Source organism: Lactuca sativa, chromosome 8 (assembly GCF_002870075.4).
Source record: "Lactuca sativa cultivar Salinas chromosome 8, Lsat_Salinas_v11, whole genome shotgun sequence".
NCBI classification, from domain to species: Eukaryota; Viridiplantae; Streptophyta; class Magnoliopsida; order Asterales; family Asteraceae; genus Lactuca; species Lactuca sativa.
In genome coordinates, this window is record NC_056630.2 from 192,320,092 (window position 1) to 192,392,180 (window position 72,089).

At 33.8% G+C, this 72,089-nt stretch overlaps 2 long non-coding RNA genes and 1 pseudogene across 2 annotated transcripts; all 3 read right to left on the reverse strand.

Moving 5' to 3' along the window:
• Positions 1-10,748: 10,748 nt before the first annotated feature.
• On the reverse strand, positions 10,749-11,394 carry LOC128128194 (uncharacterized). Its single transcript, XR_008226011.1, has 3 exons — positions 11,319-11,394; positions 11,042-11,182; positions 10,749-10,901 (listed from the first exon to the last, which is right to left on the reverse strand). It is a non-coding gene; the product is annotated as an uncharacterized LOC128128194 (long non-coding RNA).
• Positions 11,395-25,667: 14,273 nt separating this feature from the next.
• Positions 25,668-26,314, reverse strand: LOC128128187 (uncharacterized). The gene is made up of 3 exons (XR_008225999.1): positions 26,239-26,314; positions 25,962-26,102; positions 25,668-25,822 (listed from the first exon to the last, which is right to left on the reverse strand). It is a non-coding gene; the product is annotated as an uncharacterized LOC128128187 (long non-coding RNA).
• A 40,336-nt stretch (positions 26,315-66,650) lies between these two features.
• Positions 66,651-66,768, reverse strand: LOC128128333 (5S ribosomal RNA; annotated as a pseudogene).
• Positions 66,769-72,089: the final 5,321 nt, after the last annotated feature.

The window sequence follows — 72,089 nt, forward strand, 5'->3', positions numbered from 1 at the left end:
AAGAAGTGGAGATGAAAACTGGTTACCGAAAAAAAATGCCTTGTGGGTGGTTCTGATTACGGCCATGTATGGTGATATGGAGGTGGGTACACATCTTTCTTTTTTCATACTCATGGGCAAGGCGTATGGTCTAGGATTGTAGGATCCGTAAATTACATGCACGATAAGGGTCCAGTGCTTCATTCATTCTTATAAGAAAAGGTGGGCGATGGAAATTCTACACGATTCTCGAGTGATGTTTGGCTGGGTGACTTACCACTTAATGTTAGATTCTCTAGATTGATTCGTTTGGAAACTCAACAAAACTGTTTGGTGCGAGATAAGTGGAATGATGTTTGGCATTAGAGTTGGTCTCGAGCTATACGTGGAGGGGTTAGTAGCCGTCAACTTGAAGATATTTTGATGTTGCTGCAAGGTGTAAGCTTTTCTAATGATCAAGACCATTGGAGATGTTGTTTAGGAGGTTTCTCTGTTAAGGAAATCAGGTTGCACATTAACGATTTGACTCTTCCTTATAACAATATGGAAACTAGGTTTGTCCAAATTCCTTCTTAAGATGGTTAATATTCTTGTTTGGAAAATGTTATGATGGAATCTTAGTCAGAAAGGTGTGGATCTTAACACTCTTATCTGTCCTGTTTGCTTGATTGTTCCAGAAGATATAGAGCATGTTTTGTGGTCTTCTGATCTAGCAACCACTATTTGGTCCAAAGTTTTTAACTGGGTTGATGTTACCCCTCCTTCTCCAGACAAGTTGTGTGATGTCTACGACTGGTTTGATGATCTAAGGTTGCCTTCGGTTCGTAAATTAGCTGTCAATGCTATTTTAGGAGTGTTGATTTGGGTGCTACGGAGGTTTAGAAACAAGATGGTGTTTGGTGACAAGCTTCTTTTTCGCAAAGTTTTGTTCCAGAGTATAGTTTGATTATTCCTTTTGTGGTTTGTCAATATAAACATAAAGTTTATGGCCTTTTGGAGCGATTGGCTCCAAAACCCCTTAATGGATTTATCTTTGTATTTTTTTTCCTTTCTAGCTTCCTGCTAACTTTAATATATATATTCGGCTGTTCTAAAAAAAAAGCAATCCTAACTTGGTGAAGGAAACAAACCTTTTAGCTTTTAATTGGATTAAGGTCTGTTGCATAAATGATAGTTTCATTGATGGGTTGAATTAATGTAATAAGCCGATGAATGAATGTTGAAAGTGGTTGTAGCTCTAGCCACTTGTTAGTTTTTTTATAAATATTTTTGTTGTTCTAGAAAGAAAAACTTTTTATAGGAAGTTAAATTATTAAAATGGAGTTAAACTCAACCTTATTAATTAACAATCAAAAAATGTTTGTCCAAGTCACAATATTCACAACTAAAGTCACAATATATTTCCATATTACTAACCTTTAGAAACTGCTTTTTCTAAAAATAGTAAAAAGAACATAATTAAATTTCTATTTTCAGTGGTTTCTTTAATTAGAAATAAACAACTTTATCTCGTGAACTTCCGATGAAAAACAAGAAATTTCAAACATAAGTGGATTCTTTTTGTAATTGCAGAAATATAATTGAATTATTTTAGTGATTTAGTAATTAAAAGAATCATAAAAAAATGAAAAGAAATTAATAAAAAAGATAAAAACAAAAAATTAAGAGAATGATTGTAGTAGCAGAAAGAAAAACATGCAAAAGCTTAAATCACCAATTAGTAAACCTCAAAGAAACACGGTTTTGCCGGTTGTAGGGTCATCGTATACACCTGAACCTAGTGCACATTAGCATCTCCAGTCATATTATGCAATGTTAACCCCACCTCACCCCAATCTCTCCATCCTATATACATCAAATCTTCCTTCTCATTTCACATATGAAATGTACCGCTTTCAGCAGCACCTGTGCATCGTTCGCCAATAACAGGAAGCACCCTAAAATGGTAGAAGATCTATCCTCCAAGCGGTCATCTGCCCACCGATTCTCTCCATTGTCGGCGAAACGACAACCATGAGTACAAAAGTATAGGTTAATGACCGACATCTTGAAGACCGCTAACCAAGAGGATTTTTTTAATCAACCAGCACCTGTAATAATATTGTGACGTACTAACTTAACTAAGAGGATTTTTTTTTAAACGATTCACCAAGTTGTAAATATTATCGTTTTGCAACTCCTTGATTGATGACTTACACACAAAGATTTAATATGTAAGGGAATGAAACGAAACAATAGATAAAGATTGGTCTAACAAACATTTTACAGGAATTGAAGCATATCAATTTATGGAGCAAAACTCAACCTTATTAATTAATGATCACAAAAATGGATGTCCAATTCACATTATTCATGCATAAATATTCCCTGTTACTTACCTTTAACAACCAGTTTTCTAAAAATAGTGATAAAAACATAATTATAGTTACAATTTTCTAATTTTAGTGGTTTCTTTTTAGAAACGAACAAGCTTATCTCGTGAACATCCAATGAAAAGCATGAAGTTTCATATATAAGTGGTTTCTTTTTGAAATTACAGAAATATAATTGAGTATAAGTGGTTTCCATTTGAAATTCAAGAAATATAATTGAGTTTTTTAATCATTTAGTAATTAAAAGATTCATAAGAAAATGAAAACAAAACAGAAAAACAAAAAAACAAAAAAAAGAGAATGATTGCAGTAGTAGAAAGAAAAACATGCAAAAGCCTGCATCACTAATTAGTAACGCCTCAAAGAAACCCGGTTCTTCTGGATGCAAGCTCATGATATACACCCTGAATCTAGCGCACTTTAGCCTAGGCAATCATTTTAGACCATGTTATTGTTGCCTGAAGTGTAACCCTACCCCACCCTCCTTCCTATATATATATCAAATCTTCCTACTCATTTCATATATGAAAAGTATAGCTTTCAGCACCAGTGCATTCACTCGCCAATAACCGCAAACTCCCTGAAATGGCAGAAGGTCGATCCTCCAAGCGGTCATCTGCCCACCGATTCTCTCCATTGTCGGTGAAACGACAACCACGAGTACAAAAGTACAGGTCAATGGCCGACATCTTGAAGACCGCTAACCAAGCGGTGGTGAACTACGGAGACATTGACGATGTGATCTGCGTTCAATGTGGCTCTGGCGGAAAAAACCAGCAGCTCATCCTGTGTGGTAACTGTAATCAACCTTATCATAAGCGTTGTCTCCGCCTGTTCGTACGTCATCCAACTTGTCTTTGGCACTGCAGTAGCTGCTCTGATCTTCCTCCACCCGCCAAATGTACGCAATTCTTATATATATTATTAATGAATAAATTTTTTGATATTTTATTCAAGCTAAGTCAAGAGTCGTAAAGCTTTTTAATCGATATTTGTATGAAAATTTGTTCTTTTCTGCCAGCTTTTTGGTTACACTCATTTCTAACTGGTTGATTGATTTTAAATAGCATTTTACGGTTTTCCGCTGCTGATCATATTGTTTACTTTGTTCTTTCAAGAGAAATAATATTTCAGAGAAATAATTATGTTAATCTGTTTCTTTTGATGTTTTTAAATCATAAACACAAGGCTTATATATAACTGACATGACTATATCTCACAGGCACTAAAGTCGAAGAATCTTCAAAGAGAACAGCTACAATCGATACAGCATTATGAAGTTGATTAGTTGTTTAAAATAAGCTGATGTAAGTTTATTTGAGTTATTGAAAGGAAAAGTAATCAACTATGTATGTTATTAAGGTTCCATGGTTAAATAAAACGACTTAGAATGTCATTCTTGGTGTATGGATTAAAAGTAATAGCCACATATATACAGGCACATTAATTATCTAGGAAAATGGAAAGAATCACAAGAGCACTCCGACTCTGGCAAATCATCTTGGATGACCTTCTCCATGCATATTTTGGGGACAATTATTTTTAGTAGAAAGGTGTACCCATGGATACTTAGGATTTGTTTCCTCTTTCAATACTTATATCATCTATTATGTACGATCAATTATCAATTATCAATTATCATTTATCAATTATTTATTACTTATTATTTATTATTTATTATCAATTATTGTTATCTATTGATTCTTTGAAACACGAAAATAAATATGTATAAAAAGCAAGCACTAGTTAGAGCAAACAACAATTATAAACAGAGCATTGCAAACTTGGACAAGCCAGAGTAATTGAGTCAAGAATCCTTTCTCTAAACAACTTTTTTCCTTCGGTAACAACCTGGTTTCTCTTACTACCACCCCTCCATATATAACAAAGAAGATGACATCCAAAGGTTTTTCACACAAAGTCATCTTCATGTCTTCGATTAATCTGTTCATCTGGTTTGCATTGGTAAGACTTTGAAGGTTCAACTCCTACTTATCTATTTTTTATTATCTATCATCTATTTGTAAGCTACCAATGAATATTAACTATGGAAAAATTATGAAATTGTAATCAAACGGAACCACATTATAACATTTATTAAAGTGATATCATTTAATTGTGCAAGCGTGTGAATAAAATTAAACATGATTCTCGATTTGGTATAACTTTTAACGTTATGATTAATTAATTTATAAATGATTTATTTGACCTTTTTCGTAAGGTAACGTGATATAATTTTTTATTTTATGTTATTGGTAACTATTATTCTTGTTAATTAATTTGGAAACCACTTATTCGGAGTTAGTGCCTTTAAATATGGCTTAAACTTCGAGAATTAAGGTTTAAGCCACTAGCTAAAACACGTAGCATCAGGCACACGCCCAAGCACGCTGCATCATCAAAGACAAGCTCTGTATCTAATATAACCTTAACCCAACCTTCACTTAAATCAAAATCACAAGATTTGCAAAAGAACATATTGAAACCAAGCGTTGCATATATAACAAACATTATATATACGTTTAAATCAATACATAAATTGAGTTTTACTTCAGGCACACTGCGTCGTCAAAGACAAGCTCCGCATCTAACCTTAACCCAACCCTTCACTTAAATAAAAAATCACAAGATTTGCCAAAGAAGAACTTATTGAAACCAAGCGTTACAAATATAGTAAACACTATATACACGTTTTAAATCAATATATAAATTGAGTTTCACTTCAGTAATTTGGGTCCTATTGTTAGGAAAGAATAACCATAACTTCTCTACTTAAGAAAACACCTCAAACCAGAAGCACATTATATGATAGTTAACTATAAGCATACATGCCGATATATAATGATTAGTATTGAAAATTGGACGATAAACACAAGTTCTTTAGCAGTCTTTAACGCATAAAGTTAAAATTATAGTTAATTCATTAGTAGTGATCGTAAGACTTAACCATAATAATGAAATTAGAAAATCATCCTTTTTTTGAAATCAAATACTTATTTTAATAAAGGTTACAAGTTCAACGTGTGTTGTCAGCAAACCATGCATATTAGAAATGACCCCTTTTAATATTATGTTAACATACTAACATAACTATGAGAATTTCTTTTCCAGATTCACCATGTTGCAAATGTTTGCAATTAGCAACTCATTGATTGATCATGCATTACGCACGAAGATTTGATGTGTAAGAGAATAAAACAAAATAACTAATAAATATCTGGCTAACAAATATTTCACCACTGGTTCTCATGGTGATGGTCTAGGTCATTTGGAAGTACATAAATAATTACATATTTAAGAGCAGCATGAGAAGCAGTCACGGCGCCTTAAGTGTATCGCACATTCAGAAGTAGAGATGGAAACTGGTTACTGAAAAAAATGCATTGTGGGTAGTTCTCATTACGGCCATGTATGGTAAATATGGATGTGGATGCACATATTTCTTTTGTCATACTCGTTGGCAAGGCGTATGGTCTAGGATTTTAGGATCTATAAATTACATGCTCAATAGGGGTCCAATGCTTCATTCTTTCTTAAAAAAAGGTGGGTGATGGAAATTCTACGCGCTTCTAGAGTGATGTTTGGCTAGGTGACTTACCACCTAATGTTAGAATCTCTAGATTGATTCATTTGGTAACTTAACAAAACTGTTTGGTGCGAGATAAGTGGAATGATGTTTGGCATTGGAGTTGGTCTCGAGCTATACGTGGAGGGGTTAGTAGTCGTCAACTTGAAGATCTTTTAATGTTGCTGCAAGGTGTAAGCTTTTCTAATGATCAAGACCATTGGAGATGGTGTTTAGGACGCTCCGTTTCTTTCTCTGTTAAGGAAATCAGGTTGCATATTGACAATTTGACTCTTCCTTATAACAATATGGAAACTAGGTGGTCTAAATTCCTTCCTAAGATGCTTAATATTCTTGTTTGCAAAATTTTATGATGGAATCTTAGTCAGAAAGGTGTGGATCTTAACACTCTTATGTGTCCTGTTTGCTTGATTGTTCCAGAAGATATAGAGCATGTTTTGTGGTCTTCTGATCTAGCAACCACTATTTGGTCCAAAGTTTTTAAGTTGGTTGATATTGCCCCTCCTTCTACAGACAAGCTGCGTGATGTCTACGACTGGTTTGATGATCTAAGGTTGCCTTTGGTTCGTAAATTAGCTCTCGAAGCTATTTTAGGAGTGTAGCTTTGGGTGCTATGGAGGTTTAGAAACAAGATGGTGTTTGGTGTTAAACTTCTTTTTCGCAAAGTTTTGTTCTAGAGTATAGTTTGATTATTCCTTTTTGTGTTTTGTCAATATAAACATAAAGTTTATGGCCATTTGGAGCGATTGGCTCCAAAACCCCTTAATGGATTTATCTTTGTATTTTTTTTCCTTTCTAGCTTCCTGCTAACTTTAATATATATATTCGGCTATTCTAAAAAAAAAGCAATCATAACTTGGTGAAGGAAACAAACCTTTTAGCTTTTAATTGGATTAAGGTCTGTTGCAAAAATGATAGTTTTATTGATGGGTTGAATTAATGTAATAAGCCGATGAATGAATGTTTAAAGTGGTTGTAACTTTAGCCACTTGTTAGTTTTTTTATAAATATTTTTGTTGTTCTAGAAAGAAAAACTATTTATAGGAAGTTAAAGCATACTAAGGGGGTGTTTGGATAGGAAAAAAAGAGGTGTTTATTGCTTATTCCCACAATAAGCTAACTTTGAGTGTTTGGATAAAATCTAGCTTATTAAGCTAAATAAGCTAATTTTAATAAGCATCTCTCCCCATGCTTATTGCTTATTGCTTATTCCCACCACAAATAAGCTAATAAGCTAATCCAAACACACCCTAATTATTAATATGGAGTTAAACTCAACCTTATTAATTAACAATCAAAAAGTGTATGTCCAAGTCACAATATTAACAACTAAAGTCACAATGTATTTCCATATTACTAACCTTTAGAAACTGCTTTTTCTAAAAATAGTAAAAAGAACATAATTAAATTTCTATTTTCAGTGGTTTTTTTACTTAGAAATAAACAACTTTATCTCGTGAACTTCCGATGAAAAACAAGAAATTTCAAACATAAGTGGATTCTTTTTGTAATTGCAGAAATATAATTGAATTCTTTTAGTGATTTAGTAATTAAAAGAATCATAAAAAATGAAAAGAAAATAAAAAAGATAAAAACAAAAAATTAAGAGAATGATTGTAGTAGCAGAAAGAAAAACATGCAAAAGCTTAAATCACCATTTAGTAAGCCCCTCAAAGCAACACGGTTTTGCCGGTTGTAGGGTCATCGTATAGACCTGAACCTAGTGCACATTAGCATCTCCAGTCATATTATGCCATGTTAACCCCACCTCACCCCAATCTCTCCATCCTATATACATCAAATCTTCCTTCTCATTTCACATATGCAATGTACCGCTTTCAGCAGCAGCTATGCATCGTTCGCCAATAACAAGAAGCACCCTAAAACGGTTGAAGATCTATCCTCCAAGCGGCCATCTGCCCACCGATTCTCTCCATTGTCAGCGAAACGACAACCATGAGTACAAAAGTATAGGTTAAGGACCGGCATCTTGAAGACCGCTAACCAAGCGGTGGAGAACTACGACAATGACAACGATGTGGTATGCATTGAATGTGGGTGTGGTGGTAAAAACCAATAGTTTTTCCTGTGCGCTAACTGTAATCAACCTTATCACAGGCATTGTCTCCGCCCATACGTACATCATCTAGCTGATCTTTGGTCCTGCCATTTCCGCTCTGATCTTCCTTCGCCGGACAAAAGTATGCAATTCCAATTCATTATATATATATATATATATATATATATATATATATATATATATATATATTATTCTGAATAAATTTTCTGAAATTTTATTCAAGCTAAGTCGAGAGTTGTGAAGCTTTTTAATCGATGTATGAAACTTTGTTCTTTTCTGCCAGCTTTTCGGTTACCCTTGTTTTCTGGTTGATTGATTTTAAGGAAAATTTAGGGTATTCTGTTGTTGTTGGTGATCATATTGCTTTGTTCTTTCAAGAGTCCTAACATTTCAGAGAAATAATTATGTTAATTAGTTTCTTTTTGATTTTTTCAAATCATAAACACACGACGTATAACCGACATATATAACAAAATATCACAGGGACTAAAGCTGAAGAATCTTCAAAGGGAAAAACCACGTCGATTGAGAATTAGGAAATTTATATATGTTGACGTAAGTTGTATTAAGTTATTTTAAGGACAACTATATATGTTACTAAGGTTCCATTGTTAAATAATATGACTTAGAAGGTCATGCTTGTTGTATGGTTTATAAGTAATAGTCATATATTGGGTCATTATCTAGGAAAATGGTAAGAATAAGAAGGGATGACCCTTTTTACTTTGGCAAATCCATATGTATTTTTTATCCTTGTATAACGGCACAATGATCTTTGGTAGGAAGATGTTATCATTTATTTTATATATATTAATATTATTTATTATTAGTTATTATTATGTATTGTTTTTTTTAAACAACAAAATTAATATGTACAAAAATCTAGCCATAGTTAGAGCAAACAACAAGTATAAAGTGAGAATTACGAATTTGGACAAACCAATCTAGTTATCTAGTCAACCTTTTATTTTTACACACTACTAGAAAAACAGCCTTTTACGACGCACAATGCGTGTCGTAAAATGCTCAGACGATGCGCAAATGCGTGTCAAGGAAGGCACTGTCATAACGAGAGACGTCACGCTTTTGCGCGTCGTCTATAGACGACACGCATTTACGACGCGCAGTTACGACACGCATTTACGACGCTCATTTACGACACGCAATGCGTATGAAGGAAGACTCTGTCATAAAGGAAGATGACACGCATTTGCATGTCGTAACCTTACGACTCGCATTGCGTATCGTTAAAGCCCCTGTCAAGAAAGGCCCTGTCATAAATGAAGATTACACATCTTTTTGCGTTTCATAATTTTAAATGTTAAAAAAAATATTATTTATAGATTTACTAATTTTCAAATTAAGTTTGCATTTAATGTCTCATAATAGAAAACAAAATATCATATACAAAAAATATAATGCATTAAATAAAAATTAGTGTCATACAAATAATTGTTCCATGGAAAAATAAAACAAATCAATAGAATTTGTAACAGAAATTTACAAACTAATAGTTCTAATAACCTAATGTGTGCCTCACTATAAACAAGATTAGTGCTGATTTTTTAATGTGTGCCTCACTTGTCTCCACTCTTCCTTAATAACACCACTCAAGGACTCTAAATCTATGAACTTGCTCACAGTATCTATATTGTCTGCAAAAAAAAACATAACTACAAAATAAGACTAGTCCACATTTAGTCTATTAAGTAAAATAAAAAAGAAACAAGACTTCAATTATAAGGATGAGTATAGGTTAGAAACCTCCACCGCCATAAATGCCTGAGTTCTAAAGCTTTCCCCTGTATTTGAAACGCAAATTGTATAAAAACATCATATTAAGTTGGCATCCACATCAACTAAGAGATGAAAAATTATCTATTTATCGTGTAATCAGTTGCTAACGTGCTATATACAATATATAAAATGTTTAAAGAATGAAAGTTTTAACTAATAGTAAGAAAACAAATAACAAAATGAGGTAATAAGATAAATATATGCAAGTGAAGCACCAAATAAGACACTTACCTTATAATTAAGATGAGAAGGTGGAAGTAAGATAGACCTCAAGAAGAAACAGTCTGATAGGTATCTGCAAGTTGTAGACCAGATACTGGAATCATTAGAAGGGGATCGCCATTGGAGGAGGTGGAAGAAGGGAGTGAGGAAGGCATCTGCAATGAAGGAAGGAAGGGGTGTGATTCTTTTAATTTGGTTTTGGTCAACTACATGGACCATGACCTTGTCATTGTCAATGACTGTTGGAACTCTGTGAGCGACAATTATGATAGTGCAAGTCAAGAATTCATCAAGAAAATGTTTTTTAATATAATGTCAAAAAAACCTCTTCATCGGATTGGGATGCTTCTAATTGTCCATCCAAGTTTGCTTGATCACCAACAACAGCCTCCAAAGCCTCAATCAATGGATCTGGCTGCCACAAGAAAAGGGTAAAATTGTAATTTTTATCTATATTTTTATTGACAAAATATTAAACTTGGAAGATAAATTACTGTAATGTCCTTCAACGATAATAATACACGTTCGAGTGAAAAATCTAATTAATGAACATTTGCTTCAATGACCTAAAAATAAGAGATTATAATTATTGAGAAAAGTATAAAAAAAATATAAAATAATCCAATTAATATTTAACATGTTTATATTATATAACATGAATCACACCTGCCCAATTTTAAAATAGGAAATAGGGTCCAAAGTATCATCCCATGACACTTCAGTCTGGTGAATCAATGCAGGTACTCCATCCACCTACAAGGGCAATTACGTCTTTTAATCATGGGCAAAAAATATTTTACTTTCGATATAATCCACCATCTGTCGTTTCACCCATCGAGCTTCTACTCCGCGTGTTTGGAACAACCTGCACAATAATAAATACATATAATTAAATTTCAATTCAACACCATTAGTTTTTTTTTTTTTTTTTTTTTTTTGCTTAAAAATTAGAAGAAAAAGTATGGAAGTTGAAGTAGACATGTAATAATGTAAGAGATGAGTGACCTCAATTATTCCTCTTTCAGGGTCAGTTGGAAGTACTCCATAAGGAAACAGATAAAGATCAAGTCCAACTGCTTCAAATATGTCTTTCAGAAGCGAAATCACTTGTAAAGCAAGTACATCTTGTCTGCAGTCGTCTCCAACCTGCATAATAAATATATATTCATTTCTTCCAATTACAGCATTTTACTTGTATACAAACCACTTTTCACTGCTAGATTTTTCAACTACACTGTCCTAATAAGAAAAAATAAAATCAAGGGTAATGTAATGGGTTTACCTTGAAAATACAAGCTTGTGTCTGGGTATACTTGATTTTTGCAATTTTTGTTCCAAAAACTTATTTTCAAGTTTCCTTATGATTTTGGTCCACTTGTCATCTAAGTTAACCGCCTGGCTGTTGAACTTTTTCATTATGACGAAAATTGAATATATATATATATATATATATATATATATATATATATATATATATATATATATATATATATATATATATATATATATATATATATATATATATATATATAGACACACACCATAGGGACCAAATAAGAGAAATTTACAAATTTTGCCCCTGTGAAATATTTTTTTTTTCAGTTTTGGTCCATGGGTAAAACGGCCATTTTGAAAAATCTATCAGCTACGCTGTTTACTTCAGGTCACATGGACCAAAATCTTTATGAAACTTCAACTACGCTCACTACTCAGGGACCAAAGCTGTAATTTATTTAAAACCAGAGACAAAATGTGCCGACATCTTGCCCCTGTAATTATATCAAAAAGTCAAACCAAAACTTTGACCACTCTTACTATCTTTAGTAAGATAAACAAGAAAATATCCAAGTTGTTCAAAAGTTACCTTGACTCTGTAGATTCACAAAAAAAAAAAAAAACAGCAAACGAAAATCAGTTTTGGTCATGATATATGATTTTAAGTTTTTAACAATAAGATCATCATTTTCAAATTCGAATGAAAACCAACCTTCCATAGAACTCTTCAGCAAGCTCAACAGCAAATGACAACCGGGATATATCAGCTTCACTTATCTGAAAAGATTTTAAAAAAAATAGCAGCAGACTTACATTTCTTGTTTGAAAAAACTAATAAATAAATAAATAAAACAGTTTTTAAAGATGAAACCAACTGTTTCATGAAAATTGTAGATAAGCACTGAACTTAAAACCGTTGCCAGAGCAAATATCCTGAAGAAATGTGGATCAGAAAAGAAGATCCATTGATTATAAATTTATAATTTATAATTTATAAACAATAAGAAAAAGACAAACATCTGTCATCATAAACGTTTGATTTCCCTATACTTTCAAATCCTTCTGTATCCAGATAAAAGACTGAGGTTTTAAATCCATCAATGTCCATTTCAACTGGTGTTCCCCATACCCATATTCCTAAAAAACCATAAATGAAAGATTACATTTATACTTGGACCAAAAAATTATAAATACTACACTTGAATCAATAATATTAAAATGATTTTCTGTAGGGTGGCATTTGTGGCTGAATCGATGGATACAGTGGCTTCATCCAGCACTAGGATTTTGTTTCTTCTGAGTAAAACTCCTCCAAGACAAAAGAGCTGTGTTTGCCCAACACTCCAGCTAGCCAATAACTTGATGTTGCCTAGAAGTGTTCTTAATGATTAATCCTCTTAATGTTACTGGTTTTAGTAGTTCATTTTTATTTTCAGATAGAGAAGGCTCTAAACCTGTAATGGCATCTTTATGAGCATTCACAAGCTCTTCAAATGCAGTTCCTGCCATCAAGAGCTCCTCATACTTTTCTGATTGTGTAACTTGGCCGTCTTTCATAACCTTAAAAGGGAAAAAAAGAATTAAATGCAAATGGTAAAATAGACTTACAACCAATATATAACGCCATCATGTGTAACTAAATTTATAGATTTTTTATTCTGATTAGCAGAATATTGTCAACAAATGAGAGAAACTCCACTTAATGAGTGACAAGAATGACAATTTTCTTCTTTAATATCCAAAGATTAAGGGAGTAGCTAAAAAGGACAAACTAATAACATCCATTTGATTTCAACAAGTTGAAAACTTACATTAAAGAGAGTTGCTGTTGTATGTGCATCTAAATCACTGAAAGGGTCATCAAGAAGATATATGTCAGCATCATTGTAAATCGTCCCACTTTGAATCCAAGATGTTTGAATAACATATGCAATTGACCCAAATACACCCACCTAAAAAATCAAAACAACATAATGATGCTATAAAGAAAACAAAAAAATTAATGAGTTTGTGAACTTACTGTTCCTGAAGTTTTGGATATTTTAATTAGTCCAACTTGGTTGCTGAGTTGACTCATCCACATTCTGGTTCTGATTATCTTCTTCATCGCCAAGGTCAACATCATAATCATCTTCATCATCGTATTGTTGTGATTGCAACACCTCTACTCTTTCTAAAAACCATGATTCTCTAATTGAAATTGAGAATTGAGATTATGATTATGTACTTCTGATTATTATAATGAATGGAGCATGAGAATGGAGGGAAGCCTAATATAGGTCAGAATAGTGCGTAATGTTCAATCGATTATAGAGGGTCGTCAATTAATTTTCTTACCTTTAGTAGAATCTTGACTTTATAACTTCCGGTACGATGTTCCCAATTGACTCCAGAACACGTATCGGATTCATCAAATTCGTGATCCAAACAGAAATAGGTACGATTCAATTGCATTTTGAGAACGTCAATTTCAGAATTGGAAACGCAATCCCGAGCGTACCTGGAACGCAAACATAACGTGTTTTGGTACGAGCGAATTGGTACGAGATTCGTGGCACTTCCAGCGAATTATGTAACTATGGACCTAACTTTTTACAAATTTTCTTTATTTGACTCAACCATACGTCATTCTTATGTAACCTAAGAAGATGGAGTGTATATAAACTGGGAAAATTATACAATCGAAAGATTCAGCAACAAAAAGCATACCTCATCAACCTTCACGATGATCTGATCAACATTTTGCCCTAATTCCTCCGCAACAGCTAGTTCGCCTTCGGTTCGAACTTCCGGAACGGTAGATATATTTTCCGACGCAAATAAAGCTCCGGTGACTAGTCGTAGGTGTGTCGCCGGTGATGTACGTCGTTGGAGAGAGAAGAAGGGTTTGGAAACAGGTGGGGGCTTTTGTCATGTGAGATAATTACAGAAAAAGGTAAAGGAAAATATAAGTTACAAAATTTCCTGGCGTAAAAGAAACCTCGTGGAGAATGAGAGACGAGAAAGTGGAGGTGTCGATTAGGGGTTGTTCAACTGGTAGCTTCGATTGATGGTCGTAGTTGTCGATCGGCGCTATAATTGAAAGGAGATGCAATCACCGAACCATTTAGTGTGAGGATCGATTTGGAAGGCGGGGGTTTAAAAAATTTAGGGATTTCATTTTCCCTCTAAGGAGACGCGCGTTACTTAAAACAAAAATATAAAACGACATTCACAGAGGACGCACAAGTGCCCTCCGTGTTTTTAATTTTTTTTACATAAGACACTAATTTAAGGGCATGTAATAATGCGCAACCTAAATCCTTAAATTTTTTTAAAGAGATGCCACATTTTTAATGTCTCTCTCTTTTGCGTAACATAAATCAATGAGCGTCGTGGTTTGCACATCGTAAAAGGGTCTTTTTCTTGTAGTGACACATCTATTACTAAATCAATTAAAAAAAACCGGACGAATTTAGTGACGAATCATTTCCCTATACTAAACCATTTTTTTTCCTTCGAAAACAATTCTATTTCTCATAAACCGCACCTACATATATAGCATATATAACAGAGAAGACAACATCCAAAACTTTTTTCACATAAACTCACATTCATGTCTTCGATTAGTAGTTCGACTCGTTTTGCATTGATAAGGCTTTGAAGGTTTAACTCCCACATGTCTAGTTTTTATTATCTATCATCTAATTATCTACCGTCTATTGTCAATTTAGCTTCATTTGGTTCAAGATAAATGATTATTTTTTAGAATTAAAAAATTAATATATGAATTGTCAATCTTTTGATATTTTGATACTTTTTATGTATTTTTAATAACAGAACAATAATATATTAAACATTTAAAAAGAAACAAAATGCATTATTTTAAATGTTCATATTGATTTAAATAATTTGTACTCTACAATTTATAATATATATTCAAAGATGTATATAAATGCTATACATATAAAGTCAACTGTTAAATATTATCTTACCTTTTTAAATATAGTCAACCGTATTTGTATGCATTAAACTTTTCTAAACTCTTAAATATGGTATATCAAAACAAAAACACTTAGACATATACATTAGTCTCTCCCGAACAGCCATTGCTCAAACTATATTTACCATATTCCTAAAAGCTTTATTTTTCTTTCATAGGTTAATATTTCCTCATTAGACACACTCTTATTTTACATCCAACTATTTGCGTCCAAGCTTGTAAAATCGTTACCTAGATCACTTAAATAATTGCATTATTCTAAGTTGTAATAACATGTGTAATGGAACTCAAATCACAAATAACAAGCTTTCCTTAAAACATCAAAGACATCAAGATGATATATAGAAAAATCCATAACATATTTGTGAGCAATAACAATAATTAACGCAATTATCCATAAATGTTACTACATAACATTCGATATAAGTTTCATTTTCTAGTAAAACATAGTAATAATTAGAGACAAAACTCTTAGTAGATCATACTTATATTTCAATTTAGCCTTATTATTTCTGGCTGTTTTATAAAGCAAATAGAATTTTCTTTTATTATATGCCTTAAATGTATGTCTATTTTTTCAAAAAAAAAAAGTGTTTAGGAAAATAACTAAGTGAGAGTAAACATATAAAAAACTATTTGTAAAAAAATTGATAAAGATCAGGCTAACAAACATTTTACGGGAAATTGAAGAAACATACATGCCGATATATAATGATTAATATCGAAAATTAGACACTAAATGTATGTACTTTAGCGGTTTTTAAAACATTAAAGTAAAACTATGGTTGAGTTATCAGAATCGATGTTGAGTCCTAAAATAATAAAATTGGGATGATCATTTTTGTGAAAGCAAATACGCTTATGTTGGTCTAATTGAAAAGTTAGATGTTTGTTGCAGGGCCGGTCCAGACGGTGGGCAACCCGGACGACCGCCCAGGGCCCACGTCTCCAGGGGGCCTAAAATCTCTAGGATATGTAGTGTGTGTGTGTGTATATATATATATATATATATATATATATATATATATATATATATATATATATATATATATATATATATATATATATATATATATATATATATATATATATATATATATAGATCCGGTAAGAAATTTTTTTTGATAGGAAGGTAAAAAGTTTTTTTTCTACATATTTTTTTGACGAACAAAAGAAATGAATCACTAGATGATTCATTTGTAAGATGATTCACAAGAAAAAATTTCCAAAAAAACATCTTTATGATTCATTTTTAAATAAATTAAGAAAAAATTCACGTTTGTGACAATTTTAGTGAATAACAACAAAATCATTGTATAAATGAATCATCGAGATATTTTTTTGAGAATTTTTTCTTGTGAATCATCTTACAAATGAATCATCTAATGATTCATTTTGTTTGTTCGTGAAAAAAATATGTAGAAAAAAAACTTCTTAACTTCCTACCAAAAATTTCCTTCTTATTTGATCTTCCTTCTCATTTCACATATGAAATGTACCGCTTTGAGCAGCACCTGTGCATCGTTCGCCAATAACAGGAAGCACCCTAAAATGGTAGAAGATCTATCCTCCAAGCGGTCATCTGCCCACCGATTCTCTCCATTGTCGGCGAAACGACAACCATGAGTACAAAAGTATAGGTTAATGACCGACATCTTGAAGACCGCTAACCAAGAGGATTTTTTTAATCAACCAGCACCTGTAATAATATTGTGACGTACTAACTTAACTAAGAGGATTTTTTTTTAAACGATTCACCAAGTTGTAAATATTATCGTTTTGCAACTCCTTGATTGATGACTTACACACAAAGATTTAATATGTAAGGGAATGAAACGAAACAATAGATAAAGATTGGTCTAACAAACATTTTACAGGAATTGAAGCATATCAATTTATGGAGCAAAACTCAACCTTATTAATTAATGATCACAAAAATGGATGTCCAATTCACATTATTCATGCATAAATATTCCCTGTTACTTACCTTTAACAACCAGTTTTCTAAAAATAGTGATAAAAACATAATTATAGTTACAATTTTCTAATTTTAGTGGTTTCTTTTTAGAAACGAACAAGCTTATCTCGTGAACATCCAATGAAAAGCATGAAGTTTCATATATAAGTGGTTTCTTTTTGAAATTACAGAAATATAATTGAGTATAAGTGGTTTCCATTTGAAATTCAAGAAATATAATTGAGTTTTTTAATCATTTAGTAATTAAAAGATTCATAAGAAAATGAAAACAAAACAAAAAAACAAAAAAAACAAAAAAGAGAATGATTGCAGTAGTAGAAAGAAAAACATGCAAAAGCCCGCATCACTAATTAGTAACGCCTCAAAGAAACCCGGTTCTTCTGGATGCAAGCTCATGATATACACCCTGAATCTAGCGCACTTTAGCCTAGGCAATCATTTTAGACCATGTTATTGTTGCCTGAAGTGTAACCCTACCCCACCCTCCTTCCTATATATATATATATCAAATCTTCCTACTCATTTCATATATGAAAAGTATAGCTTTCAGCACCAGTGCATTCACTCGCCAATAACCGCAAACTCCCTGAAATGGCAGAAGGTCGATCCTCCAAGCGGTCATCTGCCCACCGATTCTCTCCATTGTCGGTGAAACGACAACCACGAGTACAAAAGTACAGGTCAATGGCCGACATCTTGAAGACCGCTAACCAAGCGGTGGTGAACTACGGAGACATTGACGATGTGATCTGCGTTCAATGTGGCTCTGGCGGAAAAAACCAGCAGCTCATCCTGTGTGGTAACTGTAATCAACCTTATCATAAGCGTTGTCTCCGCCTGTTCGTACGTCATCCAACTTGTCTTTGGCACTGCAGTAGCTGCTCTGATCTTCCTCCACCCGCCAAATGTACGCAATTCTTATATATATTATTAATGAATAAATTTTTTGATATTTTATTCAAGCTAAGTCAAGAGTCGTAAAGCTTTTTAATCGATATTTGTATGAAAATTTGTTCTTTTCTGCCAGCTTTTTGGTTACACTCATTTCTAACTGGTTGATTGATTTTAAATAGCATTTTACGGTTTTCCGCTGCTGATCATATTGTTTACTTTGTTCTTTCAAGAGAAATAATATTTCAGAGAAATAATTATGTTAATCTGTTTCTTTTGATGTTTTTAAATCATAAACACAAGGCTTATATATAACTGACATGACTATATCTCACAGGCACTAAAGTCGAAGAATCTTCAAAGAGAACAGCTACAATCGATACAGCATTATGAAGTTGATTAGTTGTTTAAAATAAGCTGATGTAAGTTTATTTGAGTTATTGAAAGGAAAAGTAATCAACTATGTATGTTATTAAGGTTCCATGGTTAAATAAAACGACTTAGAATGTCATTCTTGGTGTATGGATTAAAAGTAATAGCCACATATATATATACAGGCACATTAATTATCTAGGAAAATGGAAAGAATCATAAGAGCACTCCGACTCTGGCAAATCATCTTGGATGACCTCCTCCATGCATATTTTGGGGACAATTATTTTTAGTAGAAAGGTGTACCCATGGATACTTGGGATTTGTTTCCTCTTTCAATACTTATATCATCTATTATGTACGATCAATTATCAATTATCAATTATCATTTATCAATTATTTATTACTTATTATTTATTATTTATTATCAATTATTGTTATCTATTGATTCTTTGAAACACGAAAATAAATATGTATAAAAAGCTAGCACTAGTTAGAGCAAACAACAATTATAAACAGAGCATTGCAAACTTGGACAAGCCAGAGTAATTGAGTCAAGAATCCTTTCTCTAAACAACTTTTTTCCTTCGGTAACAACCTGGTTTCTCTTACTACCACCCCTCCATATATAACAAAGAAGATGACATCCAAAGGTTTTTCACACAAAGTCATCTTCATGTCTTCGATTAATCTGTTCATCTGGTTTGCATTGGTAAGACTTTGAAGGTTCAACTCCTACTTATCTATTTTTTATTATCTATCATCTATTTGTAAGCTGCCAATGAATATTAACTATGGAAAAATTATGAAATTGTAATCAAACGGAACCACATTATAACATTTATTAAAGTGATATCATTTAATTGTGCAAGCGTGTGAATAAAATTAAACATGATTCTCGATTTGGTATAACTTTTAACGTTATGATTAATTAATTTTTTATTTTATGTTATTGGTAACTATTATTCTTGTTAATTAATTTGGAAACCACTTATTCGGAGTTAGTGCCTTTAAATATGGCTTAAACTTCGAGAATTAAGGTTTAAGCCACTAGCTAAAACACGTAGCATCAGGCACACGCCCAAGCACGCTGCATCATCAAAGACAAGCTCTGTATCTAATATAACCTTAACCCAACCTTCACTTAAATCAAAATCACAAGATTTGCAAAAGAACATATTGAAACCAAGCGTTGCATATATAACAAACATTATATATACGTTTAAATCAATACATAAATTGAGTTTTACTTCAGGCACACTGCGTCGTCAAAGACAAGCTCCGCATCTAACCTTAACCCAACCCTTCACTTAAATAAAAAATCACAAGATTTGCCAAAGAAGAACTTATTGAAACCAAGCGTTACAAATATAGTAAACACTATATACACGTTTTAAATCAATATATAAATTGAGTTTCACTTCAGTAATTTGGGTCCTATTGTTAGGAAAGAATAACCATAACTTCTCTACTTAAGAAAACACCTCAAACCAGAAGCACATTATATGATAGTTAACTATAAGCATACATGCCGATATATAATGATTAGTATTGAAAATTGGACGATAAACACAAGTTCTTTAGCAGTCTTTAACGCATAAAGTTAAAATTATAGTTAATTCATTAGTAGTGATCGTAAGACTTAACCATAATAATGAAATTAGAAAATCATCCTTTTTTTGAAATCAAATACTTATTTTAATAAAGGTTACAAGTTCAACGTGTGTTGTCAGCAAACCATGCATATTAGAAATGACCCCTTTTAATATTATGTTAACATACTAACATAACTATGAGAATTTCTTTTCCAGATTCACCATGTTGCAAATGTTTGCAATTAGCAACTCATTGATTGATCATGCATTACGCACGAAGATTTGATGTGTAAGAGAATAAAACAAAATAACTAATAAATATCTGGCTAACAAATATTTCACCACTGGTTCTCATGGTGATGGTCTAGGTCATTTGGAAGTACATAAATAATTACATATTTAAGAGCAGCATGAGAAGCAGTCACGGCGCCTTAAGTGTATCGCACATTCAGAAGTAGAGATGGAAACTGGTTACTGAAAAAAATGCATTGTGGGTAGTTCTCATTACGGCCATGCATGGTAAATATGGATGTGGATGCACATATTTCTTTTGTCATACTCGTTGGCAAGGCGTATGGTCTAGGATTTTAGGATCCATAAATTACATGCTCAATAGGGGTCCAATGCTTCATTCTTTCTTAAAAAAAAGGTGGGTGATGGAAATTCTACGCGCTTCTAGAGTGATGTTTGGCTAGGTGACTTACCACCTAATGTTAGAATCTCTAGATTGATTCATTTGGTAACTTAACAAAACTGTTTGGTGCGAGATAAGTGGAATGATGTTTGGCATTGGAGTTGGTCTCGAGCTATACGTGGAGGGGTTAGTAGTCGTCAACTTGAAGATCTTTTAATGTTGCTGCAAAGTGTAAGCTTTTCTAATGATCAAGACCATTGGAGATGGTGTTTAGGACGCTCCGTTTCTTTCTCTGTTAAGGAAATCATGTTGCATATTGACAATTTGACTCTTCCTTATAACAATATGGAAACTAGGTGGTCTAAATTCCTTCCTAAGATGCTTAATATTCTTGTTTGGAAAATTTTATGATGAAATCTTAGTCAGAAAGGTGTGGATCTTAACACTCTTATGTGTCCTGTTTGCTTGATTGTTCCAGAAGATATAGAGCATGTTTTGTGGTCTTCTGATCTAGCAACCACTATTTGGTCCAAAGTTTTTAAGTTGGTTGATATTGCCCCTCCTTCTACAGACAAGCTGCGTGATGTCTACGACTGGTTTGATGATCTAAGGTTGCCTTTGGTTCGTAAATTAGCTCTCGAAGCTTTTTTAGGAGTGTAGCTTTGGGTGCTATGGAGGTTTAGAAACAAGATGGTGTTTGGTGATAAACTTCTTTTTCGCAAAGTTTTGTTCTAGAGTATAGTTTGATTATTCCTTTTTGTGTTTTGTCAATATAAACATAAAGTTTATGGCCATTTGGAGCGATTGGCTCCAAAACCCCTTAATGGATTTATCTTTGTATTTTTTTTTTCCTTTCTAGCTTCCTGCTAACTTTAATATATATATTCGGCTATTCTAAAAAAAAGCAATCATAACTTGGTGAAGGAAACAAACCTTTTAGCTTTTAATTGGATTAAGGTCTGTTGCAAAAATGATAGTTTTATTGATGGGTTGAATTAATGTAATAAGCCGATGAATGAATGTTTAAAGTGGTTGTAACTTTAGCCACTTGTTAGTTTTTTTATAAATATTTTTGTTGTTCTAGAAAGAAAAACTATTTATAGGAAGTTAAAGCATACTAAGGGGGTGTTTGGATAGGAAAAAAAGAGGTGTTGATTGCTTATTCCCACAATAAGCTAACTTTGAGTGTTTGGATAAAATCTAGCTTATTAAGCTAAATAAGCTAATTTTAATAAGCATCTCTCCCCATGCTTATTGCTTATTGCTTATTCCCACCACAAATAAGCTAATAAGCTAATCCAAACACACCCTAATTATTAATATGGAGTTAAACTCAACCTTATTAATTAACAATCAAAAAATGTATGTCCAAGTCACAATATTCACAACTAAAGTCACAATGTATTTCCATATTACTAACCTTTAGAAACTGCTTTTTCTAAAAATAGTAAAAAGAACATAATTAAATTTCTATTTTCAGTGGTTTTTTTACTTAGAAATAAACAACTTTATCTCGTGAACTTCCGATGAAAAACAAGAAATTTCAAACATAAGTGGATTCTTTTTGTAATTGCAGAAATATAATTGAATTCTTTTAGTGATTTAGTAATTAAAAGAATCATAAAAAATGAAAAGAAAATAAAAAGGATAAAAACAAAAAATTAAGAGAATGATTGTAGTAGCAGAAAGAAAAACATGCAAAAGCTTAAATCACCATTTAGTAAGCCCCTCAAAGCAACACGGTTTTGCCGGTTGTAGGGTCATCGTATAGACCTGAACCTAGTGCACATTAGCATCTCCAGTCATATTATGCCATGTTAACCCCACCTCACCCCAATCTCTCCATCCTATATACATCAAATCTTCCTTCTCATTTCACATATGCAATGTACCGCTTTCAGCAGCAGCTATGCATCGTTCGCCAATAACAAGAAGCACCCTAAAACGGTAGAAGATCTATCCTCCAAGCGGCCATCTGCCCACCGATTCTCTCCATTGTCGGCGAAACGACAACCATGAGTACAAAAGTATAGGTTAAGGACCGGCATCTTGAAGACCGCTAACCAAGCGGTGGAGAACTACGACAATGACAACGATGTGGTATGCATTGAATGTGGGTGTGGTGGTGAAAACCAGTAGTTTTTCCTGTGCGCTAACTGTAATCAACCTTATCACAGGCATTGTCTCCGCCCATACGTACGTGATCTAGCTGATCTTTGGTCCTGCCATTTCCGCTCTAATCTTCCTTCGCCGGACAAAAGTATGCAATTCCAATTCATTTTATATATATATATATATATATATATATACATATATATATATATATATATATATATATATATATATATATATATATATATATTATTCTGAATAAATTTTCTGAAATTTTATTCAAGCTAAGTCGAGAGTTGTGAAGCTTTTTAATCGATGTATGAAACTTTGTTCTTTTCTGCCAGCTTTTCTGTTACCCTTGTTTTCTGGTTGATTGATTTTAAGGAAAATTTAGGGTATTCTGTTGTTGTTGGTGATCATATTGCTTTGTTCTTTCAAGAGTCCTAACATTTCAGAGAAATAATTATGTTAATTAGTTTCTTTTTGATTTTTTCAAATCATAAACACACGACGTATAACCGACATATATAACAAAATATCACAGGGACTAAAGCTGAAGAATCTTCAAAGGGAAAAACCACGTTGATTGAGAATTAGGAAATTTATATATGTTGACGTAAGTTGTATTAAGTTATTTTAAGGACAACTATATATGTTACTAAGGTTCCATTGTTAAATAATATGACTTAGAAGGTCATGCTTGTTGTATGGTTTATAAGTAATAGTCATATATTGGGTCATTATCTAGGAAAATGGTAAGAATAAGAAGGGATGACCCTTTTTACTTTGGCAAATCCATATGTATTTTTTATCCTTGTATAACGGCACAATGATCTTTGGTAGGAAGATGTTATTATTTATTTTATATATATTAATATTATTTATTATTAGTTATTATTATGTATTGTTTTTTTTTAAACAACAAAATTAATATGTACAAAAATCTAGCCATAGTTAGAGCAAACAACAAGTATAAAGTGAGAATTACGAATTTGGACAAACCAATCTAGTTATCTAGTCAACCTTTTATTTTTACACACTACTAGAAAAACAACCTTTTACGACGCACAATGCGTGTCGTAAAATGCTCAGACGATGCGCAAATGCGTGTCAAGGAAGGCCCTGTCATAACGAGAGACGTCACGTTTTTGCGCGTCGTCTATAGACGACACGCATTTACGACGCGCAGTTACGACAAGCATTTACGACGCTCATTTACGACACGCAATGCGTATGAAGGAAGACTCTGTCATAAAGGAAGATGACACGCATTTGCATGTCGTAACCTTACGACTCGCATTGCGTATCGTTAAAGCCCCTGTCAAGAAAGGCCCTGTCATAAATGAAGATTACACATCTTTTTGCGTTTCATAATTTTAAATGTTAAAAAAAATATTATTTATAGATTTTACTAATTTTCAAATTAAGTTTGCATTTAATGTCTCATAATAGAAAACAAAATATCATATACAAAAAATATAATGCATTAAATAAAATTTAGTGTCATACAAATAATTGTTCCATGGAAAAATAAAACAAATCAATAGAATTTGTAACAGAAATTTACAAACTAATAGTTCTAATAACCTAATGTGTGCCTCACTATAAACAAGATTAGTGCTGATTTTTTAATGTGTGCCTCACTTGTCTCCACTCTTCCTTAATAACACCACTCAAGGACTCTAAATCTATGAACTTGCTCACAGTATCTATATTGTCTGCAAAAAAAAACATAACTACAAAATAAGACTAGTCCACATTTAGTCTATTAAGTAAAATAAAAAAGAAACAAGACTTCAATTATAAGGATGAGTATAGGTTAGAAACCTCCACCGCCATAAATGCCTGAGTTCTGAAGCTTTCCCCTGTATTTGAAACGCAAATTGTATAAAAACATCATATTAAGTTGGCATCCACATCAACTAAGAGATGAAAAATTATCTATTTATCGTGTAATCAGTTGCTAACGTGCTATATACAATATATAAAATGTTTAAAGAATGAAAGTTTTAACTAATAGTAAGAAAACAAATAACAAAATGAGGTAATAAGATAAATATATGCAAGTGAAGCACCAAATAAGACACTTACCTTATAATTAAGGTGAGAAGGTGGAAGTAAGATAGACCTCAAGAAGAAACAGTCTGATAGGTATCTGCAAGTTGTAGACTAGATACTGGAATCATTAGAAGGGGATCGCCATTGGAGGAGGTGGAAGAAGGGAGTGAGGAAGGCATCTGCAATGAAGGAAGGAAGGGGTGTGATTCTTTTAATTTGGTTTTGGTCAACTACATGGACCATGACCTTGTCATTGTCAATGACTGTTGGAACTCTGTGAGCGACAATTATGATAGTGCAACTCAAGAATTCATCAAGAAAATGTTTTTTAATATAATGTCAAAAAAACCTCTTCATCGGATTGGGATGCTTCTAATTGTCCATCCAAGTTTGCTTGATCACCAACAACAGCCTCCAAAGCCTCAATCAATGGATCTGGCTGCCACAAGAAAAGGGTAAAATTGTAATTTTTATCTATATTTTTATTGACAAAATATTAAACTTGGAAGATAAATTACTGTAATGTCCTTCAACGATAATAATACACGTTCGAGTGAAAAATCTAATTAATGAACATTTGCTTCAATGACCTAAAAATAAGAGATTATAATTATTGAGAAAAGTATAAAAAAAATATAAAATAATCCAATTAATATTTAACATGTTTATATTATATAACATGAATCACACCTGCCCAATTTTAAAATAGGAAATAGGGTCCAAAGTATCATCCCATGACACTTCAGTCTGGTGAATCAATGCAGGTACTCCATCCACCTACAAGGGCAATTACGTCTTTTAATCATGGGCAAAAAATATTTTACTTTCGATATAATCCACCATCTGTCGTTTCACCCATCGAGCTTCTACTCCGCGTGTTTGGAACAACCTGCACAATAATAAATACATATAATTAAATTTCAATTCAACACCATTAGTTTTTTTTTTTTTTTTTTTTTTTGCTTAAAAATTAGAAGAAAAAGTATGGAAGTTGAAGTAGACATGTAATAATGTAAGAGATGAGTGACCTCAATTATTCCTCTTTCAGGGTCAGTTGGAAGTACTCCATAAGGAAACAGATAAAGATCAAGTCCAACTGCTTCAAATATGTCTTTCAGAAGCGAAATCACTTGTAAAGCAAGTACATCTTGTCTGCAGTCGTCTCCAACCTGCATAATAAATATATATTCATTTCTTCCAATTACAGCATTTTACTTGTATACAAACCACTTTTCACTGCTAGATTTTTCAACTACACTGTCCTAATAAGAAAAAATAAAATCAAGGGTAATGTAATGGGTTTACCTTGAAAATACAAGCTTGTGTCTGGGTATACTTGATTTTTGCAATTTTTGTTCCAAAAACTTATTTTCAAGTTTCCTTATGATTTTGGTCCACTTGTCATCTAAGTTAACCGCCTGGCTGTTGAACTTTTTCATTATGACGAAAATTGAATATATATATATATATATATATATATATATATATATATATATATATATATATATATATATATATATATATATATATATATATATATAGACACACACCATAGGGACCAAATAAGAGAAATTTACAAATTTTGCCCCTGTGAAATATTTTTTTTTTCAGTTTTGGTCCATGGGTAAAACGGCCATTTTGAAAAATCTATCAGCTACGCTGTTTACTTCAGGTCACATGGACCAAAATCTTTATGAAACTTCAACTACGCTCACTACTCAGGGACCAAAGCTGTAATTTATTTAAAACCAGAGACAAAATGTGCCGACATCTTGCCCCTGTAATTATATCAAAAAGTCAAACCAAAACTTTGACCACTCTTACTATCTTTAGTAAGATAAACAAGAAAATATCCAAGTTGTTCAAAAGTTACCTTGACTCTGTAGATTCACAAAAAAAAAAAAAAACAGCAAACGAAAATCAGTTTTGGTCATGATATATGATTTTAAGTTTTTAACAATAAGATCATCATTTTCAAATTCGAATGAAAACCAACCTTCCATAGAACTCTTCAGCAAGCTCAACAGCAAATGACAACCGGGATATATCAGCTTCACTTATCTGAAAAGATTTTAAAAAAAATAGCAGCAGACTTACATTTCTTGTTTGAAAAAACTAATAAATAAATAAATAAAGCAGTTTTTAAAGATGAAACCAACTGTTTCATGAAAATTGTAGATAAGCACTGAACTTAAAACCGTTGCCAGAGCAAATATCCTGAAGAAATGTGGATCAGAAAAGAAGATCCATTGATTATAAATTTATAATTTATAATTTATAAACAATAAGAAAAAGACAAACATCTGTCATCATAAACGTTTGATTTCCCTATACTTTCAAATCCTTCTGTATCCAGATAAAAGACTGAGGTTTTAAATCCATCAATGTCCATTTCAACTGGTGTTCCCCATACCCATATTCCAAAAAAACCATAAATGAAAGATTACATTTATACTTGGACCAAAAAATTATAAATACTACACTTGAATCAATAATATTAAAATGATTTTCTGTAGGGTGGCATTTGTGGCTGAATCGATGGATACAGTGGCTTCATCCAGCACTAGGATTTTGTTTCTTCTGAGTAAAACTCCTCCAAGACAAAAGAGCTGTGTTTGCCCAACACTCCAGCTAGCCAATAACTTGATGTTGCCTAGAAGTGTTCTTAATGATTAATCCTCTTAATGTTACTGGTTTTAGTAGTTCATTTTTATTTTCAGATAGAGAAGGCTCTAAACCTGTAATGGCATCTTTATGAGCATTCACAAGCTCTTCAAATGCAGTTCCTGCCATCAAGAGCTCCTCATACTTTTCTGATTGTGTAACTTGGCCGTCTTTCATAACCTTAAAAGGGAAAAAAAGAATTAAATGCAAATGGTAAAATAGACTTACAACCAATATATAACGCCATCATGTGTAACTAAATTTATAGATTTTTTATTCTGATTAGCAGAATATTGTCAACAAATGAGAGAAACTCCACTTAATGAGTGACAAGAATGACAATTTTCTTCTTTAATATCCAAAGATTAAGGGAGTAGCTAAAAAGGACAAACTAATAACATCCATTTGATTTCAACAAGTTGAAAACTTACATTAAAGAGAGTTGCTGTTGTATGTGCATCTAAATCACTGAAAGGGTCATCAAGAAGATATATGTCAGCATCATTGTAAATCGTCCCACTTTGAATCCAAGATGTTTGAATAACATATGCAATTGACCCAAATACACCCACCTAAAAAATCAAAACAACATAATGATGCTATAAAGAAAACAAAAAAATTAATGAGTTTGTGAACTTACTGTTCCTGAAGTTTTGGATATTTTAATTAGTCCAACTTGGTTGCTGAGTTGACTCATCCACATTCTGGTTCTGATTATCTTCTTCATCGCCAAGGTCAACATCATAATCATCTTCATCATCGTATTGTTGTGATTGCAACACCTCTACTCTTTCTAAAAACCATGATTCTCTAATTGAAATTGAGAATTGAGATTATGATTATGTACTTCTGATTATTATAATGAATGGAGCATGAGAATGGAGGGAAGCCTAATATAGGTCAGAATAGTGCGTAATGTTCAATCGATTATAGAGGGTCGTCAATTAATTTTCTTACCTTTAGTAGAATCTTGACTTTATAACTTCCGGTACGATGTTCCCAATTGACTCCAGAACACGTATCGGATTCATCAAATTCGTGATCCAAACAGAAATAGGTACGATTCAATTGCATTTTGAGAACGTCAATTTCAGAATTGGAAACGCAATCCCGAGCGTACCTGGAACGCAAACATAACGTGTTTTGGTACGAGCGAATTGGTACGAGATTCGTGGCACTTCCAGCGAATTATGTAACTATGGACCTAACTTTTTACAAATTTTCTTTATTTGACTCAACCATACGTCATTCTTATGTAACCTAAGAAGATGGAGTGTATATAAACTGGGAAAATTATACAATCGAAAGATTCAGCAACAAAAAGCATACCTCATCAACCTTCACGATGATCTGATCAACATTTTGCCCTAATTCCTCCGCAACAGCTGGTTCGCCTTCGGTTCGAACTTCCGGAACGGTAGATATATTTTCCGACGCAAATAAAGCTCCGGTGACTAGTCGTAGGTGTGTCGCCGGTGATGTACGTCGTTGGAGAGAGAAGAAGGGTTTGGAAACAGGTGGGGGCTTTTGTCATGTGAGATAATTACAGAAAAAGGTAAAGGAAAATATAAGTTACAAAATTTCCTGGCGTAAAAGAAACCTCGTGGAGAATGAGAGACGAGAAAGTGGAGGTGTCGATTAGGGGTTGTTCAACTGGTAGCTTCGATTGATGGTCGTAGTTGTCGATCGGCGCTATAATTGAAAGGAGATGCAATCACCGAACCATTTAGTGTGAGGATCGATTTGGAAGGCGGGGGTTTAAAAAATTTAGGGATTTCATTTTCCCTCTAAGGAGACGCGCGTTACTTAAAACAAAAATATAAAACGACATTCACAGAGGACGCACAAGTGCCCTCCGTGTTTTTAATTTTTTTTACATAAGACACTAATTTAAGGGCATGTAATAATGCGCAACCTAAATCCTTAAATTTTTTTAAAGAGATGCCACATTTTTAATGTCTCTCTCTTTTGCGTAACATAAATCAATGAGCGTCGTGGTTTGCACATCGTAAAAGGGTCTTTTTCTTGTAGTGACACATCTATTACTAAATCAATTAAAAAAAACCGGACGAATTTAGTGACGAATCATTTCCCTATACTAAACCATTTTTTTTTCCTTCGAAAACAATTCTATTTCTCATAAACCGCACCTACATATATAGCATATATAACAGAGAAGACAACATCCAAAACTTTTTTCACATAAACTCACATTCATGTCTTCGATTAGTAGTTCGACTCGTTTTGCATTGATAAGGCTTTGAAGGTTTAACTCCCACATGTCTAGTTTTTATTATCTATCATCTAATTATCTACCGTCTATTGTCAATTTAGCTTCATTTGGTTCAAGATAAATGATTATTTTTTAGAATTAAAAAATTAATATATGAATTGTCAATCTTTTGATATTTTGATACTTTTTATGTATTTTTAATAACAGAACAATAATATATTAAACATTTAAAAAGAAACAAAATGCATTATTTTAAATGTTCATATTGATTTAAATAATTTGTACTCTACAATTTATAATATATATTCAAAGATGTATATAAATGCTATACATATAAAGTCAACTGTTAAATATTATCTTACCTTTTTAAATATAGTCAACCGTATTTGTATGCATTAAACTTTTCTAAACTCTTAAATATGGTATATCAAAACAAAAACACTTAGACATATACATTAGTCTCTCCCGAACAGCCATTGCTCAAACTATATTTACCATATTCCTAAAAGCTTTATTTTTCTTTCATAGGTTAATATTTCCTCATTAGACACACTCTTATTTTACATCCAACTATTTGCGTCCAAGCTTGTAAAATCGTTACCTAGATCACTTAAATAATTGCATTATTCTAAGTTGTAATAACATGTGTAATGGAACTCAAATCACAAATAACAAGCTTTCCTTAAAACATCAAAGACATCAAGATGATATATAGAAAAATCCATAACATATTTGTGAGCAATAACAATAATTAACGCAATTATCCATAAATGTTACTACATAACATTCGATATAAGTTTCATTTTCTAGTAAAACATAGTAATAATTAGAGACAAAACTCTTAGTAGATCATACTTATATTTCAATTTAGCCTTATTATTTCTGGCTGTTTTATAAAGCAAATAGAATTTTCTTTTATTATATGCCTTAAATGTATGTCTATTTTTTCAAAAAAAAAAAGTGTTTAGGAAAATAACTAAGTGAGAGTAAACATATAAAAAACTATTTGTAAAAAAATTGATAAAGATCAGGCTAACAAACATTTTACGGGAAATTGAAGAAACATACATGCCGATATATAATGATTAATATCGAAAATTAGACACTAAATGTATGTACTTTAGCGGTTTTTAAAACATTAAAGTAAAACTATGGTTGAGTTATCAGAATCGATGTTGAGTCCTAAAATAATAAAATTGGGATGATCATTTTTGTGAAAGCAAATACGCTTATGTTGGTCTAATTGAAAAGTTAGATGTTTGTTGCAGGGCCGGTCCAGACGGTGGGCAACCCGGACGACCGCCCAGGGCCCACGTCTCCAGGGGGCCTAAAATCTCTAGGATATGTAGTGTGTGTGTGTGTATATATATATATATATATATATATATATATATATATATATATATATATATATATATATATATATATATATATATATATATATATATATATATATATATATATATATATATAGATCCGGTAAGAAATTTTTTTTGATAGGAAGGTAAAAAGTTTTTTTTCTACATATTTTTTTGACGAACAAAAGAAATGAATCACTAGATGATTCATTTGTAAGATGATTCACAAGAAAAAATTTCCAAAAAAACATCTTTATGATTCATTTTTAAATAAATTAAGAAAAAATTCACGTTTGTGACAATTTTAGTGAATAACAACAAAATCATTGTATAAATGAATCATCGAGATATTTTTTTGAGAATTTTTTCTTGTGAATCATCTTACAAATGAATCATCTAATGATTCATTTTGTTTGTTCGTGAAAAAAATATGTAGAAAAAAAACTTCTTAACTTCCTACCAAAAATTTCCTTCTTATTTGATCTTCCTTCTCATTTCACATATGAAATGTACCGCTTTGAGCAGCACCTGTGCATCGTTCGCCAATAACAGGAAGCACCCTAAAATGGTAGAAGATCTATCCTCCAAGCGGTCATCTGCCCACCGATTCTCTCCATTGTCGGCGAAACGACAACCATGAGTACAAAAGTATAGGTTAATGACCGACATCTTGAAGACCGCTAACCAAGAGGATTTTTTTAATCAACCAGCACCTGTAATAATATTGTGACGTACTAACTTAACTAAGAGGATTTTTTTTTAAACGATTCACCAAGTTGTAAATATTATCGTTTTGCAACTCCTTGATTGATGACTTACACACAAAGATTTAATATGTAAGGGAATGAAACGAAACAATAGATAAAGATTGGTCTAACAAACATTTTACAGGAATTGAAGCATATCAATTTATGGAGCAAAACTCAACCTTATTAATTAATGATCACAAAAATGGATGTCCAATTCACATTATTCATGCATAAATATTCCCTGTTACTTACCTTTAACAACCAGTTTTCTAAAAATAGTGATAAAAACATAATTATAGTTACAATTTTCTAATTTTAGTGGTTTCTTTTTAGAAACGAACAAGCTTATCTCGTGAACATCCAATGAAAAGCATGAAGTTTCATATATAAGTGGTTTCTTTTTGAAATTACAGAAATATAATTGAGTATAAGTGGTTTCCATTTGAAATTCAAGAAATATAATTGAGTTTTTTAATCATTTAGTAATTAAAAGATTCATAAGAAAATGAAAACAAAACAAAAAAACAAAAAAAACAAAAAAGAGAATGATTGCAGTAGTAGAAAGAAAAACATGCAAAAGCCCGCATCACTAATTAGTAACGCCTCAAAGAAACCCGGTTCTTCTGGATGCAAGCTCATGATATACACCCTGAATCTAGCGCACTTTAGCCTAGGCAATCATTTTAGACCATGTTATTGTTGCCTGAAGTGTAACCCTACCCCACCCTCCTTCCTATATATATATATATCAAATCTTCCTACTCATTTCATATATGAAAAGTATAGCTTTCAGCACCAGTGCATTCACTCGCCAATAACCGCAAACTCCCTGAAATGGCAGAAGGTCGATCCTCCAAGCGGTCATCTGCCCACCGATTCTCTCCATTGTCGGTGAAACGACAACCACGAGTACAAAAGTACAGGTCAATGGCCGACATCTTGAAGACCGCTAACCAAGCGGTGGTGAACTACGGAGACATTGACGATGTGATCTGCGTTCAATGTGGCTCTGGCGGAAAAAACCAGCAGCTCATCCTGTGTGGTAACTGTAATCAACCTTATCATAAGCGTTGTCTCCGCCTGTTCGTACGTCATCCAACTTGTCTTTGGCACTGCAGTAGCTGCTCTGATCTTCCTCCACCCGCCAAATGTACGCAATTCTTATATATATTATTAATGAATAAATTTTTTGATATTTTATTCAAGCTAAGTCAAGAGTCGTAAAGCTTTTTAATCGATATTTGTATGAAAATTTGTTCTTTTCTGCCAGCTTTTTGGTTACACTCATTTCTAACTGGTTGATTGATTTTAAATAGCATTTTACGGTTTTCCGCTGCTGATCATATTGTTTACTTTGTTCTTTCAAGAGAAATAATATTTCAGAGAAATAATTATGTTAATCTGTTTCTTTTGATGTTTTTAAATCATAAACACAAGGCTTATATATAACTGACATGACTATATCTCACAGGCACTAAAGTCGAAGAATCTTCAAAGAGAACAGCTACAATCGATACAGCATTATGAAGTTGATTAGTTGTTTAAAATAAGCTGATGTAAGTTTATTTGAGTTATTGAAAGGAAAAGTAATCAACTATGTATGTTATTAAGGTTCCATGGTTAAATAAAACGACTTAGAATGTCATTCTTGGTGTATGGATTAAAAGTAATAGCCACATATATATATACAGGCACATTAATTATCTAGGAAAATGGAAAGAATCATAAGAGCACTCCGACTCTGGCAAATCATCTTGGATGACCTCCTCCATGCATATTTTGGGGACAATTATTTTTAGTAGAAAGGTGTACCCATGGATACTTGGGATTTGTTTCCTCTTTCAATACTTATATCATCTATTATGTACGATCAATTATCAATTATCAATTATCATTTATCAATTATTTATTACTTATTATTTATTATTTATTATCAATTATTGTTATCTATTGATTCTTTGAAACACGAAAATAAATATGTATAAAAAGCTAGCACTAGTTAGAGCAAACAACAATTATAAACAGAGCATTGCAAACTTGGACAAGCCAGAGTAATTGAGTCAAGAATCCTTTCTCTAAACAACTTTTTTCCTTCGGTAACAACCTGGTTTCTCTTACTACCACCCCTCCATATATAACAAAGAAGATGACATCCAAAGGTTTTTCACACAAAGTCATCTTCATGTCTTCGATTAATCTGTTCATCTGGTTTGCATTGGTAAGACTTTGAAGGTTCAACTCCTACTTATCTATTTTTTATTATCTATCATCTATTTGTAAGCTGCCAATGAATATTAACTATGGAAAAATTATGAAATTGTAATCAAACGGAACCACATTATAACATTTATTAAAGTGATATCATTTAATTGTGCAAGCGTGTGAATAAAATTAAACATGATTCTCGATTTGGTATAACTTTTAACGTTATGATTAATTAATTTTTTATTTTATGTTATTGGTAACTATTATTCTTGTTAATTAATTTGGAAACCACTTATTCGGAGTTAGTGCCTTTAAATATGGCTTAAACTTCGAGAATTAAGGTTTAAGCCACTAGCTAAAACACGTAGCATCAGGCACACGCCCAAGCACGCTGCATCATCAAAGACAAGCTCTGTATCTAATATAACCTTAACCCAACCTTCACTTAAATCAAAATCACAAGATTTGCAAAAGAACATATTGAAACCAAGCGTTGCATATATAACAAACATTATATATACGTTTAAATCAATACATAAATTGAGTTTTACTTCAGGCACACTGCGTCGTCAAAGACAAGCTCCGCATCTAACCTTAACCCAACCCTTCACTTAAATAAAAAATCACAAGATTTGCCAAAGAAGAACTTATTGAAACCAAGCGTTACAAATATAGTAAACACTATATACACGTTTTAAATCAATATATAAATTGAGTTTCACTTCAGTAATTTGGGTCCTATTGTTAGGAAAGAATAACCATAACTTCTCTACTTAAGAAAACACCTCAAACCAGAAGCACATTATATGATAGTTAACTATAAGCATACATGCCGATATATAATGATTAGTATTGAAAATTGGACGATAAACACAAGTTCTTTAGCAGTCTTTAACGCATAAAGTTAAAATTATAGTTAATTCATTAGTAGTGATCGTAAGACTTAACCATAATAATGAAATTAGAAAATCATCCTTTTTTTGAAATCAAATACTTATTTTAATAAAGGTTACAAGTTCAACGTGTGTTGTCAGCAAACCATGCATATTAGAAATGACCCCTTTTAATATTATGTTAACATACTAACATAACTATGAGAATTTCTTTTCCAGATTCACCATGTTGCAAATGTTTGCAATTAGCAACTCATTGATTGATCATGCATTACGCACGAAGATTTGATGTGTAAGAGAATAAAACAAAATAACTAATAAATATCTGGCTAACAAATATTTCACCACTGGTTCTCATGGTGATGGTCTAGGTCATTTGGAAGTACATAAATAATTACATATTTAAGAGCAGCATGAGAAGCAGTCACGGCGCCTTAAGTGTATCGCACATTCAGAAGTAGAGATGGAAACTGGTTACTGAAAAAAATGCATTGTGGGTAGTTCTCATTACGGCCATGCATGGTAAATATGGATGTGGATGCACATATTTCTTTTGTCATACTCGTTGGCAAGGCGTATGGTCTAGGATTTTAGGATCCATAAATTACATGCTCAATAGGGGTCCAATGCTTCATTCTTTCTTAAAAAAAAGGTGGGTGATGGAAATTCTACGCGCTTCTAGAGTGATGTTTGGCTAGGTGACTTACCACCTAATGTTAGAATCTCTAGATTGATTCATTTGGTAACTTAACAAAACTGTTTGGTGCGAGATAAGTGGAATGATGTTTGGCATTGGAGTTGGTCTCGAGCTATACGTGGAGGGGTTAGTAGTCGTCAACTTGAAGATCTTTTAATGTTGCTGCAAAGTGTAAGCTTTTCTAATGATCAAGACCATTGGAGATGGTGTTTAGGACGCTCCGTTTCTTTCTCTGTTAAGGAAATCATGTTGCATATTGACAATTTGACTCTTCCTTATAACAATATGGAAACTAGGTGGTCTAAATTCCTTCCTAAGATGCTTAATATTCTTGTTTGGAAAATTTTATGATGAAATCTTAGTCAGAAAGGTGTGGATCTTAACACTCTTATGTGTCCTGTTTGCTTGATTGTTCCAGAAGATATAGAGCATGTTTTGTGGTCTTCTGATCTAGCAACCACTATTTGGTCCAAAGTTTTTAAGTTGGTTGATATTGCCCCTCCTTCTACAGACAAGCTGCGTGATGTCTACGACTGGTTTGATGATCTAAGGTTGCCTTTGGTTCGTAAATTAGCTCTCGAAGCTTTTTTAGGAGTGTAGCTTTGGGTGCTATGGAGGTTTAGAAACAAGATGGTGTTTGGTGATAAACTTCTTTTTCGCAAAGTTTTGTTCTAGAGTATAGTTTGATTATTCCTTTTTGTGTTTTGTCAATATAAACATAAAGTTTATGGCCATTTGGAGCGATTGGCTCCAAAACCCCTTAATGGATTTATCTTTGTATTTTTTTTTTCCTTTCTAGCTTCCTGCTAACTTTAATATATATATTCGGCTATTCTAAAAAAAAGCAATCATAACTTGGTGAAGGAAACAAACCTTTTAGCTTTTAATTGGATTAAGGTCTGTTGCAAAAATGATAGTTTTATTGATGGGTTGAATTAATGTAATAAGCCGATGAATGAATGTTTAAAGTGGTTGTAACTTTAGCCACTTGTTAGTTTTTTTATAAATATTTTTGTTGTTCTAGAAAGAAAAACTATTTATAGGAAGTTAAAGCATACTAAGGGGGTGTTTGGATAGGAAAAAAAGAGGTGTTGATTGCTTATTCCCACAATAAGCTAACTTTGAGTGTTTGGATAAAATCTAGCTTATTAAGCTAAATAAGCTAATTTTAATAAGCATCTCTCCCCATGCTTATTGCTTATTGCTTATTCCCACCACAAATAAGCTAATAAGCTAATCCAAACACACCCTAATTATTAATATGGAGTTAAACTCAACCTTATTAATTAACAATCAAAAAATGTATGTCCAAGTCACAATATTCACAACTAAAGTCACAATGTATTTCCATATTACTAACCTTTAGAAACTGCTTTTTCTAAAAATAGTAAAAAGAACATAATTAAATTTCTATTTTCAGTGGTTTTTTTACTTAGAAATAAACAACTTTATCTCGTGAACTTCCGATGAAAAACAAGAAATTTCAAACATAAGTGGATTCTTTTTGTAATTGCAGAAATATAATTGAATTCTTTTAGTGATTTAGTAATTAAAAGAATCATAAAAAATGAAAAGAAAATAAAAAGGATAAAAACAAAAAATTAAGAGAATGATTGTAGTAGCAGAAAGAAAAACATGCAAAAGCTTAAATCACCATTTAGTAAGCCCCTCAAAGCAACACGGTTTTGCCGGTTGTAGGGTCATCGTATAGACCTGAACCTAGTGCACATTAGCATCTCCAGTCATATTATGCCATGTTAACCCCACCTCACCCCAATCTCTCCATCCTATATACATCAAATCTTCCTTCTCATTTCACATATGCAATGTACCGCTTTCAGCAGCAGCTATGCATCGTTCGCCAATAACAAGAAGCACCCTAAAACGGTAGAAGATCTATCCTCCAAGCGGCCATCTGCCCACCGATTCTCTCCATTGTCGGCGAAACGACAACCATGAGTACAAAAGTATAGGTTAAGGACCGGCATCTTGAAGACCGCTAACCAAGCGGTGGAGAACTACGACAATGACAACGATGTGGTATGCATTGAATGTGGGTGTGGTGGTGAAAACCAGTAGTTTTTCCTGTGCGCTAACTGTAATCAACCTTATCACAGGCATTGTCTCCGCCCATACGTACGTGATCTAGCTGATCTTTGGTCCTGCCATTTCCGCTCTAATCTTCCTTCGCCGGACAAAAGTATGCAATTCCAATTCATTTTATATATATATATATATATATATATATATATATATATATATATATATATATATATATATTATTCTGAATAAATTTTCTGAAATTTTATTCAAGCTAAGTCGAGAGTTGTGAAGCTTTTTAATCGATGTATGAAACTTTGTTCTTTTCTGCCAGCTTTTCTGTTACCCTTGTTTTCTGGTTGATTGATTTTAAGGAAAATTTAGGGTATTCTGTTGTTGTTGGTGATCATATTGCTTTGTTCTTTCAAGAGTCCTAACATTTCAGAGAAATAATTATGTTAATTAGTTTCTTTTTGATTTTTTCAAATCATAAACACACGACGTATAACCGACATATATAACAAAATATCACAGGGACTAAAGCTGAAGAATCTTCAAAGGGAAAAACCACGTTGATTGAGAATTAGGAAATTTATATATGTTGACGTAAGTTGTATTAAGTTATTTTAAGGACAACTATATATGTTACTAAGGTTCCATTGTTAAATAATATGACTTAGAAGGTCATGCTTGTTGTATGGTTTATAAGTAATAGTCATATATTGGGTCATTATCTAGGAAAATGGTAAGAATAAGAAGGGATGACCCTTTTTACTTTGGCAAATCCATATGTATTTTTTATCCTTGTATAACGGCACAATGATCTTTGGTAGGAAGATGTTATTATTTATTTTATATATATTAATATTATTTATTATTAGTTATTATTATGTATTGTTTTTTTTTAAACAACAAAATTAATATGTACAAAAATCTAGCCATAGTTAGAGCAAACAACAAGTATAAAGTGAGAATTACGAATTTGGACAAACCAATCTAGTTATCTAGTCAACCTTTTATTTTTACACACTACTAGAAAAACAACCTTTTACGACGCACAATGCGTGTCGTAAAATGCTCAGACGATGCGCAAATGCGTGTCAAGGAAGGCCCTGTCATAACGAGAGACGTCACGTTTTTGCGCGTCGTCTATAGACGACACGCATTTACGACGCGCAGTTACGACAAGCATTTACGACGCTCATTTACGACACGCAATGCGTATGAAGGAAGACTCTGTCATAAAGGAAGATGACACGCATTTGCATGTCGTAACCTTACGACTCGCATTGCGTATCGTTAAAGCCCCTGTCAAGAAAGGCCCTGTCATAAATGAAGATTACACATCTTTTTGCGTTTCATAATTTTAAATGTTAAAAAAAATATTATTTATAGATTTTACTAATTTTCAAATTAAGTTTGCATTTAATGTCTCATAATAGAAAACAAAATATCATATACAAAAAATATAATGCATTAAATAAAATTTAGTGTCATACAAATAATTGTTCCATGGAAAAATAAAACAAATCAATAGAATTTGTAACAGAAATTTACAAACTAATAGTTCTAATAACCTAATGTGTGCCTCACTATAAACAAGATTAGTGCTGATTTTTTAATGTGTGCCTCACTTGTCTCCACTCTTCCTTAATAACACCACTCAAGGACTCTAAATCTATGAACTTGCTCACAGTATCTATATTGTCTGCAAAAAAAAACATAACTACAAAATAAGACTAGTCCACATTTAGTCTATTAAGTAAAATAAAAAAGAAACAAGACTTCAATTATAAGGATGAGTATAGGTTAGAAACCTCCACCGCCATAAATGCCTGAGTTCTGAAGCTTTCCCCTGTATTTGAAACGCAAATTGTATAAAAACATCATATTAAGTTGGCATCCACATCAACTAAGAGATGAAAAATTATCTATTTATCGTGTAATCAGTTGCTAACGTGCTATATACAATATATAAAATGTTTAAAGAATGAAAGTTTTAACTAATAGTAAGAAAACAAATAACAAAATGAGGTAATAAGATAAATATATGCAAGTGAAGCACCAAATAAGACACTTACCTTATAATTAAGGTGAGAAGGTGGAAGTAAGATAGACCTCAAGAAGAAACAGTCTGATAGGTATCTGCAAGTTGTAGACTAGATACTGGAATCATTAGAAGGGGATCGCCATTGGAGGAGGTGGAAGAAGGGAGTGAGGAAGGCATCTGCAATGAAGGAAGGAAGGGGTGTGATTCTTTTAATTTGGTTTTGGTCAACTACATGGACCATGACCTTGTCATTGTCAATGACTGTTGGAACTCTGTGAGCGACAATTATGATAGTGCAACTCAAGAATTCATCAAGAAAATGTTTTTTAATATAATGTCAAAAAAACCTCTTCATCGGATTGGGATGCTTCTAATTGTCCATCCAAGTTTGCTTGATCACCAACAACAGCCTCCAAAGCCTCAATCAATGGATCTGGCTGCCACAAGAAAAGGGTAAAATTGTAATTTTTATCTATATTTTTATTGACAAAATATTAAACTTGGAAGATAAATTACTGTAATGTCCTTCAACGATAATAATACACGTTCGAGTGAAAAATCTAATTAATGAACATTTGCTTCAATGACCTAAAAATAAGAGATTATAATTATTGAGAAAAGTATAAAAAAAATATAAAATAATCCAATTAATATTTAACATGTTTATATTATATAACATGAATCACACCTGCCCAATTTTAAAATAGGAAATAGGGTCCAAAGTATCATCCCATGACACTTCAGTCTGGTGAATCAATGCAGGTACTCCATCCACCTACAAGGGCAATTACGTCTTTTAATCATGGGCAAAAAATATTTTACTTTCGATATAATCCACCATCTGTCGTTTCACCCATCGAGCTTCTACTCTGCGTGTTTTGAACAACCCGCACAATAATAAATACATATAATTAAATTTCAATTGAACACCATTAGTTTTTTTTTTTTTTTGTTTTTTGCTTAAAAATTAGAAGAAAAAGTATGGAAGTTGAAGTAGACATGTAATAATGTAAGAGATGAGTGACCTCAATTATTCCTCTTTCAGGGTCAATTGGAAGTACTCCATAAGGAAACAGATAAAGATCAAGTCCAACTGCTTCAAATATGTCTTTCAGAAGCGAAATCACTTGTAAAGCAAGTACATCTTGTCTGCAGTCGTCTCCAACCTGCATAATAAATATATATTCATTTCTTCCAATTACAGCATTTTACTTGTATACAAACCACTTTTCACTGCTAGATTTTTCAACTACACTGTCCTAATAAGAAAAAATAAAATCAAGGGTAATGTAATGGGTTTACCTTGAAAATACAAGCTTGTGTCTGGGTATACTTGATTTTTGCAATTTTTGTTCCAAAAACTTATTTTCAAGTTTCCTTATGATTTTGGTCCATTGTCATCTAAGTTAACCGCCTGGCTGTTGAACTTTTTCATTATGACGAAAACTGAATATATATATATATATATATATATATATATATATATATATATATATATATATATATATATATATATATATATAGACACACACCATAGGGACCAAATAAGAGAAATTTACAAATTTTGCCCCTGTGAAATATTTTTTTTTCAGTTTTGGTCCATGGGTAAAACGGCCATTTTGAAAAATCTATCAGCTACGCTGTTTACTTCAGGTCACATGGACCAAAATCTTTATGAAACTTCAACTACGCTCACTACTCAGGGACCAAAGCTGTAATTTATTTAAAACCAGAGACAAAATGTGCCGACATCTTGCCCCTGTAATTATATCAAAAAGTCAAACCAAAACTTTGACCACTCTTACTATCTTTAGTAAGATAAACAAGAAAATATCCAAGTTGTTCAAAAGTTACCTTGACTCTGTAGATTCACAAAAAAAAAAAAAAAAAAACAGCAATCGAAAATCAGTTTTGGTCATGATATATGATTTTAAGTTTTTAACAATAAGATCATCATTTTCAAATTCGAATGAAAACCAACCTTCCATAGAACTCTTCAGCAAGCTCAACAACAAATGACAATCGGGATATATCAGCTTCACTTATCTGAAAAGATTTTAAAAAAAATAGCAGCAGACTTACATTTCTTGTTTGAAAAAACTAATAAATAAATAAATAAAGCAGTTTTTAAAGATGAAACCAACTGTTTCACGAAAATTGTAGATAAGCACTGAACTTAAAACCGTTGCCAGAGCAAATATCCTGAAGAAATGTGGATCAGAAAAAAAGATCCATTGATTATAAATTTATAATTTATAATTTATAAACAATAAGAAAAAGACAAACACCTGTCATCATAAACGTTTGATTTCCCTATACTTTCAAATCCTTCTGTATCCAGATAAAAGACTGAGGTTTTAAATCCATCAATGTCCATTTCAACTGGTGTTCCCCATACCCATATTCCTAAAAAACCATAAATGAAAGATTACATTTATACTTGGACCAAAAAATTATAAATACTACACTTGAATCAATAATATTAAAATGATTTTCTGTAGGGTGGCATTTGTGGTTGAATCGATGGATACAGTGGCTTCATCCAGCACTAGGATTTTGTTTCTTCTGAGTAAAACTCCTCCAAGACAAAAGAGCTGTCTTTGCCCAACACTCCAGCTAGCCAATAACTTGCTGTTGCCTAGAAGTGTTCTTAATGATTAATCCTCTTAATGTTACTGGTTTTAGTAGTTCATTTTTATTTTCAGATAGAGAAGGCTCTAAACCTGTAATGGCATCTTTATGAGCATTCACAAGCTCTTCAAATGCAGTTCCTGCCATCAAGAGCTCCTCATACTTTTCTGATTGTGTAACTTGGCCGTCTTTCATAACCTTAAAAGGGAAAAAAAGAATTAAATGCAAATGGTAAAATAGACTTAAAACCAATATATAACGCCATCATGTGTAACTAAATTTATAGATTTTTTATTCTGATTAGCAGAATATTGTCAACAAATGAGAGAAACTCCACTTAATGAGTGACAAGAATGACAATTTTCTTCTTTAATATCCAAAGATTAAGGGAGTAGCTAAAAAGGACAAACTAATAACATCCATTTGATTTCAACAAGTTGAAAACTTACATTAAAGAGAGTTGCTGTTGTATGTGCATCTAAATCACTGAAAGGGTCATCAAGAAGATATATGTCAGCATCATTGTAAATCGTCCCACTTTGAATCCAAGATGTTTGAATAACATATGCAATTGACCCAAATACACCCACCTAAAAAATCAAAACAACATAATGATGCTATAAAGAAAACAAAAAAATTAATGAGTTTGTGAACTTACTGTTCCTGAAGTTTTGGATATTTTAATTAGTCCAACTTGGTTGCTGAGTTGACTCATCCACATTCTGGTTCTGATTATCTTCTTCATCGCCAAGGTCAACATCATAATCATCTTCATCATCGTATTGTTGTGATTGCAACACCTCTACTCTTTCTAAAAACCATGATTCTCTAATTGAAATTGAGAATTGAGATTATGATTATGTACTTCTGATTATTATAATGAATGGAGCATGAGAATGGAGGGAAGCCTAATATAGGTCAGAATAGTGCGTAATGTTCAATCGATTATAGAGGGTCGTCAATTAATTTTCTTACCTTTAGTAGAATCTTGACTTTATAACTTCCGGTACGATGTTCCCAATTGACTCCAGAACACGTATCGGATTCATCAAATTCGTGATCCAAACAGAAATAGGTACGATTCAATTGCATTTTGAGAACGTCAATTTCAGAATTGGAAACGCAATCCCGAGCGTACCCGGAACGCAAACATAACGTGTTTTGGTACGAGCGAATTGGTACGAGATTCGTGGCACTTCCAGCGAATTATGTAACTATGGACCTAACTTTTTACAAATTTTCTTTATTTGACTCAACCATACGTCATTCTTATGTAACCTAAGAAGATGGAGTGTATATAAACTGGGAAAATTATACAATCGAAAGATTCAGCAACAAAAAGCATACCTCATCAACCTTCACGATGATCTGATCAACATTTTGCCCTAATTCCTCCGCAACAGCTGGTTCGCCTTCGGTTCGAACTTCCGGAACGGTAGATATATTTTCCGACGCAAATAAAGCTCCGGTGACTAGTCGTAGGTGTGTCGCCGGTGATGTACGTCGTTGGAGAGAGAAGAAGGGTTTGGAAACAGGTGCGGGCTTTTGTCATGTGAGATAATTACAGAAAAAGGTAAAGGAAAATATAAGTTACAAAATTTCCTGGCGTAAAAGAAACCTCGTGGAGAATGAGAGACGAGAAAGTGGAGGTGTCGATTAGGGGTTGTTCAACTGGTAGCTTCGATTGATGGTCGTAGTTGTCGATCGGCGCTATAATTGAAAGGAGATGCAATCACCGAACCATTTAGTGTGAGGATCGATTTGGAAGGCGGGGGTTTAAAAAATTTAGGGATTTCATTTTCCCTCTAAGGAGACGCGCGTTACTTAAAACAAAAATATAAAACGACATTCACAGAGGACGCACAAGTGCCCTCCGTGTTTTTAATTTTTTTTTACATAAGACACTAATTTAAGGGCATGTAATAATGCACAACCTAAATCCTTAAATTTTTTTAAAGAGATGCCACATTTTTAATGTCTCTCTCTTTTGTGTAACATAAATCAATGAGCGTCGTGGTTTGCACGTCGTAAAAGGGTCTTTTTCTTGTAGTGACACATCTATTACTAAATCAATTAAAAAAAAACCGGACGAATTTAGTGACGAATCATTTCCCTATACTAAACCATTTTTTTTCCTTCGAAAACAATTCTATTTCTCATAAACCGCACCTACATATATAGCATATATAACAGAGAAGACAACATCCAAAACTTTTTTCACATAAACTCACATTCATGTCTTCGATTAGTAGTTCGACTCGTTTTGCATTGATAAGGCTTTGAAGGTTTAACTCCCAGATGTCTAGTTTTTATTATCTATCATCTAATTATCTACCGTCTATTGTCAATTTAGCTTCATTTGGTTCAAGATAAATGATTATTTTTTAGAATTAAAAAATTAATATATGAATTTTCAATCTTTTGATATTTTGATACTTTTTATGTATTTTTAATAACAGAACAATAATATATTAAACATTTAAAAAGAAACAAAATGCATTATTTTAAATGTTCATATTGATTTAAATAATTTGTACTCTACAATTTATAATATATATTCAAAGATGTATATAAATGCTATACATATAAAGTCAACTGTTAAATATTATCTTACCTTTTTAAATATAGTCAACCGTATTTGTATGCATTAAACTTTTCTAAACTCTTAAATATGGTATATCAAAACAAAAACACTTAGACATATACATTAGTCTCTCCCGAACAGCCATTGCTCAAACTATATTTACCATATTCCTAAAAGCTTTATTTTTCTTTCATAGGTTAATATTTCCTCATTAGACACACTCTTATTTTACATCCAACTATTTGCATCCAAGCTTGTAAAATCGTTACCTAGATCACTTAAATAATTGCATTATTCTAAGTTGTAATAACATGTGTAATGGAACTCAAATCACAAATAACAAGCTTTCCTTAAAACATCAAAGACATCAAGATGATATATAGAAAAATCCATAACATATTTGTGAGCAATAACAATAATTAACGCAATTATCCATAAATGTTACTACATAACATTCGATATAAGTTCCATTTTCTAGTAAAACATAGTAATAATTAGAAACAAAACTCTTAGTAGATCATACTTATATTTCAATTTAGCCTTATTATTTCTGGCTATTTTATAAAGCAAATAGAATTTTCTTTTATTATATGCCTTAAATGTATGTCTATTTTTTCAAAAAAACAAGTGTTTAGGAAAATAACTAAGTGAGAGTAAACATATAAAAAACTATTTGTAAAAAAATTGATAAAGATCAGGCTAACAAACATTTTACGGGAAATTGAAGAAACATACATGCCGATATATAATGATTAATATTGAAAATTAGACACTAAATGTATGTACTTTAGCGGTTTTTAAAACATTAAAGTAAAACTATGGTTAAGTTATCAGAATCGATGTTGAGTCCTAAAATAATAAAATTGGGATGATCATTTTTGTGAAAGCAAATACGCTTATGTTGGTCTAATTGAAAAGTTAGATGTTTGTTGCAGGGCCGGTCCAGACGGTGGGCAACCCGGACGACCGCCCAGGGCCCACATCTCCAGGGGGCCTAAAATCTTTGGGATATGAAGTGTGTGTGTGTGTGTGTGTGTATATATATATATATATATATATATATATATATATATATATATATATATATATATATATAGATCCGGTAAGAAATTTTTTTTGATAGGAAGATAAAAATTTTTTTTTTACATATTTTTTTGACGAACAAAAGAAATGAATCACTAGATGATTCATTTGTAAGATGATTCACAAGAAAAAATTTCCAAAAAAACATCTTTATGATTCATTTTTAAATAAATTAAGAAAAAATTCACTTTTGTGACAATTTTAGTAAATAACAACAAAATCATTGTATAAATGAATCATCGAGATATTTTTTTGAGAATTTTTTCTTGTGAATCATCTTACAAATGAATCATCTAATGATTCATTTTGTTTGTTCGCGAAAAAAATATGTAGAAAAAAAACTTCTTACCTTCCTACCAAAAATTTCCTTCTTATTTGATCTTCCTTCTCATTTCACATATGAAATGTACCACTTTCAGCAGCACCTGTGCATCGTTCGCCAATAACAGGAAGCACCCTAAAATGGTAGAAGATCTATCCTCCAAGCGGTCATCTGCCCACCGATTCTCTCCATTGTCGGCGAAACGACAACCATGAGTACAAAAGTATAGGTTAATGACCGACATCTTGAAGACCGCTAACCAAGAGGATTTTTTTAATCAACCAGCACCTGTAATAATATTGTGACGTACTAACTTAACTAAGAGGATTTTTTTTAAACGATTCACCAAGTTGTAAATATTATCGTTTTGCAACTCCTTGATTGATGACTTACACACAAAGATTTAATATGTAAGGGAATGAAACGAAACAATAGATAAAGATTGGTCTAACGAACATTTTACAGGAATTGAAGCATATCAATTTATGGAGCAAAACTCAACCTTATTAATTAATGATCACAAAAATGGATGTCCAATTCACATTATTCATGCATAAATATTCCCTGTTACTTACCTTTAACAACCAGTTTTCTAAAAATAGTGATAAAAACATAATTATAGTTACAATTTTCTAATTTTAGTGGTTTCTTTTTAGAAACGAACAAGCTTATCTCGTGAACATCCAATGAAAAGCATGAAGTTTCATATATAAGTGGTTTCTTTTTGAAATTACAGAAATATAATTGAGTATAAGTGGTTTCCATTTGAAATTCAAGAAATATAATTGAGTTTTTTAATCATTTAGTAATTAAAAGATTCATAAGAAAATGAAAACAAAACAAAAAAACAAAAAAACAAAAAAGAGAATGATTGCAGTAGTAGAAAGAAAAACATGCAAAAGCCCGCATCACTAATTAGTAACGCCTCAAAGAAACCCGGTTCTTCTGGATGCAAGCTCATGATATACACCCTGAATCTAGCGCACTTTAGCCTAGGCAATCATTTTAGACCATGTTATTGTTGCCTGAAGTGTAACCCTACCCCACCCTCCTTCCTATATATATATCAAATCTTCCTACTCATTTCATATATGAAAAGTATAGCTTTCAGCACCAGTGCATTCACTCGCCAATAACCGCAAACTCCCTGAAATGGCAGAAGGTCGATCCTCCAAGCGGTCATCTGCCCACCGATTCTCTCCATTGTCGGTGAAACGACAACCACGAGTACAAAAGTACAGGTCAATGGCCGACATCTTGAAGACCGCTAACCAAGCGGTGGTGAACTACGGAGACATTGACGATGTGATCTGCGTTCAATGTGGCTCTGGCGGAAAAAACCAGCAGCTCATCCTGTGTGGTAACTGTAATCAACCTTATCATAAGCGTTGTCTCCGCCTGTTCGTACGTCATCCAACTTGTCTTTGGCACTGCAGTAGCTGCTCTGATCTTCCTCCACCCGCCAAATGTACGCAATTCTTATATATATTATTAATGAATAAATTTTTTGATATTTTATTCAAGCTAAGTCAAGAGTCGTAAAGCTTTTTAATTGATATTTGTATGAAAATTTGTTCTTTTCTGCCAGCTTTTTGGTTACACTCATTTCTAACTGGTTGATTGATTTTAAATAGCATTTTACGGTTTTCCGCTGCTGATCATATTGTTTACTTTGTTCTTTCAAGAGAAATAATATTTCAGAGAAATAATTATGTTAATCTGTTTCTTTTGATGTTTTTAAATCATAAACACAAGGCTTATATATAACTGACATGACTATATCTCACAGGCACTAAAGTCGAAGAATCTTCAAAGAGAACAGCTACAATCGATACAGCATTATGAAGTTGATTAGTTGTTTAAAATAAGCTGATGTAAGTTTATTTGAGTTATTGAAAGGAAAAGTAATCAATTATGTATGTTATTAAGGTTCCATGGTTAAATAAAACGACTTAGAATGTCATTCTTGGTGTATGGATTAAAAGTAATAGCCACATATATACAGGCACATTAATTATCTAGGAAAATGGAAAGAATCACAAGAGCACTCCGACTCTGGCAAATCATCTTGGATGACCTCCTCCATGCATATTTTGGGGACAATTATTTTTAGTAGAAAGGTGTACCCATGGATACTTGGGATTTGTTTCCTCTTTCAATACTTATATCATCTATTATGTACGATCAATTATCAATTATCAATTATCATTTATCAATTATTTATTACTTATTATTTATTATTTATTATCAATTATTGTTATCTATTGATTCTTTGAAACACGAAAATAAATATGTATAAAAAGCTAGCACTAGTTAGAGCAAACAATTATAAACAGAGCATTGCAAACTTGGACAAGCCAGAGTAATTGAGTCAAGAATCCTTTCTCTAAACAACTTTTTTCCTTCGGTAACAACCTGGTTTCTCTTACTACCACCCCTCCATATATAACAAAGAAGATGACATCCAAAGGTTTTTCACACAAAGTCATCTTCATGTCTTCGATTAATCTGTTCATCTGGTTTGCATTGGTAAGACTTTGAAGGTTCAACTCCTACTTATCTATTTTTTATTATCTATCATCTATTTGTAAGCTGCCAATGAATATTAACTATGGAAAAATTATGAAATTGTAATCAAACGGAACCACATTATAACATTTATTAAAGTGATATCATTTAATTGTGCAAGCGTGTGAATAAAATTAAACATGATTCTCGATTTGGTATAACTTTTAACGTTATGATTAATTAATTTATAAATGATTTATTTGACCTTTTTCGTAAGGTAACGTGATATAATTTTTTATTTTATGTTATTGGTAACTATTATTCTTGTTAATTAATTTGGAAACCACTTATTCGGAGTTAGTGCCTTTAAATATGGCTTAAACTTCGAGAATTAAGGTTTAAGCCACTAGCTAAAACACGTAGCATCAGGCACACGCCCAAGCACGCTGCATCATCAAAGACAAGCTCTGTATCTAATATAACCTTAACCCAACCTTCACTTAAATCAAAATCACAAGATTTGCAAAAGAACATATTGAAACCAAGCGTTGCATATATAACAAACATTATATATACGTTTAAATCAATACATAAATTGAGTTTTACTTCAGGCACACTGCGTCGTCAAAGACAAGCTCCGCATCTAACCTTAACCCAACCCTTCACTTAAATAAAAAATCACAAGATTTGCCAAAGAAGAACTTATTGAAACCAAGCGTTACAAATATAGTAAACACTATATACACGTTTTAAATCAATATATAAATTGAGTTTCACTTCAGTAATTTGGGTCCTATTGTTAGGAAAGAATAACCATAACTTCTCTACTTAAGAAAACACCTCAAACCAGAAGCACATTATATGATAGTTAACTATAAGCATACATGCCGATATATAATGATTAGTATTGAAAATTGGACGATAAACACAAGTTCTTTAGCAGTCTTTAACACATAAAGTTAAAATTATAGTTAATTCATTAGTAGTGATCGTAAGACTTAACCATAATAATGAAATTAGAAAATCATCCTTTTTTGAAATCAAATACTTATTTTAATAAAGGTTACAAGTTCAACGTGTGTTGTCAGCAAACCATGCATATTAGAAATGACCCCTTTTAATATTATGTTAACATACTAACATAACTATGAGAATGTCTTTTCCAGATTCACCATGTTGCAAATGTTTGCAATTAGCAACTCATTGATTGATCATGCATTACGCACGAAGATTTGATGTGTAAGAGAATAAAACAAAATAACTAATAAATATCTGGCTAACAAATATTTCACCACTGGTTCTCATGGTGATGGTCTAGGTCATTTGGAAGTACATAAATAATTACATATTTAAGAGCAGCATGAGAAGCAGTCACGGCGCCTTAAGTGTATCGCACATTCAGAAGTAGAGATGGAAACTGGTTACTGAAAAAATGCATTGTGGGTAGTTCTCATTACGGCCATGTATGGTAAATATGGATGTGGATGCACATATTTCTTTTGTCATACTCGTTGGCAAGGCGTATGGTCTAGGATTTTAGGATCCATAAATTACATGCTCAATAGGGGTCCAATGCTTCATTCTTTCTTAAAAAAAAGGTGGGTGATGGAAATTCTACGCGCTTCTAGAGTGATGTTTGGCTAGGTGACTTACCACCTAATGTTAGAATCTCTAGATTGATTCATTTGGTAACTTAACAAAACTGTTTGGTGCGAGATAAGTGGAATGATGTTTTGCATTGGAGTTGGTCTCGAGCTATACGTGGAGGGGTTAGTAGTCGTCAACTTGAAGATCTTTTAATGTTGCTGCAAGGTGTAAGCTTTTCTAATGATCAAGACCATTGGAGATGGTGTTTAGGACGCTCCGTTTCTTTCTCTGTTAAGGATATCAGGTTGCATATTGACAATTTGACTCTTCCTTATAACAATATGGAAACTAGGTGGTCTAAATTCCTTCCTAAGATGCTTAATATTCTTGTTTGGAAAATTTTATGATGGAATCTTAGTCAGAAAGGTGTGGATCTTAACACTCTTATGTGTCCTGTTTGCTTGATTGTTCCAGAAGATATAGAGCATGTTTTGTGGTCTTCTGATCTAGCAACCACTATTTGGTCCAAAGTTTTTAAGTTGGTTGATATTGCCCCTCCTTCTACAGACAAGTTGCGTGATGTCTACGACTGGTTTGATGATCTAAGGTTGCCTTTGGTTCGTAAATTAGCTCTCGAAGCTATTTTAGGAGTGTAGCTTTGGGTGCTATGGAGGTTTAGAAACACGATGGTGTTTGGTGATAAACTTCTTTTTCGCAAAGTTTTGTTCTAGAGTATAGTTTGATTATTCCTTTTTGTGTTTTGTCAATATAAACATAAATTTTATGGCCATTTGGAGCGATTGGCTCCAAAACCCCTTAATGGATTTATCTTTGTATTTTTTTTCCTTTCTAGCTTCCTGCTAACTTTAATATATATATTCGGCTATTCTAAAAAAAAGCAATCATAACTTGGTGAAGGAAACAAACCTTTTAGCTTTTAATTGGATTAAGGTCTGTTGCAAAAATGATAGTTTTATTGATGGGTTGAATTAATGTAATAAGCCGATGAATGAATGTTTAAAGTGGTTGTAACTTTAGCCACTTGTTAGTTTTTTTATAAATATTTTTGTTGTTCTAGAAAGAAAAACTATTTATAGGAAGTTAAAGCATACTAAGGGGGTGTTTGGATAGGAAAAAAAGAGGTGTTTATTGCTTATTCCCACAATAAGCTAACTTTGAGTGTTTGGATAAAATCTAGCTTATTAAGCTAAATAAGCTAATTTTAATAAGCATCTCTCCCCATGCTTATTGCTTATTGCTTATTCCCACCACAAATAAGCTAATAAGCTAATCCAAACACACCCTAATTATTAATATGGAGTTAAACTCAACCTTATTAATTAACAATCAAAAAATGTATGTCCAAGTCACAATATTCACAACTAAAGTCACAATGTATTTCCATATTACTAACCTTTAGAAACTGCTTTTTCTAAAAATAGTAAAAAGAACATAATTAAATTTCTATTTTCAGTGGTTTTTTTACTTAGAAATAAACAACTTTATCTCGTGAACTTCCGATGAAAAACAAGAAATTTCAAGCATAAGTGGATTCTTTTTGTAATTGCAGAAATATAATTGAATTCTTTTAGTGATTTAGTAATTAAAAGAATCATAAAAAATGAAAAGAAAATAAAAAGGATAAAAACAAAAAATTAAGAGAATGATTGTAGTAGCAGAAAGAAAAACATGCAAAAGCTTAAATCACCATTTAGTAAGACCCTCAAAGCAACACGGTTTTGCCGGTTGTAGGGTCATCGTATAGACCTGAACCTAGTGCACATTAGCATCTCCAATCATATTATGCCATGTTAACCCCACCTCACCCCAATCTCTCCATCCTATATACATCAAATCTTCCTTCTCATTTCACATATGCAATGTACCGCTTTCAGCAGCAGCTATGCATCGTTCGCCAATAACAAGAAGCACCCTAAAACGGTAGAAGATCTATCCTCCAAGCGGCCATCTGCCCACCGATTCTCTCCATTGTCGGCGAAACGACAACCATGAGTACAAAAGTATAGGTTAAGGACCGGCATCTTGAAGACCGCTAACCAAGCGGTGGAGAACTACGACAATGACAACGATGTGGTATGCATTGAATGTGGGTGTGGTGGTAAAAACCAGTAGTTTTTCCTGTGCGCTAACTGTAATCAACCTTATCACAGGCATTGTCTCCGCCCATACGTACGTGATCTAGCTGATCTTTGGTCCTGCCATTTCCGCTCTGATCTTCCTTCGCCGGACAAAAGTATGCAATTCCAATTCATTATATATATATATATATATATATATATATATATATATATATATATATATATATATATATATATATATTATTCTGAATAAATTTTCTGAAATTTTATTCAAGCTAAGTCGAGAGTTGTGAAGCTTTTTAATCGATGTATGAAACTTTGTTCTTTTCTGCCAGCTTTTCGGTTACCCTTGTTTTCTGGTTGATTGATTTTAAGGAAAATTTAGGGTATTCTGTTGTTGTTGCTGATCATATTGCTTTGTTCTTTCAAGAGTCCTAACATTTCAGAGAAATAATTATGTTAATTAGTTTCTTTTTGATTTTTTCAAATCATAAACACACGACGTATAACCGACATATATAACAAAATATCACAGGGACTAAAGCTGAAGAATCTTCAAAGGGAAAAACCACGTCGATTGAGAATTAGGAAATTTATATATGTTGACGTAAGTTGTATTAAGTTATTTTAAGGACAACTATATATGTTACTAAGGTTCCATTGTTAAATAATATGACTTAGAAGGTCATGCTTGTTGTATGGTTTATAAGTAATAGTCATATATTGGGTCATTATCTAGGAAAATGGTAAGAATAAGAAGGGATGACTCTTTTTACTTTGGCAAATCCATATGTATTTTTTATCCTTGTATAACGGCACAATGATCTTTGGTAGGAAGATGTTATTATTTATTTTATATATATTAATATTATTTATTATTAGTTATTATTATGTATTGTTTTTTTTAAACAACAAAATTAATATGTACAAAAATCTAGCCATAGTTAGAGCAAACAACAAGTATAAAGTGAGAATTACGAATTTGGACAAACCAATCTAGTTATCTAGTCAACCTTTTATTTTTACACACTACTAGAAAAACAGCCTTTTACGACACACAATGCGTGTCGTAAAATGCTCAGACGATGCGCAAATGCGTGTCAAGGAAGGCCCTGTCATAACGAGAGACGTCACGTTTTTGCGCGTCGTCTATAGACGACACGCATTTACGACGCGCAGTTACGACACGCATTTACGACGCTCATTTACGACACGCAATGCGTATGAAGGAAGACTCTGTCATAAAGGAAGATGACACGCATTTGCATGTTGTAACCTTACGACTCGCATTGCGTATCGTTAAAGCCCCTGTCAAGAAAGGCCCTGTCATAAATGAAGATTACACATCTTTTTGCGTTTCATAATTTTAAATGTTAAAAAAAATATTATTTATAGATTTTACTAATTTTCAAATTAAGTTTGCATTTAATGTCTCATAATAGAAAACAAAATATCATATACAAAAAATATAATGCATTAAATAAAATTTAGTGTCATACAAATAATTGTTCCATGGAAAAATAAAACAAATCAATAGAATTTGTAACAGAAATTTACAAACTAATAGTTCTAATAACCTAATGTGTGCCTCACTATAAACAAGATTAGTGCTGATTTTTTAATGTGTGCCTCACTTGTCTCCACTCTTCCTTAATAACACCACTCAAGGACTCTAAATCTATGAACTTGCTCACAGTATCTATATTGTCTTCAAAAAAAAACATAACTACAAAATAAGACTAGTCCACATTTAGTCTATTAAGTAAAATAAAAAAGAAACAAGACTTCAATTATAAGGATGAGTATAGGTTAGAAACCTCCACCGCCATAAATGCCTGAGTTCTGAAGCTTTCCCCTGTATTTGAAACGCAAATTGTATAAAAACATCATATTAAGTTGGCATCCACATCAACTAAGAGATGAAAAATTATCTATTTATCGTGTAATCAGTTGCTAACGTGCTATATACAATATATAAAATGTTTAAAGAATGAAAGTTTTAACTAATAGTAAGAAAACAAATAACAAAATGAGGTAATAAGATAAATATATGCAAGTGAAGCACCAAATAAGACACTTACCTTATAATTAAGATGAGAAGGTGGAAGTAAGATAGACCTCAAGAAGAAACAGTCTGATAGGTATCTGCAAGTTGTAGACTAGATACTGGAATCATTAGAAGGGGATCGCCATTGGAGGAGGTGGAAGAAGGGAGTGAGGAAGGCATCTGCAATGAAGGAAGGAAGGGGTGTGATTCTTTTAATTTGGTTTTGGTCAACTACATGGACCATGACCTTGTCATTGTCAATGACTGTTGGAACTCTGTGAGCGACAATTATGATAATGCAACTCAAGAATTCATCAAGAAAATGTTTTTTAATATAATGTCAAAAAAACCTCTTCATCGGATTGGGATGCTTCTAATTGTCCATCCAAGTTTGCTTGATCACCAACAACAGCCTCCAAAGCCTCAATCAATGGATCTGGCTGCCACAAGAAAAGGGTAAAATTGTAATTTTTATCTATATTTTTATTGACAAAATATTAAACTTGGAAGATAAATTACTGTAATGTCCTTCAACGATAATAATACACGTTCGAGTGAAAAATCTAATTAATGAACATTTGCTTCAATGACCTAAAAATAAGATATTATAATTATTGAGAAAAGTATAAAAAAAATATAAAATAATCCAATTAATATTTAACATGTTTATATTATATAACATGAATCACACCTGCCCAATTTTAAAATAGGAAATAGGGTCCAAAGTATCATCCCATGACACTTCAGTCTGGTGAATCAATGCAGGTACTCCATCCACCTACAAGGGCAATTACGTCTTTTAATCATGGGCAAAAAATATTTTACTTTCGATATAATCCACCATCTGTCGTTTCACCCATCGAGCTTCTACTCCGCGTGTTTGGAACAACCTGCACAATAATAAATACATATAATTAAATTTCAATTCAACACCATTAGTTTTTTTTTTTTTTTTTTTTTTTTTTTGCTTAAAAATTAGAAGAAAAAGTATGGAAGTTTAAGTAGATATGTAATAATGTAAGAGATGAGTGACCTCAATTATTCCTCTTTCAGGGTCAGTTGGAAGTACTCCATAAGGAAACAGATAAAGATCAAGTCCAACTGCTTCAAATATGTCTTTCAGAAGCGAAATCACTTGTAAAGCAAGTACATCTTGTCTGCAGTCGTCTCCAACCTGCATAATAAATATATATTCATTTCCTCCAATTACAGCATTTTACTTGTATACAAACCACTTTTCACTGCTAGATTTTTCAACTACACTGTCCTAATAAGAAAAAATAAAATCAAGGGTAATGTAATGGGTTTACCTTGAAAATACAAGCTTGTGTCTGGGTATACTTGATTTTTGCAATTTTTGTTCCAAAAACTTATTTTCAAGGTTCCTTATGATTTTGGTCCACTTGTCATCTAAGTTAACCGCCTGGCTGTTGAACTTTTTCATTCTGACGAAAACTGAATATATATATATATATATATATATATATATATATATATATATATATATATATATATATATATATATATATATATATATATATATATATATAGACACACACCATAGGGACCAAATAAGAGAAATTTACAAATTTTGCCCCTGTGAAATATTTTTTTTTTCAGTTTTGGTCCATGGGTAAAACGGCCATTTTGAAAAATCTATCAGCTACGCTGTTTACTTCAGGTCACATGGACCAAAATCTTTATGAAACTTCAACTACGCTCACTACTCAGGGACCAAAGGTGTAATTTATTTAAAACCAGAGACAAAATGTGCCGACATCTTGCCCCTGTAATTATATCAAAAAGTCAAACCAAAACTTTGACCACTCTTACTATCTTTAGTAAGATAAACAAGAAAATATCCAAGTTGTTCAAAAGTTACCTTGACTCTGTAGATTCACAAAAAAAAAAAAAAAAAAACAGCAAACGAAAATCAGTTTTGTTAATGATATATGATTTTAAGTTTTTAACAATAAGATCATCATTTTTAAATTCGAATGAAAACCAACCTTCCATAGAACTCTTCAGCAAGCTCAACAGCAAATGACAACCGGGATATATCAGCTTCACTTATCTGAAAAGATTTTAAAAAAAATAGCAGCAGACTTACATTTCTTGTTTGAAAAAACTAATAAATAAATAAATAAAGCAGTTTTTAAAGATGAAACCAACTGTTTCACGAAAATTGTAGATAAGCACTGAACTTAAAACCGTTGCCAGAGCAAATATCCTGAAGAAATGTGGATCAGAAAAGAAGATCCATTGATTATAAATTTATAATTTATAATTTATAAACAATAAGAAAAAGACAAACACCTGTCATCATAAACGTTTGATTTCCCTATACTTTCAAATCCTTCTGTATCCAGATAAAAGACTGAGGTTTTAAATCCATCAATGTCCATTTCAACTGGTGTTCCCCATACCCATATTCCTAAAAAACCATAAATGAAAGATTACATTTATACTTGGACCAAAAAATTATAAATACTACACTTGAATCAATAATATTAAAATGATTTTCTGTAGGGTGGCATTTGTGGCTGAATCGATGGATACAGTGGCTTCATCCAGCACTAGGATTTTGTTTCTTCTGAGTAAAACTCCTCCAAGACAAAAGAGCTGTCTTTGCCCAACACTCCAGCTAGCCAATAACTTGCTGTTGCCTAGAAGTGTTCTTAATGATTAATCCTCTTAATGTTACTGGTTTTAGTAGTTCATTTTTATTTTCAGATAGAGAAGGCTCTAAACCTGTAATGGCATCTTTATGAGCATTCACAAGCTCTTCAAATGCAGTTCCTGCCATCAAGAGCTCCTCATACTTTTCTGATTGTGTAACTTGGCCGTCTTTCATAACCTTAAAAGGGAAAAAAAGAATTAAATGCAAATGGTAAAATAGACTTAAAACCAATATATAACGCCATCATGTGTAACTAAATTTATAGATTTTTTATTCTGATTAGCAGAATATTGTCAACAAATGAGAGAAACTCCACTTAATGAGTGACAAGAATGGCAATTTTCTTCTTTAATATCCAAAGATTAAGGGAGTAGCTAAAAAGGACAAACTAATAACATCCATTTGATTTCAACAAGTTGAAAACTTACATTAAAGAGAGTTGCTGTTGTATGTGCATCTAAATCACTGAAAGGGTCATCAAGAAGATATATGTCAGCATCATTGTAAATCGTCCCACTTTGAATCCAAGATGTTTGAATAACATATGCAATTGACCCAAATACACCCACCTAAAAAATCAAAACAACGGTCATATAAATTATAATGATGCTATAAAGAAAACAAAAAAATTAATGAGTTTGTGAACTTACTGTTCCTGAAGTTTTGGATATTTTAATTAGTCCAACTTGGTTGCTGAGTTGACTCATCCACATTCTGGTTCTGATTATCTTCTTCATCGCCAAGGTCAACATCATAATCATCTTCATCATCGTATTGTTGTGATTGCAACACCTCTACTCTTTCTAAAAACCATGATTCTCTAATTGAAATTGAGAATTGAGATTATGATTATGTACTTCTGATTATTATAATGAATGGAGCATGAGAATGGAGGGAAGCCTAATATAGGTCAGAATAGTGCGTAATGTTCAATCGATTATAGAGGGTCGTCAATTAATTTTCTTACCTTTAGTAGAATCTTGACTTTATAACTTCCGGTACGATGTTCCCAATTGACTCCAGAACACGTATCGGATTCATCAAATTCGTGATCCAAACAGAAATAGGTACGATTCAATTGCATTTTGAGAACGTCAATTTCAGAATTGGAAACGCAATCCCGAGCGTACCCGGAACGCAAACATAACGTGTTTTGGTACGAGCGAATTGGTACGAGATTCGTGGCACTTCCAGCGAATTATGTAACTATGGACCTAACTTTTTACAAATTTTCTTTATTTGACTCAACCATACGTCATTCTTATGTAACCTAAGAAGATGGAGTGTATATAAACTGGGAAAATTATACAATCGAAAGATTCAGCAACAAAAAGCATACCTCATCAACCTTCACGATGATCTGATCAACATTTTGCCCTAATTCCTCCGCAACAGCTGGTTCGCCTTCGGTTCGAAATTCCGGAACGGTAGATATATTTTCCGACGCAAATAAAGCTCCGGTGACTAGTCGTAGGTGTGTCGCCGGTGATGTACGTCGTTGGAGAGAGAAGAAGGGTTTGGAAACAGGTGGGGGCTTTTGTCATGTGAGATAATTACAGAAAAAGGTAAAGGAAAATATAAGTTACAAAATTTCCTGGCGTAAAAGAAACCTCGTGGAGAATGAGAGACGAGAAAGTGGAGGTGTCGATTAGGGGTTGTTCAACTGGTAGCTTCGATTGATGGTCGTAGTTGTCGATCGGCGCTATAATTGAAAGGAGATGCAATCACCGAACCATTTAGTGTGAGGATCGATTTGGAAGGCGGGGGTTTAAAAAATTTAGGGATTTCATTTTCCCTCTAAGGAGACGCGCGTTACTTAAAACAAAAATATAAAACGACATTCACAGAGGACGCACAAGTGCCCTCCGTGTTTTTAATTTTTTTTTACATAAGACACTAATTTAAGGGCATGTAATAATGCGCAACCTAAATCCTTAAATTTTTTTAAAGAGATGCCACATTTTTAATGTCTCTCTCTTTTGCGTAACATAAATCAATGAGCGTCGCACGTCGTAAAAGGGTCTTTTTCTTGTAGTGACACATCTATTACTAAATCAATTAAAAAAAACCGGACGAATTTAGTGACGAATCATTTCCCTATACTAAACCATTTTTTTTCCTTCGAAAACAATTCTATTTCTCATAAACCGCACCTACATATATAGCATATATAACAGAGAAGACAACATCCAAAACTTTTTTCACATAAACTCACATTCATGTCTTCGATTAGTAGTTCGACTCGTTTTGCATTGATAAGGCTTTGAAGGTTTAACTCCCAGATGTCTAGTTTTTATTATCTATCATCTAATTATCTACCGTCTATTGTCAATTTAGCTTCATTTGGTTCAAGATAAATGATTATTTTTTAGAATTAAAAAATTAATATATGAATTGTCAATCTTTTGATATTTTGATACTTTTTATGTATTTTTAATAACAGAACAATAATATATTAAACATTTAAAAAGAAACAAAATGCATTATTTTAAATGTTCATATTGATTTAAATAATTTGTACTCTACAATTTATAATATATATTCAAAGATGTATATAAATGCTATACATATAAAGTCAACTGTTAAATATTATCTTACCTTTTTAAATATAGTCAACCGTATTTGTATGCATTAAACTTTTCTAAACTCTTAAATATGGTATATCAAAACAAAAACACTTAGACATATACATTAGTCTCTCCCGAACAGCCATTGCTCAAACTATATTTACCATATTCCTAAAAGCTTTATTTTTCTTTCATAGGTTAATATTTCCTCATTAGACACACTCTTATTTTACATCCAACTATTTGCATCCAAGCTTGTAAAATCGTTACCTAGATCACTTAAATAATTGCATTATTCTAAGTTGTAATAACATGTGTAATGGAACTCAAATCACAAATAACAAGCTTTCCTTAAAACATCAAAGACATCAAGATGATATATAGAAAAATCCATAACATATTTGTGAGCAATAACAATAATTAACGCAATTATCCATAAATGTTACTACATAACATTCGATATAAGTTTCATTTTCTAGTAAAACATAGTAATAATTAGAAACAAAACTCTTAGTAGATCATACTTATATTTCAATTTAGCCTTATTATTTCTGGCTATTTTATAAAGCAAATAGAATTTTCTTTTATTATATGCCTTAAATGTATGTCTATTTTTTCAAAAAAAAAGTGTTTAGGAAAATAACTAAGTGAGAGTAAACATATAAAAAACTATTTGTAAAAAAATTGATAAAGATCAGGCTAACAAACATTTTACGGGAAATTGAAGAAACATACATGCCGATATATAATGATTAATATTGAAAATTAGACACTAAATGTATGTACTTTAGCGGTTTTTAAAACATTAAAGTAAAACTATGGTTGAGTTATCAGAATCGATGTTGAGTCCTAAAATAATAAAATTGGGATGATCATTTTTGTGAAAGCAAATACGCTTATGTTGGTCTAATTGAAAAGTTAGATGTTTGTTGCAGGGCCGGTCCAGACGGTGGGCAACCCGGACGACCGTCCAGGGCCCACGTCTCCAGGGGGCCTAAAATCTTTGGGATATGAAGTGTGTGTGTGTGTGTGTATATATATATATATATATATATATATATATATATATATATATATATATATATATATATATATATATATATATATATATATATATATATATATATATATATATAGATCCGGTAAGAAATTTTTTTTTGATAGGAAGATAAAAAATTTTTTTTTACATATTTTTTTGACGAACAAAAGAAATGAATCACTAGATGATTCATTTGTAAGATGATTCACAAGAAAAAATTTCCAAAAAAACATCTTTATGATTCATTTTTAAATAAATTAAGAAAAAATTCACTTTTGTGACAATTTTAGTGAATAACAACAAAATCATTGTATAAATGAATCATCGAGATATTTTTTTGAGAATTTTTTCTTGTGAATCATCTTACAATTGAATCATCTAATGATTCATTTTGTTTGTTCGCGAAAAAAATATGTAGAAAAAAAATTTCTTACCTTCCTACCAAAAATTTCCTTCTTATTTGATCTTCCTTCTCATTTCACATATGAAATGTACCGCTTTCAGCAGCACCTGTGCATCGTTCGCCAATAACAGGAAGCACCCTAAAATGGTAGAAGATCTATCCTCCAAGCGGTCATCTGGCCACCGATTCTCTCCATTGTCGGCGAAACGACAACCATGAGTACAAAAGTATAGGTTAATGACCGACATCTTGAAGACCGCTAACCAAGAGGATTTTTTTAATCAATCAGCACCTGTAATAATATTGTGACGTACTAACTTAACTAAGAGGATTTTTTTTAAACGATTCACCAAGTTGTAAATATTATCGTTTTGCAACTCCTTGATTGATGACTTACACACAAAGATTTAATATGTAAGGGAATGAAACGAAACAATAGATAAAGATTGGTCTAACAAACATTTTACAGGAAGTGAAGCATATCAATTTATGGAGCAAAACTCAACCTTATTAATTAATGATCACAAAAATGGATGTCCAATTCACATTATTCATGCATAAATATTCCCTGTTACTTACCTTTAACAACCAGTTTTCTAAAAATAGTGATAAAAACATAATTATAGTTACAATTTTCTAATTTTAGTGGTTTCTTTTTAGAAACGAACAAGCTTATCTCGTGAACATCCAATGAAAAGCATGAAGTTTCATATATAAGTGGTTTCTTTTTGAAATTACAGAAATATAATTGAGTATAAGTGGTTTCCATTTGAAATTCAAGAAATATAATTGAGTTTTTTAATCATTTAGTAATTAAAAGATTCATAAGAAAATGAAAACAAAACAGAAAAACAAAAAAACAAAAAAAAGAGAATGATTGCAGTAGTAGAAAGAAAAACATGCAAAAGCCTGCATCACTAATTAGTAACGCCTCAAAGAAACCCGGTTCTTCTGGATGCAAGCTCATGATATACACCCTGAATCTAGCGCACTTTAGCCTAGGCAATCATTTTAGACCATGTTATTGTTGCCTGAAGTGTAACCCTACCCCACCCTCCTTCCTATATATATATCAAATCTTCCTACTCATTTCATATATGAAAAGTATAGCTTTCAGCACCAGTGCATTCACTCGCCAATAACCGCAAACTCCCTGAAATGGCAGAAGGTCGATCCTCCAAGCGGTCATCTGCCCACCGATTCTCTCCATTGTCGGTGAAACGACAACCACGAGTACAAAAGTACAGGTCAATGGCCGACATCTTGAAGACCGCTAACCAAGCGGTGGTGAACTACGGAGACATTGACGATGTGATCTGCGTTCAATGTGGCTCTGGCGGAAAAAACCAGCAGCTCATCCTGTGTGGTAACTGTAATCAACCTTATCATAAGCGTTGTCTCCGCCTGTTCGTACGTCATCCAACTTGTCTTTGGCACTGCAGTAGCTGCTCTGATCTTCCTCCACCCGCCAAATGTACGCAATTCTTATATATATTATTAATGAATAAATTTTTTGATATTTTATTCAAGCTAAGTCAAGAGTCGTAAAGCTTTTTAATTGATATTTGTATGAAAATTTGTTCTTTTCTGCCAGCTTTTTGGTTACACTCATTTCTAACTGGTTGATTGATTTTAAATAGCATTTTACGGTTTTCCGCTGCTGATCATATTGTTTACTTTGTTCTTTCAAGAGAAATAATATTTCAGAGAAATAATTATGTTAATCTGTTTCTTTTGATGTTTTTAAATCATAAACACAAGGCTTATATATAACTGACATGACTATATCTCACAGGCACTAAAGTCGAAGAATCTTCAAAGAGAACAGCTACAATCGATACAGCATTATGAAGTTGATTAGTTGTTATCTATTGATTCTTTGAAACACGAAAATAAATATGTATAAAAAGCTAGCACTAGTTAGAGCAAACAACAATTATAAACAGAGCATTGCAAACTTGGACAAACCAGAGTAATTGAGTCAAGAATCCTTTCACTAAACCACTTTTTTCCTTCGGTAACAACCTGGTTTCTCTTACTACCACCCCTCCATATATAACAAAGAAGATGACATCCAAAGGTTTTTCACACAAAGTCATCTTCATGTCTTCGATTAATCTGTTCATCTGGTTTGCATTGGTAAGACTTTGAAGGTTCAACTCCTACTTATCTATTTTTTATTATCTATCATCTATTTGTAAGCTACCTATGAATATTAACTATGGAAAAATTATGAAATTGTAATCAAACGGAACCACATTATAACATTTATTAAAGTGATATCATTTAATTGTGCAAGCGTGTGAATAAAATTAAACATGATTCTCGATTTGGTATAACTTTTAACATTATGATTAATTAATTTATAAATTATTTATTTGACCTTTTTTGTAAGGTAACGTGATTTAATTTTTGATTTTATGTTATTGGTAACTATTATTCTTGTTAATTAATTTGGAAATCACTTATTCGGAGTTAGTGTCTTTAAATATGGCTTAAACTTCGAGAATTAAGGTTTGAGCCACTAGCTAAAACACGTAGCCTCAGGCACACGCCCAAGCACGCTGCATCATCAAAGACAAGCTCCGCATCTAATATAACCTTAACCCAACCTTCACTTAAATCAAAATCACAAGATTTGCAAAAGAAGAACATGTTGAAACCAAGCGTTGCATATATAGCAAACATTATATATACGTTTAAATCAATACATAAATTGAGTTTTACTTCAGGCATACTGCGTCGTCAAAGACAAGCTCCACGTCTAACCTTAACCCAACCCTTCACTTAAATCAAAATCACAAGATTTGCCAAAGAAAAACATACTGAAACCAAGCGTTACAAATATAGTAAACACTATATACACGTTTTAAATCAGTATATAAATTGAGTTTCACTTCAGTAATTTGGGTCCTATTGTTAGGAATGAATAACCATAACTTCTCTACTTAAGAAAACACCTCAAACCAGAAGCACATTATATGATAGTTAACTATAAGCATACATGCCGATATATAATGATTAATATTGAAAATTGGACGATAAACACAAGTTCTTTAGCAGTCTTTAACACATAAAGTTTAAATTATAGTTAATTCATTAGTAGTGATCTTAAGACTTAACCATAACAATGAAATTAGAAAATCATTTTTTTTAAAATCAAATACTTATTTTAATAAAGGTTACAAGTTCAACGTGTGTTGTCAGCAAACCATGCATATTAGAAATGACCCCTTTTAATATTATGTTAACATACTAACATAACTACGAGCATTTTTTTTCCCGATTCACCATGTTGCAAATGTTTGCAATTAGCAACTCATTGATTGATCATGCATTACGCACGAAGATTTGATGTGTAAGAGAATAAAACAAAACAACTAATAAATATCTGGCAAACAAATATTTTACCACTGGTTTTCATGGTGATGGTGTAGGTCATTTCGAAGTACATAAATAACTACATATTTAAGAGCAGCATGAGAAGCAGTCACGACGCCTTAAATTTACCGCACATTCAGAAGTAGAGATGGAAACTGGTTACTGAAAAAAATGCATTGTGGGTAGTTCTCATTACGGCCATGTATGGTAAATATGGATGTGGATGCACATATTTCTTTTCTCATACTCGTGGGCAAGGCGTATGGTCTAGGATTTTAGGATCCATAAATTACGTGCTCAATAAGGGTCCAATGCTTCATTCTTTCATACAAAAAAAGGTGGGTGATGGAAATTCTACACACTTCTAGCGTGATGTTTGGCTAGGTGACTTACCACCTAATGTTAGAATCTCTAGATTGATTCGTTTGGTAACTTAACAAAACTGTTTGGTGCGAGATAAGTGGAATGATGTTTGGCATTGGAGTTGGTCTCGAGCTATACGTGGAGGGGTTATTAGTCGTCAACTTGAAGATCTTTTAATGTTGCTGCAAGGTGTAAGCTTTTCTAATGATCAAGACCATTGGAGATGGTGTTTAGGAGGCTCCGTTTCTTTCTCTGTTAAGGAAATCAGGTTGCACATTGACAATTTGACTCTTCCTTATAACAATATGGAAACTAGGTGGTCTAAATTCCTTCCTAAGATGCTTAATATTCTTGTTTTGAAAATTTTATGACGGAATCTTAGTCAGAAAGGTGTGGATCTTAACACTCTTATGTGTCCTGTTTGCTTGATTGTTCCAGAAGATATAGAGCATGTTTTGTGGTCTTCTGATCTAGCAACCACTATTTGGTCCAAAGTTTTTAAGTTGGTTGATGTTACCCCTCCTTCTACAGACAAGTTGTGTGATGTCTACAACTGGTTTGATGATCTAAGGTTGCCTTTGGTTCGTAAATTAGCTCTCGAAGCTATTTTAGGAGTGTAGCTTTGGGTGCTATGGAGGTTTAGAAACAAGATGGTGTTTGGTGATAAACTTCTTTTTCGCAAAGTTTTGTTCTAGAGTATAGTTTGATTATTCCCTTTTGTGTTTTGTCAATATAAACATAAAGTTTATGGCCTTTTGGAGCGATTGGCTCCAAAACCCCTTAATGGATTTATATTTGATTTTTATTTTTATTTTCAAGCTTCCTGCAAACATATATATATATATATATATATATATATATATATATATATATATATATATATATATATATATATATATATATATATATATATATATATATTTGGTTGTTCTAAAAAAAAGCAGTCATAACTTGGTGAGCGAAACAAACCTTTTAGCCTTTAATTGGATTAAGGTCTGTTGCAAAAATGATAGTTTTATTGATGGGTTGAATTAGTGTAATAAGTCGATGAATGAATGTTTAAAGTGGTTGCAACTCTAGTCACTTGTTAGTTTTTTTTTTTTTTTTTTTTTTTTTTTTATAAATATTTTTCTTGCTCTAGAACGGAAAACATTTTATAAGAAGTTAACGCATACTAATTATTAATATGGAGTTAAACTCAACCTAATTAATTAACAATCACAAAATGTATGTCCAAGTCACAATATTCACAACTAAAGTCACAATATATTTCCATATTACTAACCTTTAGAAACCGCTTTTTTCTAAAAATAGTGAAAGAACATAATTAAATTTCTATTTTTAGTGGTTTCTATAATTAGAAATAAACAACTTAATCTCATGAACTTCCGATGAAAAAGAAGAAATTTCAAACATAAGTGGATTGTTTTGTAATTGAAAAAATATAATTGAATTCTTTTAATGATTTAGTAATTAAAAGAATCATAAATGCAACACCCCCCTCTGGCACGTACCACAATATTGTCCGTTTTGGGCCACTCGGCACGAGGACTTCCCAGGGGGTCACCCATCCTGGTACTACTCCCGCCCGAGCACGCTTAACTGCAGAGTTCTTATGGGATCTGCTGCCCTCACGGCTTTAAAACGCGTAGTGATAGGGAAGGTATCCACACCCCTTATATGGAATGTTTAGTTCTCCTTCCAAGCCGATGTGGGATCAGATCTAACCCACTTTCACCCCCCATTATAGGGTTCGACGTCCCCGTCGAACACATCGACCCGTACCCTAGCTCTGATACCATTTGTAACATCCCCCTCTGGCACGTATCACAATATTGTCCGCTTTGGGCCACTCGGCACGAGGACTTCCCAGGGGGTCACCCATCCTGGTACTACTCCCGCCCGAGCACGCTTAACTGCAGAGTTCTTATGGGATCTGCTGCCCTCACGGCTTTAAAACGCGTTGTGATAGGGAAGGTATCCACACCCCTTATATGGAATGCTTAGTTCTCCTTCCAAGCCGATGTGGGATCAGATCTAACCCACTTTACATCGGCTGGGAAGGAGAACTAAGCATTCCTTATAAGGGGTGTGGATACCTTCCCTATCACAACGCGTTTTAAAGCCGTGAGGGTAGCAGATCTCATAAGAACTCTGCAGTTAAGCGTGCTCGGGCGGGAGTAGTACCAGGATGGGTGACCCCCTGGGAAGTCCTCGTGCCGAGTGGCCCAAAGCGGACAATATTGTGATACGTGCCAGAGGGGGGTGTTACAAATGGTATCAGAGCCTTGGTTTGAGGGATTCGGGTGCACCTTCGGGCGTAACTGAACTCAAACCGAGGATTTGAGGAAAACTTTTAAAATACAGGCATAAACTTTTGTAAATGGTTTTGTGGTAAGCAAGAAAGGAACAGTGTGTACGATCAGTCAGCGCCCGAACGGTAAAGATCCCCAAAATACCTTACAATATTATATGATATGAATTGTTATGCATGCTAGAAGACTAGGTATTCATGATAGGACTAGAGTGGCCTGATTTGTGATGCCTTAGTCTAAGGAAGTTTGCCGATATGAGATGCTTTGCTAGTGTGCGGGTAGATAGTGCATAACAGAAGTAGAGTACTCACTATCCGGGGTTTGGGGAGGAAGATTTGGGATGAATGCTGATGCGGTGTGGTCGGTAGTATTGGGCCCGTACTACCGAAGACACCGGGTCAGTGGGAGACCCAAGTAAGAATCCCTGGATATCGGAGACTGAGTAGGGTTGCGTTATCGAGTGCGATTATACTCGATGGAGTCTCTGATAGTTTTATGTTGTATTACAGAGACATCATGATTAGACCACGCCACGGAGCGAGTTCGAGCGGTGTGAGTGACGTGGAGATTCGTCAGATGATTCACGAGGAGGTAGCTGCGGCGATCCGGGCCGAGATCCCGGAGATGTTTGGGTCTATTAAGACTACCCTGATGGAGACGTTCGAGGAGCGGTACGCCGCATTGACTGAAGCTACAGCCGCTGCAGCTACCGCAGCTGTGGCCGCTGCCAGGCCACATGGGGGTGACTAGTTGCTGTTCCGGGAGTTCAGCAACACGAAGCCACCAGAGTTCGATGGGACGCAGGATCCGATTGCTGCGATGAGGTGGATCGCGGATATAGAGGGGTGCTTCTATACTTGTTCATGCCCGGAGCACCTGAGGGTACGGTTCGCTTTGAACCAGCTCCGTCTGGGAGCGAAGGACTGGTGGAAGTTCGTGACGGCGAACTTCACTTTAGCAGAGATTACAGCAGTGACATGGGAGGGGTTTACTGCTATGTTCAGGGACGAGTACGTTCCCCCGGTAGAGAGGGAACGATTGATTCAGGAGTTCTTAACCCTCAAGCAGGGTACTGATTCTGTTGCAGTGATCACGCAGAAGTTTCATGAGAGGGCGATGTTCTGCCCCGAGCTGGTGTCCACTGATCAGGCTCGGATGAGCCGGTACTTGGGAGTGTTGAGGAGGGATATCCGGGAGTTTGTGTCAAACTCCACCTACCATACTTTTGCTGAGCTTCAGGCGAATGCCAGGAAGCGCGAGATCGAGTTGGAGACCCAGGCCAGGGAGGAGGCCGAGTCTCAGCGGGTGGACCGGCGACCGGCTCAGCCCCAGCCGGCAGCCAAGCGGATAAAGTCCGCCAATTCGAGGACAGGAGGTTCGAAGGGCCGCACTTGCGGGAAGTGCGGCAAGAGTCATGATGGGGTATGTCGATCTGGTGCTTGCTACAAGTGTGGCAAGGAGGGGCACATTGCTAGGGAGTGCCCCAAGGGGTTTACGGTTTGCTTTCATTGCAACCAGACAGGCCATAGGAAGACCGAGTGCCCTCAGCTTCTTCAGGGATCTGCACCTGCTGCCAGAGCTACTGCGACTCGACCGGTGAAGGCCGAGGCCCCGAGGGCTCGGGGGAGAGCCTTTCAGCTGACTGCGGAGGAGGTCCGCGCTGCGACCGATGTTGTGGCAGGTATGCTGTAATTCATGTATTTATTTTTAATGTCGAGATGTTATGCTTATGTTATTATATGCGTAGGTACTTTCCTTGTGAACTCTGTGCCTGCCTTAGTGTTATTTGACTCGGGTGCGAGTAGGTCCTTTGTATCTTTAGCCTTTAGTCAGCATATCAGCGTTAGTCGTGAGTCGTTGAGTCGACCTTTGAGAGTTTCTATAGCTGACGAGAGAGTGATTTGTGCCACGGAGGTTCTTCGGGGATGCGTGCTAGAGATTTTCGGGGTTGAGTTCCCGATTGACCTGATTCCTATTGCGATGGGTGACGTCTGTGTCATCGTGGGCATGGACTGGTTGAGCCGATTCGGCGCTGTCATCGACTGTGAGCGTCAGCTGGTGACCATACGAGACCATAGTGGGGGAGTCCTTTCGGTGTACGGCGAGGGTACCCGTTCGGGATCAGCTTTTTGTTCAGCCGCTAGGGCGAGGCAGTGTCTACAGCAGGGCTGTAAGGGTTTTGTGGCGTATGTGATGGATACGCGGGAGGTTTCCGAGAGACCGAGGTCAGTTGAGGAGGTCCCAGTGGTGCGTGAGTTTCCAGATGTTTTCCCCGAGGAGCTGCCGGGAGTGTCTCCTGTGAGGCAAGTAGAGTTTGGTATCGATCTGGTTTCGGGGGCCGCGCCTATTGCTAAGGTGCCTTATCGTCTTGCACCTCCAGAGATGCAAGAGTTGTCCTCGCAGCTCCAGGAGTTGCTGGGGAAGGGATTCATTCGGCCGAGCAGCTCACCGTGGGGAGCACCTATTCTGTTCGTCAAGAAGAAGGATGGTTCACACCGGATGTGCATTGATTACCGGGAGTTGAACAAGTTGACGGTCAAGAACCGTTACCCGTTACCGAGGATCGATGACTTATTCGATCAGTTGCAGGGAGCATCTTGGTTTTCCAAGATCGATCTGAGGTCAGGGTACCATCAGGTGAGAGTGCGGGATGAGGACGTCCAGAAGACAGCGTTTAGGACGCGATATGGGCATTACGAGTTTGTGGTGATGCCTTTCGGGCTCACCAATGCCCCGGCTGTGTTCATGGATCTCATGAACAGGGTATGCAGGCCGATGTTGGATCGGTCAGTGATTGTATTTATCGACGACATTCTAGTGTATTCGAGATCTAGAGAGCAGCATGAGGAGCATTTGAGGGAGGTCCTTGAGGTATTGAGGTCGGAGAAGCTTTATGCAAAGTTCTCCAAATGTGACTTCTGGTTGCGGGAGGTCCAATTTCTAGGACATGTTGTTAATCAGGAAGGGATATTGGTCGATCCGGCCAAGGTTGAGGCGGTGATGAGTTGGGAGGTGCCGAAGTCACCCTCTGAGATCAGGAGTTTCCTTGGGTTGGCAGGGTACTATCGGAGATTTATTAAGGATTTCTCCAAGATCGCAGTGCCGCTCACCAGATTGACCCGGAAGGGTGTTGTATTCTCATGGGTGACCCCCTGGGAAGTCCTCGTGCCGAGTGGCCCAAAGCGGACAATATTGTGATACGTGCCAGAGGGGGATGTTACAAATGGTATCAGAGTCAGGGCACGGGTCTATGTGTTCGACGGGGACGTCGAACCCTATAATGGGGGGTGAAAGTGGGTTAGATCTGATCCCACATCGGCTTGGAAGGAGAACTAAGCATTCCATATAAGGGGTGTGGATACCTTCCCTATCACAACGCGTTTTAAAGCCGTGAGGGCAGCAGATCCCATAAGAACTCTGCAGTTAAGCGTGCTCGGGCGGGAGTAGTACCAGGATGGGTGACCCCCTGGGAAGTCCTCGTGCCGAGTGGCAATTTGGGTGATTGTGGATAGGTTGACGAAGAGTGCACACCTCCTTGCCATCAATGAGAGTTTGGGTGATTGTGGATAGGTTGACGAAGAGTGCACACTTCCTTGCCATCAATGAGAGTTCTTCAGCGGAGAAGTTGGCAGAGATATATGTCAGAGAAGTGGTATCTCGGCATGGGGTGCCGATCTCGATTGTTCCAGACCGTGATGTACGCTTCACTTCCAGGTTCTGGAAGAAATTCCATGAGGAGCTGGGTACTAAATTGCATTTTAGTACCGCATACCATCCCCAGACAGACGGTCAGAGCGAGCGGACGATTCAGACGCTGGAGGACATGCTTCGAGCGTGTGTGTTAGACTTCGGGGGTGGCTAGGATGCGTATTTACCCTTGACAGAGTTTTCCTACAACAACAGCCATCATTCGAGCATTGGTATGCCACCTTTTGAGCTGTTGTATGGTAGGAGGTGTCGGACCCCCATTTGCTGGGGAGAGGTGGGACAAAGAGTGATGGGCAGCACAGAGATCGTGCTTCAGACGACAGAGCAGATTCAACAAGTTAGACAGAGATTATTGACCGCCCAGAGCCGACAGAAGAGTTATGCAGACAGGCGCCGATCCGAGCTTGAGTTTCAAGTCGGCGACTTCGTTCTCCTGAAGGTCTCTCCTTGGAAAGGAGTGATTCGATTCAGGAAGAGAGGCAAGTTGGGGCCCCGGTATATTGGGCCATTTCGGGTGATTGCAAGGATAGGCCGGGTAGCCTATCGGTTGGAGTTGCCAGCGGAGTCGGGACAGATCCACGACACGTTTCATGTGTCGCAATTGAGGAAGTGCATAGCCGATGAGTCGGCAGTGGTTCCATTAGAGGATATTCAGGTGGATGCGAGCCTGAATTATGCTGAGAGACCAGTGGCCATCAGGGATCGGAAGATCAAGGTTCTGAGGAACAAGGAGGTACCTCTGGTGTTGGTTCAGTGGCAACACCGTAAGGGATCGGAAATGACTTGGGAGCCGGAACGTGAGATGCGGGAGCAGCATCCGGAACTATTTTCAGAGTGAGACTTCGAGGGCGAAGTCTAATCCTAGTGGGGGAGAATTGTAACAGCCCGGAATCTCAGGTATTGTTAAAATTATGTTTTTGGGGTGATTTAAGAGGGGACTCGGCGAGTTG